This window comes from Corapipo altera, unplaced genomic scaffold (genome assembly GCF_003945725.1).
Source record: "Corapipo altera isolate COAL_440 unplaced genomic scaffold, ASM394572v1 2b, whole genome shotgun sequence".
NCBI classification, from domain to species: Eukaryota; Metazoa; Chordata; class Aves; order Passeriformes; family Pipridae; genus Corapipo; species Corapipo altera.
This window is the reverse complement of record NW_020884874.1, coordinates 27,728,049-27,799,772: the sequence shown is the minus strand read 5'-3', so window position 1 is coordinate 27,799,772 and position 71,724 is coordinate 27,728,049. Positions and strand designations below refer to the sequence as shown.

The following is a 71,724-nucleotide window of genomic DNA, read 5'->3' as shown; positions in this document are numbered from 1 at the left end:
TAAATCCTGCAGCCCTTCCAGCTGCAGGGGGGAGACAGATGCTGGAAGGGCCATACCTTACCTAGTGCAACTGAAATGAAAATGATTCAAGCAGCCATTTACTCATCTGCATAAACTTGAATCTTAAATTTAGCAGTGTTTCACCTTTTGACCTTGAATTTCACATTCCCTTAACCAGCTTGACTTGAGCCTGAACACTTACAGAAGGGTTTACAGCCATTCACTGCAGCAGGATTGAAGAAAACCTTGAAATTGGAATCAACATTGGAACCAGTTTGACTCACTGCAGACATCTGCCACCACGCCACTAAGCCCCAGGGCTGGCTAGAGCACCCCACAGCATCCCACACTACAAACAGGGCAAATCCTGCTCCCCATAGCCCACCACCGGGTGAAGACACAAGTGCTTAGGATGTGGAAAGAGGTACATGACATTTTTTTTAAAAAAGCAAACCTCTCCCAAGATTTATAAACTTAAATGCTGGACTCAAAAATTCAAGCACACTTTTTAGATTCTACATGTTTAGTTTAAATGCCAGTGCCCAGCAGGTAAATAGTTTTTTTTAGAAAAATAATTTTTCAATAGAGATGAGGACTCCAATATAAAATCAGCAGATTATAAGTTTGTAGTTATTCTAATAAAAATAATTTAGATTTTAAATATTCAATGAAACCATCCATTCAGATCTGGTACAGATACTGTCCCTAACCATGCTGTTTACACGGAGCCACTCAGGGTGGAAAAGACCTCTGGAGGTCCCCAGGTCCAACCACATGCTCAAAGTTCTATTTATTAGTAAACAAAATTTCTTCAAGTAAATTTATGCTTTCATATACAGATTTAGGAATTAGATCACACATTGTAGGGTTGCTTACCTGCTGTAAGTTGGAGGTCTTGCTCATTCATTCAACCAAAGGCTTGCTGCAAAGATATGATAGCTGGAATCAACATGAGGAAACAGTCCAGCCACTCCCCTGGACCACAGAAGCATGACAGCTATTTCCCTACCACCACTCGAAGGGGCCCCATGAAGACCACTAACCTGCTCATTCATTTGAATGGGTTGTCATAGTACAAATGACATCCTGCAGATTTTCAGAGCACTGACCTAGTCTCTTATTTCAAAGCACAAAAGGGGAAAAACAAGAACAACAAAGCCTAAACACCCAAAGAAAACAGCTCTCAGTCAATTCCCCAAGATCTCAAGTGTTTTAGGTTTCTCTAGAACAACCAAGGTGTGGCAGCTGCAGGTGTGCCTACCCCCACTCACCTGTGAGTTTTGATCTCCCAGTCATTTGTTGGAATCCCTCCATTGGCAAGGAAGATAGTAGGTGTAGCCAGTGTGGCTGAATCCTTCCTGAATCCAGTCAGCTCTGCCCTCTGTGCCAGCCATCCTGGCACCAGCTGGCATTGACTGGAATCATGATGCTGTGAGTCACAGCACTACATGCACCTGGACTTACCCTGAGGCAAATCATCCCTCAGCCCAGCCTGGGCAGGGCTGCCATCTGTGCCTCTGGGGAAATGGCTCAGTGTACCTCAGGAGATGGATGGACTCAGAACCCTGAATGGCATGGGGAATGAGTATCAAGCCTTAGAAATCAGCATCCAACCACAAAATATCTGGCATACAGGTGTTTGCAAAGGTGCTTCCACAGCAGGACTCACACAGCACCTGGTTGGTTTGCAAACACAGTGTGCTGCTATTTCACTACCACTTGTAGCCTGTTCAATAAACCAGCGGTGCTCTGTCACCAGACCATGGTAAGCTTTCCTCAAGGCTCTCGAACTCTGGGAAAGGAGCAAGGAAGGGGGAAGAAAACTGTAATTTACTTGCAGTAGTGTGCTTTTCGTCTGAAATCATTATCCCTCTGCAAACTCCCTTGGCGTTTGGAAAGTATCTATGTTTAATCCCTGGTCTTGTTCAAAATGCAAAGTACCTCGCCTTGAGACTGATAATTTAATCTCCTTTGGATAACTACTACCAACTAGACTAAAAGCTGACAAAGGTCATGTCATTGGTTATTCAAAGCAGGATTTCCCCCAGCTTACAAAAAAAACTTCTACTTGATCTTTGACTTGTCAGCTGCAGCATGTGATTGCTTTCGCCACTGGTAATCACTGCACATGTGTGCATCTATCATACACACATGGACACACATACACATTTCATATAAATGTGAACTGGAAGTGGCCAACTCACTCGAACCAATAGGTGATACTACAGATTGCCTCCAAAATAATGTTCAGTAAAATTTATATCCCTCCATGGCACTTTGTATACATTTGCATATATTAAATTATACCAAGGCTTACTAAGTACTGAAAGGAGCTTCTTAGCTTTATTTTTGTTCTTTCCCAACAAAATGGATTTTATGTGATTGTGGTATTTTTACATGTTTGTCCATCTCCTGATATTGAATCAGTCCCCAAGCAGTAAAATGACAGACAAGTAAATTACTATAGATTTCATGAAAGCAGGGAGACAGCGGGAGACAAAGGAGTTAAATGAAGACAGAGGAGATCCTTTCCATGGTGATATAGATATTTATAAGGAACAAACTTTCCAATTTAACTTCTCGCCAGACTACACTTTCATTACACGTAGTATTTTAACTATCTCATAATTCTGCTTGTAATTCAATTGTTTTATTTTAGAATCAGGAATCATACTGACTTAAGTTTGTAAATCTGTTGCAAGACAACATAATGTTCATAAAATCCTAAATTGCTACAACCCCAATTGCTACAACGTGAGGGCCTTACTCAGAACTGAAAATGGATACGTGAACAGGAGATAAACCAGTTGATCTTTATTGCATCTTACCCGGAGAAAATCCTCAAAACAGGGCAAACTGACTTCACTTATTATTTTTCAACCTGTACAGACTGAGAGACTGCAAAAATTGAGTTCAGGGGAGAAACTTAAGCTCAGGACCTCAATGCTGCTCAGATACTCACATCCCATTCAGTTCATTTTTGAGCAAATGGATGCAATAGCAGGTACAGTTCTCCATTAAGATTTAAACAACATATAGAAAATGTCTCAGTTTCCAGCCATTCATTGCCCATACTGGTAGGAGAAATTTAAGGCTTCTATTGTAAGTCCTTGGAGAGACACTAAGAACCTATGGTTTCATGGAACAAATTAAGAAATTAATCTTGCCATCATTTTTCAAATTATTGTTTTCCCCAACCCTAGAAGGAACCTGCCAAAACCCAGCCACCGAGATATGACTCTCTCACCTTTCCAGACCGGCAGCTCTCCTGCACTATCCCCCAGGGCTCATTCCTCTCGCATGTCCTGGCAACAGGACCTCCCTGTGACCCTGTAGTTTCTTCTTCCCCCCAGAAGCACATGGCTGCTGGGACAGCTCCACAGGAGCTGATGGGCAGACCCACCTTCTCACTCCTGGTCACTCCCTTCCGTTTGTGGCCAGGATGAGACATCCACAGCATTTCAGTGGTGCAAGGCAGCTACAGCAGGGAAGGAGTAAAATCAAAGGGGTAACTCACACACTGAATGTGTTATAGGAGTAAATACCAAATAAATCACTCCTTGTTCTCTCCAAGGAAACAAGATTAATAATTACGTTTCTTTTCTTGGCATATAAGAGAAGATCCATCCATGCTTATCTGCTCTGTGGTGCTTGGGAAAGCAAAGCTGATATTATTGCTCTCTGGTCTCTCCAACATCTCAGCCATGCCCTGTGCATTTCCTGTGTACATGGAGCAACCAACCAGGCAGCTCCAAGGGCACATATCCCTGCATGACCCATGGATCCCTCTTTCTGGGGAGGGAGGACCTTGGCCAAATGCAAGAAGAAAGTGCTTCTGCTGTTTTAGGGAATAATTTATAAACACCATTTCAGCCTGAACGTTTTAATCATGGAAATGTGTGTAATTAGAAATCTTTCACCTGTGATCAATACATGGATATTATTAGGGCATAACACGATAGCTTCTTAGAGCTCTGGGTAAATGCTGCCTGGAGGTTCAAGAGCTGCAGTGGAGAGAGACATTTTGGTTGCCTCTGGTGAAAGGCTCAGAAGCTGTTTTTTTAAAAGAAAGGTCAGATTACCTCTGCACCTGTGGGTGTGCAAACGTTTGCAGCTCTTCAGAACACTCTTATCTCTCACTTAAACCATCCAAGATCTGCTTACTACTACTACTACTACTGTAACTGCTACTACAAAAAATGTTGCTAAACCACACACAAAGAAAGGTAGGAAAAGGCAGATCCTTTAAGCCTGGAAAATCCTGATGTGTTGCTAGATCGGTTGTGCTCTGTGGCTCTACACTAAGCTAGAACATGGCCGTTAGTTTACTGAGGACACAGAGAGGGGAAAATATTTTCATCTTAATTACAATCCTGATCTTTATTGCAGAACCATTTAGTGACTGTGAAAACCAGCTTGACAAACACACACTGTTCACAGGACTGAAGGACTGAGGAGACAGAATGGCAAAGAATTAGGCCCAGGAGAATTGCTGAAGGAGACAAAATGCAACTGTTTCTATGCAGCAGGAAGAACAGAGGCACAGCACAGGCAGGTTGGTGTCTCTGTGTATTAGTGCATACAAAGCAGTGGCAGGCTTATTTGAGTTACCTCTTGAAATGGCTGGGAGTAAGAGAAATTTATAAATCACCTTCCTGTGGTTTAGTGTCTTTGTTGGAGCACAGATTGAGAGATGAGAGAAAAATTAAAACAATGACACAAAATTTGCAAAATTCTTCAGCAGAGGTGGGGGTTTTATTTTGCACCCAATAGCGTGCAGCAAGAGGACAGTGGGAAAAGAGCTAGCAGTTTCAATGGGAAGTGTTCTGACATCAGTGGAAGTAGATGCACTGAGCATTACTGAAGTTTACACCTCTGATTTATCAGTTAAAAAAAATAATCAATAAAGCAGTACTTCTGGTTCAAAACCATTTAAAATAGTTTAAACTATTTAAAATATTCTGGCAAATTAAAAAACGTGTGCATAAACCTTGGAAATTTGAAATGAGGCTTTTTAAAATATTTTAAATAAAAAATTGTACATTTCCAAACCATACACTGGAGGATAAAACACATTTATATTTCAAATACTGAAAGGCAAAGGTAAATTGTAGTTTTGACTGACATTTTCAGAGTGAAACAAAAATATTGAAGGGTAAATTATGTATATCTTTTCCCTATTTGCCTAGTTTCTGTAATAAAGGTGACATGAATACACCCTAGATGTTACCTAAAACCTTTTACTACTGCCCTGGAATTGCCTATAGCCTGATTCAAAGTCGACTGATCAGTTTGGAGCCCTTCCCCTGACACCTGCCCAGCTCTAATGGGACCAGGGGAAGAAAGGAAGGTGGGACTACAGACAAGGTGCTTAAAGATAAAATCAATGGCAAGGTCACCAGGAATTAGGACTTTTGTTTGAACATAGGGGTCGTTGGCAGGGATCAGGCATGTGGACAACTCATGGTCTTTCATCCTTCTACTTTGACCCAAATCCCTTGTGAATTTTGATCAGTGCTTTGATAAAACGTATGAATTTGATAAAAGACTTATGTTGATTTTTACCCTATTGAGCCAAGACTCTAAGATAAGATAAAAATATATTGTTCTTGAAAGATGGAAATGATCCCTTTCCAAGAGATTCCTCAGTCACTGCTGGTAGGTAAGAGGTCTTCATTATCAAAGGCACATAAGAAACATTGGTGGCGCATATGAAACACTGGTGCTTACACAGGCAGAGTCAAAAGTTTGAGGGGTTTTTATTTAGAGAAAATGTGTGACTCAAGCAAAAGCATCTGGAAGACAAAACATTTCAGAAATTTATTTTTCAAGATGAAAAATCTTCAAATGTTCATTTCAGAACAGGGGGAGGATTTATTTTCTCAGCTTTTCATGTTTTCCACAGGGAAACGATAGGAAATGGATGGATTTCTATCACTTTTTGAATACTCTAGAAAACATTTTACTGCCTGACATTAATGGACAAATAATTGAACAAAATAGAGAAGAAACTAAAATTCACAATGAAGTCAAGTTTTTTGTTAGGGCTCAAGCATTTAGATTTTAATTTTTCCATTAAACTCAGGAAAGACTAAGATATTCAGAGTGCAGAAAAACCCAATCCTTTTCCTCAGAAAAGGCATGATGAGAGTTCCCATCAATAGCTCTGGGCAGAATGACACAGGGGTGAGGGCAGCTCTTTGAATGGAAACAGCTCAGCCAGTGACTCCAGGTGATGCTAAATCCTGCTGCATTACCACCTCCAGACACCCAGTGAGACTTGAACACAGGTAACACGAACTAAGGCAAAGCAATTTTCGCTGAGCTCCACAGGCCTGGGAAGGACCTGTTCTGCCCTCTTTACATGCTCCAAGTTTATGAAAAGAAAAATCAAGCAGATCCTCCTTCCGTTGCCATGCTTAGTGAGACCTTAAACCCAGCCAAATCAATAGTGAAACTCCTGCTCCTCTCAGTGGAGGCAGGATTTCACTCAGAAATATTATTGAACTTTAATTCGAGAGCAAAGCCCTGTGACTTCTGAAGTGCTGCTGTTCACTGATCGGAAGTAAGGAATTTTTTAAAAGAAAACCCATCCCTTGGGATATGTAATGAATGTGATACACCTATTTCACTCCTAGCCCTGAAGGCCACAGAAAGGCTCTTTCCCCTGTTATGCCAATAGCTGCAACAGTTCTGCTTTCCATCACTGAAAAATCTGCTCTTTGAATTTATAAGTTCCTGCTATTGGTTCTTGACCAACTGTTCATTTCATAAGTAATGCCGTCATACGAAGCTTAATTTACTGAATATAATGTTTCCTTTCCTTTGTCATATTGAATTACTAGCAATTATGGCTTTAGTTTAACGTAATATGAAACTAAGGCCACATAATTTATCCAATGAGCTGCACCAAGAGTGGAGCAGTACCAGATCTGCAGTACTAGATCCAAGGCTTAGATCAGTCTAGGGCTTCCTAAAATGTTAGTAAGTAAAAGGTACTACAGTGTAGTGGAAAAACAAATTTAAAGTTCACCATTTTAATATGCAGCTAAAAAAAAGTAACCAATGGGAGTACGAAAAATGTAAGCCAATGGGACTATAAAAAGGTAAGCCAAATTTTAGCTCATGTTGAGTGGTACCTCTTAATTCCAGCCAGGTATTATAAAGATATTTCCTTAGGAGATTCTCAAAAATACTGAATAAAATCCATGAAATCTTTCTGAACAAGGGGCTCCAAACATCTGGTATTACTACTGAAATACCACTTGGTTTTCCAATCACTGAGCAGGGGAAAAAAAATAAATGGATTATTATTCTTGCTCACAGTAAATATCCTAAGTAAAGAGTCACTCATCATTATTCTCTCTGATATTTTCCCCTACCAATTTCTTTACTACCACTAAGAATTGTTCAGAACAATAAAAGAAAGGAGACAGATTCATAGGACCTGTGTCTGCAGCATCCTTCAGAGTTGACCCAGGACCCATGATGGTATGTAGCCTCCACAAGACCCGAAGAGCTTGGCAGGTTGTAATGAGGGTGAGTTATTATTTCTATTTTGAAATAGCTTACACTTAGTTTAATTTCCTCTGACAGAGTGATAGCCCATATTCTAATACAGGCAAGCTTGTAAAGGTTGAGAAAGTTGACTGAGGACATGAAATTTTAGATACTTATTCAAACCTCTTCTGAAAGCAGAGGGCTCTAAGCACATTCTAGTGTTTCCTTATGTCAAAAGTATTATAGGAGTGACCTCTCACATTGAGTTCCCTTAAATCTGGGCCAAATTTCCAAAGTGCAAAGACTCACAAATAAATGAAGACAGTTAAACGTTATAGTTTTGAGCCTTTTTGCAAGTTTGGGTAAAGATTTAGTATTTCTTGCCCACTCATTCTGCCCTACTCAGGTAACAGAGCACATTGCTGCAGGAAAAAAAAGGCAAATAAAAGGGAAGATGTCTCAGTTGACTTTCTAGACAGAAAGGAATTAATATCACAAGTACTTTTTTCCCCTTTGCACAGATACTGATTTGATACTTGAGTGAACACTGTGAACCTGAGTTTTGCAGGGCTGAAGCAACTCACTTCCTCGGCAAGATGTGCCAAGAAGCCCAACTACAAAAGGACAAATGATTCATTTAACAGGAGTTTTCATCATGTTGCCACACTGTCTGACCTCTAAATGTGCCAAGATACTACAGTATCATTTAAACTGGGAAAGAACGCCTCTGTGTTATGAATGAGATTCACGAGAGTCCCATTATAGCTACGCAGTGTGTGTGCAGTGTTAAAAAACCCCAAACAATACATAAAATAACACAGTCTAACTTTAGCCATTATGGTCAATCAGAAAACCCCAGTATTTAAGGATAAAACAAAGCACATGCCCATATGAAAAATTATTACTGTCCATAAAGAAAAATTTGGGTTCAAAATTCAAATTGCTCAAGATTTAAACCTTGCTGGTGCTGATAGCTGTGTGCATGCAAGAGTAGTGGCATGCAGAAGAGATGTAGGAGAATGATATCACCCATTCCAGGTCTACTTTCCCATAGCCCTCCAAACTGAAGGACTTTTTTGTCGTGTTAAATTTAATCCAAACGATGTTCTCCCCTAACTGCAGGATCACTCCTGCTGGAAAGGGTGGTCCTGTCCTCTCCTTCTCCCTCCCTTCTCCTCACAGCATCTCCCTTTTTCTCTCTGCTTCACCTCTTGCTGCAGTCCGTTTGGTGCTCTTGTCTTCTATAAACCACTGCTCTTCTTCAGCAGGAAAAACAAACCCTGCTCCTGTCTAAGGCACCTCAGCTATGCACAGTCCAGTGCAAAATCTATCACTTGGTTTTGCAGGCTGCAAAGTATCTAACAATTCCCACAGGGCGGGCTGGCAGGATCAGGATCCCCTCTTATCTCACAAGAAACAAAGGAAGGAAGGACCCTTTTTGTGAAGACAGTTAATCAGTATTGATCACAGAGACTTTATGCAAAGATGCACGGCAGGGAAGGAGGAGAACAAAGTGCAGGCAGCACTCTCACATCCTGCCTTATAACAGACTAAAATGGATAAAGTTTCCCCCTCCATTTCTCTTCGGGCCAACCTGAGTTTGCTATCAAACCGTTCCATCAGTAGGCAGCAGCTCTGTCCCCTGCTATGTTTGGGCTTTAAGCACCGGCCCTAATGTGTTTTAATGCTCTACAGGTCCACAGGACCAAGTTCACCATTCAAGAAGAGGGGGTGGAGCCCAAGTGCTGGGATGGTATTTAATTTCCACTGAAGCCTGCACAATGAAGTTTTAAATCCTCCCAGCCAGGAGAACACTGACCTTAGGCAATCCTTTAACAACACTGGCATTTCTGAAGCAGTTTAAACCTTATCCTCTCAGAGTGCCTCAGAGACAGTGTTTTGTTTAACAGTGCATCTAAGACCAATAAAAATCCCATATTCCCTTTTTGCTGCTGCAACAAGCAAGAACAAAAGGGTAAGAGCTTTGCTTATGGCTGTGTAGCGAGTCCACCACCAGCTGAGAATCAATCACCACCTCTTACTTAGCTTTATAACCAAATCTCCTGCCTCAATGCAGCAAAAGTAGGTGACCATCTCACTTCAGGGAAAGAAAGTTGCCAGCATGTCAGCTTTTTCTTCCTTGTCAAACCAGCAGTGCTTGCTTGCTTGCTGGATCATGTGATAAGCCTGCTGTACATCATCTCAGGACATGAAAAAGATGATTAGTTTAATGCTCAGTTACCTAAGGTAGCCATACAGACTGACAACATCCCAATCTCCCACTGTTGACGGTACAGATCTCTGCAACACAGCGTCTATGAAATACACACAATAGCCTAATAAAACACAGGCATAGCTGTAAGTAGACACAAAAGACCATGTTTGCAAAATGCAGCAATTTTGATTTGTACCAATAAAAGCCACAGGACACCGCATTTACAGGGAAACATGCATGCATATTTCATACCAGGGAATGTGAAGGGATGCTTGCATATGGCTTTGCCAATTTGCTGGAGTAACCACTTGTCTACATAGCCACATGCATCTTTAGATATGAGACTAAAAAATATCCCCCAGTGTCTCTACCTATATTCTGTTTCTTTTCCCTGCTCTCTCCATAATGCCTTATAAGAAATTGTCATAAATCTCCACCTTTCTGTTGCCTTCTTTCCTCCCACTGCTCTTTTTATAACCAGTCTCACAGGTCTTTATTATTCTTTGTGGCATTTCTAACACTGTTTTCTGCAGAGTGACCTCAGACTTTGCTATTTTTAAATAAGTGTAGATGTGATTATCACTTAACCTGATGATCCTGAGCCATATTTTGACCACCTTGTGCAATGCCACTGGGACAAACCACCCCCATACTTGGTGCCTACAGTTCCTACAGAGTCTCTCTTGATTCAGACTCCTTGAGTTTGCCCACCTTATGCCGGTAGGGCTGCAGCTAAAGGCATGAAGGTGAGTAGGGGTGTTGCAGGTCTGTGTAGGTCACAGTACCAATGGCCTTTGGTCTGCAGAAGTGGTAAAGTCACTTTTGTGATGTCTTCCCTCCATTCATCTCTGGCCAGATATATTCTTTCATATAGCCATTAATGTTAATTTGTGCTTGCCTTTAAATATAAAAACCCAAAATGAACAAATTTTTTAATCTCATAATTGAAAAAGTTTTTGTTTGGGTAATGACCCATATTTCCATAGAAATGCAGCCAACTAGAGAATGGGAATCTACTTAGCATTTTCGCAGCTTGGCTCTGTACTTCATTTAACAGGGCATTTTCAAACTTCAAATAGTTGTAAACTATTAGTTGTAAAATAGTTGTAAACAATGCAAGCAGTGGATCTGGCTGATAAAAGTGCTGTAGACAATAGTACCCCAGGCAGTAAGTGTGAAAGGGTATGCCAGTCACGGCTTCAAGTATTCTCATGGGATGAAGGACTCAGTATGATGGCTATCATCTCTTTAATCATTAGGGTAGTTCATGGCCCTGCACCATGACACTGACGTTCTTTGGCCCAGCACCAGCTGTCCAAAAACCAGATGAGCCACCTGATGAAGCTGCAGCAGTAGGTCTCTGCTACAGCAGAGCCTTTAGAGAGAAGCAGGCAGAGGGGTTCCTGGAGGTGGCCAGCCATGGCAAGCCTCCCCAGCATGATGCATCCTCAGTATTTTAGCTTTTAGTCCCCCATATATGTGTACATATGTGCATGGGGATAAAGGCAGAAAAGGCACTGCAAAAGCAAGGAGGAAGGCAGAATGATGTTCAGTCCTTAGAGGACTCCTCATCCACCAGCATTTGGAAGCAACTCACCTGGACACAGAGTTTAGAGAAAGTTTTTACACAGTATACTGTGTCTGCAGTGGTGGGTGGCTGAAGGGAATGGAAGCCGAGGAAAATGAGGAAATCCTCTGGTCTCTAGTACAGATGCTGAGGAATGTGTACCATAAACCAAATCCAGATGGGCTGAATGATGAGTAAGCGCTGTCTTTGCTTCTTATCTCTTCAGCTTTGTGTTTCACTAGCATGCTAAGTGGCCCCTATCCTTGCAACTACCCTAATGATTACTTTCTCCAAAGGGTTTAGGTGTGATTCAGAAACAGAAAGGTGACTCCTCACATCAGATTGAGTTATCCATCTGTTTCTCACACACACACACACACACACACACACACACACACTCTCAACTCTCGTTGGTTGCCAGCACTGCTAGCAGAGGGTGACCACTGGACATGCCTAGGGACGGGTACACTCCACAGCCACTGCAGCCACTGATACCCCACCAGCACAGGTGCGTGCCCACTGCCCCTGTAGATATAAAGCTGCCAAAGACAAATATGATAATGGTTTGAAATTAAATTGTTTTCCTTCAGAACTAGAGCTTTGTGGATTTTATTTTCTTATATAAAAGTATGTGTCACTTTGAAATGCTATAAAAGTGTAATGCTTTTATGTACAAATGTTAGACATCTTCACTGCATGCATTAAAAGGCAGTTTTGTGCCAAAGCCGAGCAGGCTGTACAGAGAACCATTAAGTGCCACCATTTCATGTACCTGTGGATGGTTTAGTCAAGGGCAAGAAATTGGAGCTGTCAGTAGGGATGAGCCATCTGAGCTGCTGGCACCCAGCAGAGCCACATCCACAGCCATGACATGGAGGGGGAAGAGGGGAGTGTTTGCCTCCCATTTATCTCTACTAATTTAGTCCTCATGATGAATGTAAAAGGAAATCTTTGAATTTGGGCAATACCTTGGCTCCCAGAGCATAGCAGGTAGAAATGTTTCAGTGTAGCTAATATTTGTGAAACCTTTTTAAGATGTAAACAAGATGCTAAATAGATTTAATAGCACCACTCCCTGGGGATGCAATAACTTATCTGCTTACAGGTTTTATCAGTCACATATGGCACTTCTGAGTGGCTGATCCCTTCTGTGACAACACTGTTGTCCTACCAAGGGCCTGGACATGCTCCCAGGCAAAAGGGAGGCCCTTCTTCATGCTTATCTGGACAGCATGGACCCTCTGCCAGACAAGCCACCCAGACAAGCCCAGTAAGCCCCAGAGGGTGCTCCTGCCCATGTCTGGATTTAGAGCTTCATCACTGGAAGTCCCCAATGGCCATGATGTGGCCCTCCTGTCCCATAAGCAGAAGAATTCCTAATCCTCTCATCAGCAACAGCTCTGTGGCAGTTGGGGCACCTGTGCATGGATGTCATGGAGCTCCCAGAAATTCACGCCTGAGTGTCATATGGGGGGTGGCCATGTAGCCATAACTCTGCTTGGGGATATTGACCTTTATGGTGGCATTAGCAGAATACATATGGGGTTAATCATCAATGTTTTTCAATTACTTTATTTGAAAAATGTAACTTATCTATATCCTCTCTCTCACATGCATGCACATGCACACATGTGCATATACACTCGCATGTTCTTTCCAGAAGAAGGCAGAAAATAGGCCAGACTACATGAATAATGAAAATTATGGCACTCCCCAGGGCCATATTATCATACAGCTGTGATCATAGTAACTCCATTACGAAAGTATCACCTTATGAATTCAGACATTTTTAAACTCTTTCTTTGTAACTGAACTGCAGATTTATGTTTAAATCAAATGTTAATGCTTTTTCAATTGTGAAAATAGCATCATGTCATTAGTTTGGACTTTCATTCCCGAATCTGGGGGACCCCCATGTCCTCTGCTAGGCAGACTGCTGACTCGGCAGCACTCTCCTGTTACTGCCTCCTCTCACTATCCTGTGGCCCAGGAATCTGTTCTGCTGACAAAAGGAGACCTAAGAGACCAGGAGGCAGAGATGCCACATGGCCCCTTCTCTCGATGAACAAAAATTCAGCTGAAGAAATATTTTATAAAGCTTCTCCTTCTTTTTCTGATTTCCAGTGGAGAATATTGGCTGGTGTAACAGCAGGGTTGCTTTGAGGTCAAGATGGAGAGATCAAAGGCAGATGCTCTGGTGTGCAGTGCCTGGGTCTTTGGGATGCTGCCAGGAGGGGGGTAGGCTTCTGGGAAAGCTCCCATGGGAGAATAAGGGTGTGCTTGCCTTCCTCCCTCCTCTCAGATGCTGTACCAAATGGGCTGTCCCTTTCCACCACTTGGTTGCAGTGAGAAAGGAGGAAGGAAAGGAATATCTCACTGGAATCTCACATTTTTCCTTGCTTATTAACCTTGCTTTTAACCTTGCTTATTTGCACAATAAAGAGTGAGACTTCATTTCTTTAAATAGTAGGCAGCTCCTAGGAAAGCACTTGCAGCTACTGGGAGGGACACTGCTCTTCTAAGCTTGGCCATCTTTGTTGTGGGCATCACTGCACTGTAATGGATGCAAAAGCTGCATGCAAATAGCAGGAGCAGAAATGCATCACAGCATAGGCTAACACACTCCTTTGGGTATGAACTGCATCCAGCCTTCAGAGATCAGACTCTCCCTTACTAAGTGCTTCTGCTGCCAGTGATGCCCTTAAGAGGGAAGCAATTATGGGTCCGTCATCTCAGCCGTGACACAGCTATGAGCGAGCTAAAATCACATGCTAAATCAATTTAAGTAGATCAATATTAACTAGTGTGAGCACATGGACAGGACTCCTCTATATATTGACACATTTCCAATAGGACTGCTTTGCCAGCACAGGAATGTTTTAAATCCCTGGGAGCTTCACTACCAAAGTTACTTTGGCTTTGAATATTTTTTTTAATTGTACAGTACGTTGTGGGTAAAACAACCAGCCTCTCCCCAAGATGAAGAAACTACCTCAGTAAACATGACGATGTGGCGGCGTGGCTTGTCTGAGATGCTTCTGCTGACACAGGGATGTTGATGTGGGTTCACAGCTCCTCACACTCCTGGCAGCTGCAGCCATCGTCCTCCATGTCTGGAAGGCAGATGTAGCTTTTACAGGGTCAGATACAACTGAACGTGAATGCTGGGGATGAGACTGCTCCTTTTCGTGGTTATAGGGACACAACATGCATAAGAGGGTTGGGAGTAGTGGCACCTCCCTTCACCTTCCCTTGCTTCAGTAAATCCCCATCTGGCCACTGTACCCGCACTGTCAGAGCAGGTCAATGCCAGGGACAGAGTTTGCAGGTGTAGAGGAGTGTTAACACAGCCACCAACACAAGCACATCACGATGAGAATGCTTATGTCTGCAAGAAAGCTTGTATTAAAACAGGTATTTTAGCAAAAGGGAAATCAAACTCTAAGCCTCACTAACCAAAGCAGTTACACTGTTAACGAAGCCCACCTGAAATCATATGAGAGTGACTTCAGTTCAGCTTAAACCAACATCTACCTGAGTCCAGCCAAATCAAGCAAGTCTGGTTCAAAGGACAGATCACAATGATTTTACACTAGCTTAATTAAGTGGTTTCAGGTCAAACTGACAGTTGAGTGATGTAAGGTAGGCATGAGACTATTATAACAATAAACATGAAAGAAACAGGAATAAGTATTTTCTCTTGTCAACGTGGGCTGTATAACAATTAGTAGAGTTTGTATGATGAAAAACCTGCTTATCTTTTCTCCAGTAACATTTGTTAGTCTAATGAAATTGTACTTTCTCCCCACAACCCATAGTTTGCTTAAACTCTTAAAACTATCATAACGTAGCAACTAGCAACTACTACATATCATACAAGAGTATAACAACGTATGTGGAACAATAGTAAAAGAGTTAATATTTATCTGGACAAGCTAATAAAATTAAACTGGCCCATAGACAGATATTTATGATATGGAAAGACAGGGCTGAAAGATACCTGCAAAAACACATGATAGTCTTCCTCATACATCTCAAAATGTTGCCTGAAACTAGCTGTAGAAACACTCGTGTCCCCTTCTGCCCCTATAGCTGCCCCTCTGTAAGATGTTTTCTCATTAGCTTTGCCATCTGATGGACTCCAGAACCAGGCAAGCCTTTCCAAGAAGACAAAAAAGTCCTGAAGAAGGTGGGAAGCCCAGAGGATTTTCTCAGAGGAAAAAATTCTCCTAGAATTTAATTTGGAAAGATCATCCTGAACTTTTGCTTTCAGAACATATTTTAAAAGTGGTGAAATCCTGCTTTTAAAAAGAGTCATTAAGTGCTGGTGTTCTGAATTATACATATCCTAATACAGACAAGACAATTTATCCTTTTTCTTAATGTGGCAGATTTCTAGTACTCTCCAAGATGCAGGCATTAAAAAAAGTCTTTTTGTCTCCCAGGTCTCTCATACTGTTTCAGACACACTCTGGTCACCTCTTCTGAAGATAATGAGGTAATTATATTGGAGTTTGTGCAAAAGCTAACTCTCTCAGACCAAGATGTAATACCTGAATTTTCCAGCATCACAAGATGGTCATGCTTTGTCTGGAATGCCAGATTTATCTCATGTAATTCATATTTCAGATATCTTCAAACATCTGCCCTGCTTTGGTTAAGCTATTGACACATGTAATGCTTTTCTGCATTTCTGGATTGCAGCAGTACATTCCTGAGTAGAGGAAGTGCCAGATTAAAAAGAATTTTTTAAAAACTTTGTATTACTGGACTATTGAAAGTTAACTAATCTAACAGTTTAATTGCTATTTCATAATACCCTGCTTTTACTTTTTGTATTTCGCCTAGATTCTGTAAACAGACATCAGGTTAATTTTTATTTGTAGATGAGGTTTTTGCAGTCCCTGCCAATTCTGTCTCTCTTGCCCCAATACAGTATTTCAGTGTGAGCATTTGCAAGCACAACAAAGCTTGTTAAAATCTAAACAAATAGAATTAAATTTAAAAAAAAAAAAAGAAAAATACACCTTCAATTTTTAAAAAAGTCATATTGACACTAAATTTTATGTGGCACTCTCTTACCATGTTTGATTACACAAAACAGTAAAATTATAAAGAAAGGCTTCAGAAAATAATGGTCACTCAAGAAAAATTATGTAGAAAAATATTTATTCTGTGCATTCAGAATTTAATTTTTCACTTTAGCTTCTGTAACAATTGGATCAGAGCTTATGAAAAGTTTTTCCTCTGAAAAACTGGTGGCATTATAAAATCAGAGCTCTTACAGGCACTAATCAAATCCTTGCACAGAAGACTAACTGCATCTGTAGTAACCCCACATTATCTCATGTCTCTACTGTCTCCAGAGATCCTACCCCACATCACTGGAAATACTTTAAAAAAAAGTTTGATGATGTTTGTAATGACCAGGAAGAATAAATACAAAGAACTCAACAATTTAAGAGAATTAAGGTTGCTTTTGCAGAGACCCTCCTGAACAATGCCTTTTACTCATATTACATATTTGTAGCAAAGCATTATCTTTTGCTAGAATTCTTCTCGGCTGCATATTTTTATCTAATGGAATGCTCAAAAGTATTTCCTCCCTGGACACATACCACGGGACATTACACTGGGACATCCCACTGTAACTAAGGATGACGCGTGAAAAGCAGGGTATTTAACTGTTTGTTTTTTCACCATTTTACTTTCATCTTGCATCGGGTTTCAATAACCGACAACTAAATTATTAATCTGTTTCATGCGCTCAAGTGCAGAGCCGTGGAGACTCCTATTGAGTCTAGACATGCTGGAAAACTGGCACAAACTGAGTAAACATTTGCTGAATCCACCCTGCCTTCCATCTCGTACAACCTAGTGACTGAAGAATTAAGGAATATAAAAATAAACACTTATGTTAACCCATCCATTAGCTTTCCTCACCTGAGCAACTCTTCTAGCTATATTGCAGTTCTTATTCAGAAGAGCAGGGACATGCCTAACAGTTAAGGTTCTTGGAATATTTCCTTTCAAACAGGAAGTTCTGTGGTATTAAAAATAAAAATAAAAGAAGCTTTATTGTTTTGAAAATCTCCAACTAAACCCTTTTGTTTCTGGTCAGAGATAGACAAATGTCTCCTATCCAGGGTACCTGGAAAACTAGCAACAGAGACATTGTAGAACAATGTTGGGACCTGGAACATGATGGCATTGAAAGTAAAACCAGCAAAGAGAAAATAAGTTTTACTTCACAATTTGAGATACCGCATTAGCAACACAATGTTCCCTCAGTTTGGATAAGAAAATCATGTGTGACTCACAAAGAGACATTATGAGCATAGCTGTGCTTGTTAATCTCTGTATTTATGGATCTGAAAACTCTTCCACTGTAAACACCAATGCTGAGAATCAGACCTCTGCTGCTAAATGCTGCTGCAGAACTAAACATCACCAGCAAGCATCACAGGCAGGGCTTGAGAACAGTATTCTTTCTCTCTTTCCTAAAACTGTGTAAGTTAGTTCTGCTTTTTGTAAGGTTATGCAAAGTTCAACAGAAAGGGAAAAAATAGCAAATTCAGGTACTCAAAAATATCTCAATCATTTTGAGTTGCTAAGATCAATGTTAATTTAAGGTGTATTTAATAATAGGTTGCTTCATGACACAGACTAGCATCTTTTGTACAAAGGATCTGAAATTCAGACTGAGGCTCAGACTGGTCTTTGTACATGTGCATGAGAAAGGAGTCCACAAAGCATAAGTGTAGAGTGCTTTTTGGAAGACTGAATGAAGAGTAACAATACCTCTAGAATATCTCAATTAAGACCAGCTGCTGCTACCTGTTACCTGGTGAGTAATGTGAGTTACAGTCCTCTTTGATGACCATTTGCCCTGGCAGCAAACCCAGTGAAACCACTCTGACCCTTCTTCTCTAGACACCATTCCCCTCCCCTGCTCCAGTCCACAATCCCTATTTGCCACTGGCCAGGGGAATTGCATGTTTTAACCTTATGCAGATGGCCTCAGGGATCCAGTTCACATCACAGTCATGACATCAAGCTGAGAGGGAGCAACAAATCATACTGTGGGGGACAGGCAGAAGAGATCGGGGAAGAGGGAGAGTGGAAGTTATAAACAAGAGTGGTGGTACTGCTTTGAAGCACAACCTGGGAGCAGAAAACCTTTTTTCTCTCTTTTTCTGAAGCTCTCCACAGGCTCTGGCTAAGACCCCTGCCCTCCCACAGAAGTGGATGGGGTGCTGTGCAGACATCAGGTCCCACTGCGGTGTGTGAAGAAATTATTTTAGGAAGCTGAAATGTTTCCATCTCTGGCTGTCTTTGAGAACCAGACGGATGAGCAGCAGTCAAGAATAGCTCAGTTACAGCTGATCCTCCCTTGGGCCAGGGAGGCAAAGTCGATGATTTTATATGATTTTTTTCCACTCTTATGATTCCATGGCTTAAGCAGGGTCATGGTTCCACAGGGCACCATAGTTAACTAACCTCCTCATTAACCAACACATAGTTGATCATCGTATGCATCTCTCAGCTGGTGGTTTCCATTTACTCTTTCATGCAATATTATCCCACATCTACAAAGTTATTAAATAATTAAACTTCTTTCATATAATAAAAAAAATCAGTTCTTACAAGAGCTAGGGGCACTACTTCTCCACCCCCACAAAAATTCCAAGAACTAAAGAATTATGCTTCCAAGGAGAATGCAAGAGAATTAACACATTCATATGAGAATGCTCTAATATTGAAAGTGCCACTGATGCTGTATGTACTGCTGTGCTGGAGAATGGGAGCATGAGAGAAGGGAATCCTTTTGCCAGCACTGCCTTACTTATAGGGAATTTCTGCCTCAGCACCACCATCCATTCCTGGAAAAAATATTCTTATTGCTGATGGATGGGAAGCCCACAGCAGCTATATAAAGGCAATTAACTCCTGCAGCATTTTTGACCTTCAGAGGGGAACAGACCTCTTGCCTGTGCCTTCTGGGGAATCTGCAGAAGCTTGTCTCTGGGCAGCTTTACATGGCCTTTGGGACTGATACACACACCCCATTTGATTCAAAGTGATCAGATAATCATGGGGAAAATGCCTCAGGACAGACGAGTAATCTGACTATTTGTTTGATATTGCAGTATGGATGTTCAGACAGAAGAAATATTACTAATCATCTAGCTTACACTCCTGTTAGACATTACTTTTGGGGTATGGCAGGTAGTGCTTTGGGGCAATGATCAATGGACTTGAAACTGAAATAACATGCAAAGCAGTTTAATCAGATTTAGTGGTCACTAAAATAGAGATTAAAATGACAAAACCATAGCATTAGATGGAGGGTGGCTAAAACCCTAGAAAATGTTATCACTTTTTCCACTGTCAGGTTTATTTCCTAACACCACAAAAACACAATCTAAGGTAGTTTCCAAACATATTTATTGTTTCTGGAAACCAGATTTAAAATACACAGTAAGGGAGATAAAAAATACAAGCAATGCTTTATTCATCAAGAAATCTACCAGGCACTACATAAGAGAGCTTAGCAAAACCATAACCTATGAAATAAAAGCAATTTCATAATCATTCATCAAGAGATCTTTTCCCCTGTAATAATCTGGTATTGAACAGTATCAATGCCACACTGCAGACCTGAACGGACTTTAGTCTGATCCAATAAGACAGTGCCTCTGCTCTCATCACTTCTGACCTCAGAGCCACAAGCTGATACAGGAGTTGGCTTTAACCTGTAATTTTCATCACACCGGTTGATGCCTGTCTATAGCTCCACAGGTGCCACACAGTCACACAGAGGCTCATAGGCATCATTTGCAGGGCTCAGCCCCTGTGACATGGTGTGGGGGGCCCAGCTTCACATTTGAAAGATGTATAGAAGGAAAAAACCCACACAAAGCATAACTTACCATCTCTGACTTCCAGGTGTGCCCAGCACTTCAGGTTTGAATCGCGTAACATGCTTTTAAAAAGCAGCTCGTCTCTCTCTCTCCAAACTAAATAACTTATTTCAATATAGGTTGGGTAACTTTAGCACTGAGAAGAGATCACTGACAAATAAAGCAAGCATTAAGTGTCCAGCCTCCAGCTAGGAATTGTGCTGGTGGCGGTGGAGAGGGGACCTTCCTGGGAGGCACAGATAGCTCTGCCCACACAGGGAATAGGCACGGGGAGACCCACTGCCCCACTGGGGGGGGAAGTTGCATGCCACATGTGCACCCATTTGTGAAGAGCTGGTGCTAAGAAATGCCTGCCAGGCACAGACCATGTCTCTAATGTAGCTGAGAGTCCTCTGGGAATGCTCCTGTCCCACAGTCAGCTTTTCTGGGAGCAGATTCAGATCAGTACTGACTGCTTTCGAGAGTAAACTTCGGTGAAGTCCATTGAAGTTTTGTTATCATGTTGTGCCCATGCTAACTGCTCCTGCTCTTAATGCAGCTGTTTGCAGGTTGTCAGATAGAGTGGCCAAAGCAACTCACTGAGCTTCTGCATGATGCCACTTTTATCTGAGGACAGGTTTAAAAATCAGAAGAATTATACAAAAGGGCTGCTTTTAGGCTTTTCCAGAGGGTTCATATTGCACTGGAAAGATTTATTTTTTTTATTGCCACCATTACAGGATGAGACTCAAACATGTACTGACAATTGCAGCAGTGATTTACAACTTCTAATTCAACAAGAAACGAGCCACAGGGTAGTATCCATGCTGGTACAAAATCTGGCTTTCCTCAGAGGGATGCTGCCATGCCTGGAGCATGCAGCGCTCCTCTGAAGAAGAAGTATTTCTCTGAGACATCTCTGATCCCCAACTAATCGCCTCTGCAGTATCAGATGGAAGTTAGTTATGAACCACTCAAAGGCCAAAGCCCCCTTCTGCCTTCCCATCTGGGCTTTTGCCAGCACCCAATCCCCTGTGGGGACAGAGGAACACAGCTGATGCTCCTCTCCGTGGCCTGACAGACACGAGCCTGACTCTATGTGTTTTGAGAGACTTTGACTCCTTCTAGGATAAACCCTCCAAATTGTCTTGCTGGTTCCTGGAAGGACATCTTGAAGTTGTGGATTGTGTTTTTTGAAGACCTATCACCTTTAACGGGTATTTTCAGCTTGTTTAGTCTTGCAGCCAGAGTCAGGCCAGATAAAGAGGGACTAATTTCTGTCAGCATTATCTTCATCCCTCCCCACCACCACACAAGGGCAGGCGCTTAATGAGGTGTCAGCTCATCAACCTGGCAAAGGGCTGTGAGCACACTGATGAAGCAACAACTCCTGATTTTGTCCAGAAAGTGCCCACTGATGCGACATCAGTTTAGGTTAAAACTCTGGGGACTATTTTGCATTCATTTTTCAAACCAAGCACCATATTTTTGAAAAAGGCTGCTTCCTTTCCCCTCATTCCTTTATCCTCCTTGCTCCTTTTGGGCTCCCACTGATTTTCATTGCCTCCTCCTACCTGCCCTTTGCTTCATCTGTCTGGAGTCCATAACTATCATCCTTGTATCTCTTCTGATTTCTTCCACTCCTGACTTCTTTTCCTCTTTCCTCCTTGCTTTCTCTTTAGCTTCTCCTTCTTAACTTCCCCTTCCTTCCCTGTTTGTGAGATGCACAAAGATTGATGTCCAGATAAGGGAGGCATTCCACAAAGGGAAGGTAAACTAGGGAAACAATTCTTCCAAATTATTCTGAGTAGCTGCTCTTGCTGCTGTAGACTATCACTGAGGCAGAGAAAAAAGGGGTGCAACTCCAGTCTGTGACATGTAAAGTGACATATGTGAAGTCAAGTAGCCAAATGGAAAACTCTGGTCAATGCTGATCTTCAATGATTTGTGGTCACCTGCTGACTAGTACAGTCTCCTTCCTTTCTGGTACTGTACATCCTCCCCAGACATCTTCCTCAGCCAATCCTCTTACTTTGCCAGTCTGCTCTAAAGTAAAGACTTCATAAAATTGTCTCCCTTTTGTTTTCAAATCATGTTTCCTCAAAACTATGTTCTTAAGTTCAGTACTGAAAAAACCTCTAGTATTCTGGCATCCAATTACAAATTCTGGTGGAGCTAGACATTTTTGTAAACATGGCTGGACAATGGATGTTGTGCTTTGTTCAGGCTCCTTTGTAACCTCTGGCAAGCCGCTCATCCAGTGTGCCTTGGTCTCATCACATCAGGACTTTCAGACTTTGCTACTTTTTATTTGAGGGAACTGAAGTTTTAAAAGACTAGGGGGTAATACAATATTATTATTTTTTTTTATCCTTCGCCTGCCCCTCTGTTCCTCCTGCTGCCTAGCTTCCATGCAGCTGTTGAACATTTAAGAAAAACATGTCTCCCACTGAGCAAGTTCCCTACAAATGTGAATTGAGCTTCAGGCAAGAGGAAATGTGAGTCCTGGGGTCATTCCTGAAATCAAGCTCTTGCTTGGCTGCACATAATTCTGCTGTTGTGTTTTAAGGGTGATTTAGAAAAGAAAGTAGTATATATTTCCCACAAAAAGCATAAAAACAAATGAATACTGGTGATCATGAGATGATCATATGATCTTTCAAATTGTGCTGTTTTTCTGGTATTTTCAGTTGTGCTTTTCGAGTCTGCTGCTCAGATTCAAGCAGAGAGGGGGAGGATGTGGGATTACAGAGAGAAGATGACCTGCTGGTGCTGACTGGAGTTAATACTGAGAGGCCCCTGTGCACTCCCCACTGATGACTGGAGAAGACCAAACTTTTCTTTCACTTAAAGATGCTGGAGCTACAACCCCTTGTTCACCGGGGAGTAGTATTTCTGTCAGATATGAAAACGGCTTCTAATCTGCTCTGACCTTGGCAAGAAATTCAAGTCCAAATGTAGTAACATAGAAGCTGACAGGTCAGCCTGAAGAATTTGAAGTGGGGGAGGCTTCCTTGCCTTCTTTCTTTCTGTCTTTCTATCCTTCTTTCACTCGAAATCTTATCAAGGATCACTTCAAGTGCAGTGGCAGCCTGATCAGCCCTAGAAACTACACCAGCTGGGTCATTGTCCCTACTGTTACAATGGAGGTGCAGAGAGCATTTACTGGCTGGGCTAACTGCATGCTATTATTGTTATAAATTCATAAAGGTGGAGACCCATCAAGAAAAGCATCTTACCTTTTTGTATGCAAAAACTGGAAAAGTTGATCTAAATTTTGCATCTATATGTGATGCCTTACTGAGAGACTCCTGTCTCTACTCCAGAGGCTCTCTACTTTCTGTTTTCCAAGACAAATACACAGACCCACACAGAGGTTGTAGATGGTTCTCACTTGTTCTCACTGCTGCTGAAGATTTCCACCTGTCAGGTGTGTTAGTGCCCTCTTCTAAAATGACTAAGACAAAACCAGGACTATAGAAATTATCTATGCTTGCTCCACTTCTTGCATCCTTCCCACATCAGTAATCTTTTTTTATGTGCCTTTGCAACAAAGGGGCTAAAAATGCTTTGAGCTCGAGTCCCAGCTCAGGAATTATTTAGAAGTCTGAAAGACGATGGTTATCTTTCTGGCTATCTTTCTTCTGGTTATTTTTCTGGAAGTGAGCTTATTTTTGACCACACTGACAGAAGGTTAAAAACTTCTGCTTAAAAGTTTGGGTGTTGCTTTGTACTTTGTCAGTTAAGACTAAAATTTCTATGGATTGCTCACAACAAAAATTATAAATTATGAATGACTAAGGCCCATTAACTATTTGTATTACTGCAGAAATAGGCACGTGGAGTCACAGCAGACCCCCCCTCTCCATATTCAGCATTATATCAGCCAGAACAAAAGTGTTTTCCTTGCATCGGAAAATTTACAATCCCACTACAAAGCAGCGGAAACATCAGATCTCGCGGCTTCCCCCAATTCAGTGGCCGCGTGCACCAGTCCAGGAAAGGGAGGAGGCATTGCCCAGCCAGGGACCACCGGATGGCTCTGCCCCCCTGGGCACAAGGTGCTCTCCAGTGAAACCCGTTCGCTGACACGGACACCCGGACACCCGACTGCTCTGTGCCTGGACACCCCTCGCCAGCCTGGGGCTGACAAGACACCGTGCAGGTGTGGGGGTCAGGGCAAAGGGCTGGCTCTCAGGGGCAAAGCCTGATGCATCTGCAACACATAGGGGTGGGCCAATGGAGGGATACAGGGAAGTAAGGAAATAATGTTGTTGAGTAATCAGTAATCATTGGTCAGCCACACTGCTACCTATCTCCTGTCCCATCATCTGTAGACAACATGTCAAAGGCATGATTTAATGAAGGTTCTGAAGGACGTTGCCTCTAGGCATCAGAAGCAGCACAGGGCAAAGCACAGAGGCTCCTGTTAGAACATCTCAAAAGCAAATGAAGGAGGGGGATAGCTTTGACCGTTATCAATACTGAAAGACAAATTATAAATATGGTGGGGTTAGATGAGGAAGCCAAAGACAAGTAAATCATGCTTGATGGAGAGCCAGAGGAATGCTGCAAAGAAACAGGTCAGGCAGTAACAGGGTAGGGATACTATTCTGGGTAAGCACTAGCAGACCAGGATGGTACTCGCTCAGGCCAGAGGAAGAATATGACAGTATTAAGACACAATCTTGGTGGTGTCTGTGCTTCCTTTTAAATTTGTTTTCCTGCTCTGTTTGCCAATGTTGTCATCCAGAAAACATTTTGCCATTTTGTACCTGCAGCTACAAAGCTTTCCTGGTTGATTGACTCTGCTCAGGTTGGGCCTCTACACATCAGAGGAAGAAGGATTTCATGGCTTATGCAGTTTCCACACTGTTCAGTCAGGAGACACAAAACATGACAGAAACTGCCAGGGGGCAGGTACTCTGGAGGGTAGGAAGGGTACACAGAGCAGCCTCACATCCTGATTCTCATTTCTGGGACAGGGCTCCTGAGAACGGATGTATCTGTCCAGATGGGCAGAGCTGGGTGCCTGTTGGGGTACCTTCAGGGAAGTACAGCCTGCCTGTGGCACCAAGACTTTGGGAGAGGAGATGGGAATACACAGGGTGGGCAGAGACTGCTGGGGCAACTGGCAAAGGACAGGCATCTCGGGGTGATAGCCAAGCTTGTGAAGGATGGGGATCACTCAGCAGCGGAGACTGGAAGCATATTGCTGATGGCAACAGAGGGAAAGTGTTTTCTTCATCTGCCTATATGCACATAGGGGGCAGGCACTGGCAATAGTGGAGGAAGAACAAGAACTCCTTTGAACAAAGCCCTAAGCAGCCTCATCTAAGGCTGAAGCTCACCCTGCTTTGAGTGAGAGATTGGACTAGATGACCTCTGGAGGGTCCCCCCAACCTAAATTATTCTGTGAGTTCACTCTAGATTTCAATTTAATTTTCCAAGTGGTGTTTTAGCACCTGCTGCCTCTGAACCCTGCCATTCTTGATAACATCAGTAGTGCCAAGGTATTTCTAAACAGTCAGTGCTCTCAATCCCAAGCCACAGGGGTTTCCTCCTGAAGACAAAAGAGCCTCACTCACCTGTTGCTGGGACAATGGGGTAATGGCATTAGGGGGACCTTCTGTGCCTCTTTATCTCTCTCCTCTGGGCATTCCTTCCTTGATGAGGAATTTCCTCAGAGCACTGACTGAAAGGCTTTTTGGGTGAGATGCATTTATCTGTGCAGCAGATAAAGCACTGCATCGAAGGTCACATTCTTCCATCTTTGCCATTGTAACTAAGCTTGCCTGTGAGCTAGTGTTCCCTTGCAGCTGCACACCACATTATTTATTCTCCTATTACACTGCATGACTACGAAACTAATAACATGAAACTAAACTACAGCCTGGGTATAGCTTTTGCCCCCTTAGCAAGAAAGCCAACCACTTGGTATTAGAGGGGAATGATGAAACGCAGTCCTTTGAGCTTATTCCTTCTCTGAAAACTCATATAGCATACTTTTTTTTTCTTCTTTATAAAGTCAAATGATTTTTTCCCCCCACTTAAGAAAAAACTTTCAGTCATTTTTACTCTTAAGTTTGAACACCAAAACATTACCTCCTGGAAACACCTATATTTTGATATGGACAGATCAGAGGCTGTCCAGTAACCAGAGCCCTTACAGGTTTGAGACAGCATCATTTGGGCAGTGACCAGACCATGCTGTGCATCTCTTCAGCCAAACTGCCAATGGGATGGACCTTTGCAGTCTCTTGCCTTGTCCCATGGCCCTGTGAAGGACTACCTGGGGGAAGGTGATAACAGTTAGACTACTGAAGCTTAACATATTTGTCCAACATCTCCTAGGAAGAACAGGGTAAGTGAAGAACTGGTGAGGGGAAAAACCATAGAGAAACTAGTTTCTCTGTGAAACTACAGGGCTGGGTAGTAGAGGGCATAGTAGAGAGGTAGTAGAGAGAGGCTGGTAGCAGAGAAACTGCAGGCTGGCTGGGTCTGTCTGTCCTGAAATGGCTTTGGGATGTCTGGCAGTGGTCTCTGGGTGCTGCAGTAACGTGCAGCTACATGCTGGATGATACACTTGCTATACTAATGTATGGCCTTTATGTAAATAATCATCAAATTCAAGACTGGAAGTCAGTTTCTGCTACTAACATTATTTTTAAATTACACAGATGTGTGTCTTTATTCATAAATAGGTCTTTTCTGATACAGATCAATTCTGTGATGTAAATATGCTAGATGTAGAGGTTCTGTTTATTTTGTTTCAGTGCAATTTTTCTGGGGTATGTGAGCTCCTAAGAAGTAAAGGTCTTCTCCCAGCTAAATTTGCAAAATGTATTCCTTTTTCGTTGTTTCTTCCTATGACATTACCAATGCTGCTTGCAAGCAAACTACTTTTACATGACTATTTTTGTAATTTTCTTCCTTTTATACTCATCAGTATTTTGTTAGGCTGATACATACTGGCTTCTTAGGCATATGCATGTATTTCTAACAGCATCCTAGAATTTCCTATCACAGCTGGACAAAGAGAGGGGAAAAAAGCTGAAGATTGTAGTAACTACAGCTGAGGTGAAGTCAGAGCACTATATTCTCTATCCAGACCTAAGGTATGTTCTTAAGAGCTTCCCATTTTGAGAACACTTACATGATATGTCTCCACTTAGCTTTTATGCCAAAAATATCCCAATGCGGCTCCACCACTGATAAAGGCAGCGAGAGCGTTCGTGTAAGCAGGGCTCCAGGCAGCTGCCAGTGCTCCCAGTCACCATCTCACACAAACCTGTGAACAGCCAGCATGGATCAGATATGGAGGAGGCCCTGGCATGCAGGTTGGGCAGGCAGCCCTGTTCCCCATCACAGATGCTGGGGACTAGCCCTCCCACGCCCACCTTGCTGCTGACTCCCCATCCACCCCCACCGCTCCTCAGGAATCAGCCAGAGCAGCCGACAGCAGCAAAGCTTGTGGTCACTTGCGTGGACCAACAGAATCAAAGCTGCAAGGAGTGGATGGGGAGAATCATGAATGGGGCAGAAGACAGCAGGAAAATATTTCACCAACACAAGCTCACAGTCTGAGATACGTGGTTCATATCTTCTGTACAAATGCATTAGCACCAGTTACATCAATTATAAATGCTTTTGGAAAAGGAGCAATTTTTAAAAGTAAGTAAATTAAGCCCTGTCTACAGACTCTACATTATAAATATGATTATGAAAGTTACCCGGGTTTCAGAGGAGTTTAAAACAGTCATGTGATAGCTGCAATGCTAAAAGATTGTCCTGCCACTTGAAAGGTCTGTGCTTGGATCTCTTAATAGGGGTTTCCTCAAAGATGTTTCTCTGGAAATAGTTCTAGATAACATGCCAGCAGAACTTTAATTACTATCTTTTTTGCTTCCTTGGTTTCATCCTAAAAAGTGTACATGCATGCTTCTGTCAATAGCTTGAATATTCTTGCCTCAGCATCAACACTAGGTGACTTTGGAAGAGGACCATCCAAAGCATACGTGACTCCACTTCTCTGGAAAGGCTGTCAAAAGAAACAGATTTAGTGCCTGAAAAACACTTCCATATAGCAAGAGGTAGTTGCAGCATTCAGGGCAAGGGTCTAGGCAATAACCACTCCAGCTCACAGAGAGAAGATAGAGAAACACAGGCTGACACATGCCAGAGTCAGACCTGTCATTTATCGTGATTCTGTACAGGCAGGGTACAGAGCATCAAGAAAGGCAAAATGGGAACTGACCTTCCTGTGGACAAGACTATAGATGTAGGATATCTCTCTTAAAGTTCCTATGCTAGATGTATTCCAAGAAAGAAAACAACAGCAAATAAATAAGTGCAAGAGGAAAGGAGACAGAAGCTGTGCCCATTCAAGGGATGGGACACCAGCCCATTGCTGTCTACACCACAAGTGTGCAGAGACGTGACGATTCAGAATGAGAGCAAGTTACAGGTGTACACACAAGCCATCCTGTGCTGCTTGACCTTATCACCAGAAAGCCAACCCCATCTCACCATATAGATGTAGCCAAAGACTTTCAGACAAAAGGAAGTAATTTGTGTTCAGAAAATGGCTGGTGGATGGGTGTTGAGGGGCATCTCAGCTGCAGTGCTTGCAGTGTCTGTGCTCTAAGACTGCTGGTGCCGCTGGGTACAAACAAAAGGACTAAAAAGCAAGTTTAGATGGGAGGAAGGAGGCTATGTTCTAGCTGCTCGCAAAGAAAGCATTTTGTGGTCAATGAGCAGGGAAAAGAGAAATGATGTGGCAAAGACCTTGAATTATGTCACATTTCCCTTCTTGAGAAACTCCCTGACAAATCCCTGATCTCCCCTCCCATCGCACACGTGTTCCCAGCTTCTCCATATGCCACTAAGCCCCATGGCTGGTCCTCCCCTCTCCGAAGCCCAGGAGACCTCTGTGCCGGTACCCAGGGTCCACAGCTGAAAGGGAACCCAAGATAGCCCTGCAGCAGCAGGGTTGGCCTCAGTTCTCAGCAGCAAAGGAGCAGAAGAAGGCAGGGAGAAAGGCAGATTTGGAGGGGCATGGAAGTGGTGCCAGCTCTTTCTCCACCATCAAAAGATGACAACCAGGAAAGGCTGCTAAGGGGCTCCTCACTCACCTGTTGTGGGTGTTGGCCAATGGATGATCCAGAAGCATTGGGTGGCTATGGGGAAGACCTACTACAGGGACTTGGTTAGACATTATTGAAAGCTCAGACCTGTGTCTCCTCTCTCATCTGAAAACAAGGGAGACTAAGCAGAAAGGGAGAGATGTTGATTCCTTCTGTGTGATCCAGGACACCAGTTTTGTTCTGCTGAACACCAATGATTCCAGTAGGTTTCATATTAGCTAAGGGGAAAGGCTACAGAGGCTTTTTCAGTCATTGACTTAATATGTCTTGATTTTTTTAGGGAAAAAACTGACCATCATGTGGAGATTGGGCCATTTGTAGAATGGATTTTTAAGAGAATGGATTTTTTCTGAATGAAACTGTTTTGGTGGGTGAGGAGTGGTTTAAACGTTCTAAAGGAAATTGTGTATGGTTCTCTAGTATGTACTATGAACTCTTCAGATCAACCCTGATATTAACCATGAACTCCATAGAGGATGGATACACGTATATTTTTAGAAAAAAAGATTTTATACTTATGGAGAAGAACAGTTAATGGATCCGTTTGCTACCCTTTGGCACATTGTGGTTGGTTTATTCTAACGTATGTACTATTTCCCTGCTGACATTTTTTGAAAGTACCAGGTAGAAGCGTGCCTATGTACATGTTGGTCCTTGTTGGTCTTGCTTTTGTGCCATGGTAAAGACACTTTGTGTGTTCTGGGCTAGGAGAGAAACTACCCTTTTCTTGCCTTTGCGTGGTTATGCCATGTATTAATAGAAGGGAACCTGTCCTCCATGACAATAAAAAAAAAAAAGGCAGGTTGATTCCCCCCCACCCCAAAGTTGCCTAAGACATGGGATCTTACATTTCTGGATCAGCTGAAACCTGGACGTCCTTCCCTCAGACGAGCCCAGCGTGGCTTAGGTCCGGGAGCTCCGGGCGCGGAGGGCTGGCGGCCGCGGAGCCGAGTCTCGAGGCAGGAGCCCCGCGGGGTAGCGCAGCCAGGCGGGGGGCGCAGCCCATGCGCCGGAGCTCCCGGGGGCTCGTCCTGGCTCCGGCCCCGGGCGGGCGAGGAGGGAGCTGAAACGCTGAGTCAGCGCCGCGGTGCCGCCGCGGAGGGCTGAGGGCCGGGGGCCAGGCGGCGCCCCCGCCCCGGCGGTGCCCGGGAGGGGCGGGGAGAGGCGGCGGCGGCGGCGGGCAGAGCGCTGCCCCCCTTGGCCGCTCCTTATCAGCCCGGTTTGATGCTGCAAGGCGTGTCCGCGGCTCTGCTCATGTGATGGAGCAAGAGGCAGGCAGGCGGGGCGACCAGGGGCGGAGGTGATTTTCCTCGCTGCCTCTCGCTAGGGTTTTTTTTTCCCCCCCTCCCTTTCCTCTTTGTTTTTTTTTTTTTTTTTAATCTTTCCCCCCCACCCCCATTTTCTCCTTTCGCTCCGTAAAGGAGTTTGCGGAGAGCCGGGCTCCCTCAATTCCGGCCGCGCCGCCGCCCACCGCCAGCCCCCGCCCGCGGCTCCGCACGGCCGCGGGGCAGCGCCATGGGCGCCGGCAGCTCCGCCGAGCCGCCCGCCACACAGGACGGGGCCGGGGCCGCCGCCGAGCCCCCCCGCACCCCTCCGGAGCCGCTGCCGGCAGAAGACGCGGTGGTGCCCCAGCCACCGGCGGAGCCCGGCAAGGTAAGGCAGGAGCGGCGGGGAACCGGGGGAGGGACACGCGAGGCGGCGGCTCCCGCCGCACCCCCGGCCCGGGGAAAGTTTCCCGCCGCGGCTGTGGGCACCTGCCGCGGCCGCGGGCACCCTCCCCGGGCCGGGCGCGGGGCTGGGGCGCGGCGGGGCCAGGACTGCGCCACGGCCGGCGCCGCAGTCATAAAACTCCCGCCGGCGGCAGCAGCGGGGCGGGGGGCGAGGGCGGCCGCAGGGGCGACGTCGCTTTTGTGTGGGGCCGGGGCGGCGAGGGGGGGGAGTGCCGCACCCACCCGCGGCGAGGTCTGCGCCAAGGAGCCTCCTGACTGCGGTCCTGCGGCCGAATCTCCGCGGCCCCCGCGGCTCTCCGCCGCCCCCCCCCCCAGCCCCCGGCTCCATCCTCTCCTCTCCCGAGGGAGCAGGTGGGAGGCGCGTCGGGGCGCGGCCGGCCCGGCGGCCCGGCAGTGCCTTCGGCTGGGCGCCAGCTCCCGTGTGCCCCCTCCTCCCGCCCCATCCCGACCCGCGCCCCCAGGCTCGGGCTCACCTGAGCCGCCGCGGGGAAGGGGCGGCGGTGCCGGCGGCTGGGCTGTATCCATGGCTTTAGTGCGCCCCGGTGTCATACCGCATAGGGGGGAAAGGGGAACGGCTCCCGAACTCCCAGCTGGAGGGGAGCGAAGGAGCTCTAGGTATGTGTTATTTTAAATAAAGACGCTGAAGAATTAAAAGAAATTCTTTTAAAACATGTCTGGTGTTTAAAAATAGATTATGAATGAACCCATTTATCCCTCTGGAATAGGCGCGTTTAGGGGATTTGGGGACTGAAAGGGAGGTTATGTGCATCTGCGTGTTTACATAGCGTTACTTTGGGTGGGCGTGAGTTTGTGAGGGGAGAAATAATACCACGTTCTACCGAGATCCCCTTCTTTCGGCTCTTCAGAGTTTGGGTGCTCAGAGCAGGGATACTCCGAAGTTTCTGTGACTGGTGCGTGGGTGTGTTAGAGCTTGAGAACTGGTTATGACTTTGTTTCTTTGACCTTGTGGTTCAGATTTAACTTTCAAGTTGAATTTCCCATAGTTCCTGGCTGCTACTAGACCTCCTTGTGCGTTTTGACAGATTTGAAAACCACATTGCGAATGAACTTTAAATTAACCAAGATTTATTTTATTTTCTTTTTAACCAAATAAGCGTTGGGGATTGGTGTTGGTTAACAAAATATTAAGCAGTTGTGTTGGGCAATTTTAGAATTCAGATGCTGACATTATATAGGGCAAGCATTTGGCTATTGTGGTTGTTTAAAAATTGAGATAATGGGACTTCGACTAAGGGGCATAATATTCATAGCCATGTTTATCCAGTTATGGGAACTAAGACCCTCTAAAAAAAGGGAATCCCATTAATACTGTTCTCAAGTAGAGATTATTTTTTTTACTAATACCGTGTTTTATGTCTTCTAAGCTTTAGGAAAAATGTTTTCAAATAGGTTTTTACCTTGTTATTTAAGTAGAACTGTTTAGAAGTGGGGAAGTTCTATTATCATTTCACTGCTATGAGAAGCAGTGTATTAATGCTGTTTTTCTCAAACAGCTATTTCTGCCTTCCATTACATTACATAAAAACAATTTTTAATCAAGTTTGGTCATACTTTTTTTTTAATATCTCATTTAGTCTGCCTTAATACAGTAATGTAACTTCATGTAGATTTGTGACACAGTTTTTCATCATTATTCCTTCCAGCCCTTTGAATTTGAAGGTTACCAGGTCCTGTGGTGCCCCTGGAGAAATCTGTTAGAGAGCTAATTTGTTTGCAGAAGATACAATGGAGATGTTTTGAAGGGTGGTCTTATTTCTTGCATTTTCCAAATTAAAATGCTTATCACAACCCCGTCTTTTAGAAGAAAAACTTTGGAAACTGACTTTAGTGGAATCCATCTTCAGTGAACCTTGGCAAGTCAATAACAAACTGTCTTGGCAACTAGTCTAATGCAGGTTATAAAATCTCAGAGCAGTTGTCCTTTTTTGTCACATGAAATTCCTTGAAATATTTAATCAAGTTTCTTTCATGACGTAGTTGTATTCTTTACAAGATGAAAAGCTCCTTGACTTTTCTTCTAGAAAGGACCAAATTTATAGTCTTTAAGCTGTTTTGTTGTCCACGTGTGACACTTTGGCCAGATACCAGCTTTGAGGTGTCCTGGTTACTGAAAGGGAGGTTATATATTTTAGTGTTTCTCACTTCTACAGTCTTTCTACTTTCTACAGGATCTCTCTCTGTGAGAGGTCCTGGAAAGCACTTGGTCTACAGAGTGAGGGATCTCTAGGGGCCTTTGGGTGCTGCTGGCTCACAAGCACTACAGGTTAAATGTGGGCTCATGGGGTTAGGACCTCAGCTGTTTACCCCATCCTTTCAAAAGTTCATGGTGTATTACACATAAAGCAGCTCCAGAGTTTCCAGCCCACTATGATAGTGGAACTTGAAGTGCGTGGATTTCTTTACTGTAGCAGAGGAGACTGAAACTCTGTCAGTGGAGGAGCTGCTCCTTATCTTGCATAGCCACCCCTCTAGGGGAAGCTCCCTCTGCCAGGGAATGTGAGAGATTCTGTGGGCACTAATCCATTCAGCTGCCTGAAATGAATTCATCAGATTTGTGAATTGATAACCAAGGTCCTGTTGAAAATAAGGGACAGGGTGTGGTTCTGGAGAAGGCTATCTTTCTGATGGTGTTACCTCCGTGCTGTTTGAGTAGCAATGCTCTTTTTCCTCTTCCTTTTCTTCCTTCACTGTTCCTCTTCCCTGTTGCCCCAGGTGACACAGCTTCACTTGGTCCTGTGTCATGTCCTAACCTTACCTTTCTGTAATCAAGTTAAACTCACTAACCTTTCTGGAAACAGTGAAATTTATTCTTTCCAGATGATTTTGCCGATCTTGTGAGTTTGTTTGACTTCTGCGATGCAGAGGTGAGACCAAGAGCTGGCACAAGGCAAGCATCTGCAGCAGGGCAGGAGAGGAAATGAAACAACTTTCCCTGTTGGTGGCTGTCAGCTGGCAGACCCTGTCTGCTTTGTGAAACCTCCCAGGCAGACTGCCCTGAGCACCACAGAGGCCTGAAGCTTGGCCTGAGAAGGATTTAGCAGATCTCAAGAGCACTAGAAGTAGGAATGAGATCTTTTTGGTCTTGGACCAGACAAACCTTGGATGTTGTGAACTGACAAAAGCTATGGGGTGGTTCCTGTGCTCCTGCTTCCTCTCCAGGGCAGCTTCCCCTTGTTGCTTCTGGCACTGTGCAAGCTCTTTCAAGGAGCTAACCCCCTGGAAAGCTGTTTTGACTCTTTTGTAAGGTCATTCTGTGCTGATTTAGCAAGATGTCTTGGCTTCTGGGATTCAGCAGAAGCTGCAGATACAGGGGAGCAGGCAGGACCTTGCGATCGGATTGGACAGGAAGCTGGTGAGATGCTTCTGTTGGTGGCAGCACGTGGCTGGATTGGTTTGGCCATCTCCATCTTGTGAGCTCCCTCTCTGGTCATAGCAGTGATGTGCCTCTCACCCGACTTTCCATTTTGATACTGAGCATCAGAGAGCTGGAAAAAAATGCCAGCGTGGTGCCCAGCTATGGGGCAGGAGGTGACTTTGAGCCATGTGGGTGATGCAAGGAGAGCTACATCATTGTACCAGCGTTGCAGCTAATGCAATGTTACATGCTACAGTCACGCTCGTGCCACTTTATTTTATTTAGAGGTTCAAGATACCAGCTTTAATACAGATTTCTTTTTGTGGCCCTGCTGAGAGAGCCAAGCTGTGATGAAACAGCTACCTGAAACAATGTAAGGGAACTTCTAAAGAGAGAATTTGGAGGAACACTGGCATGTTAATAAGCTATTCTTGCACCATGATTGAGGTTTGTTAGAGAAAATCTTTTATGGGGGTTGGTGGCTTTAAAGTGTTATATGGTGGATTCCTCGCTTGCGTGCAAGGGCTCCCACTTAAGCAGGGAGCTGTTCAAACAGTGCTTTTGGGATGATTCTCATTTCTGAGTAGTAACTTGATTATGCTACCTGTGTTGTAATGAGAGCAAGTGTGTGCTAGACAGTAAATATTTGGAACTGTCTCTTCTAAAGAGGTTACCAGCTGAGATGTCAGTGTATTATTGTCCAAGTGCCTGACAAATAATAGCTGGGACAAACTTACATTTGCTGTTTAAACAACTGTGTTCTGGGGAGTCAGCCTGAAAATACTGCATTAGCAATGGTAAAACTTAGCTTATTCAAGGAAAAGTCCCTAGACTGTGTCTCTTAAGAGCCCCAGTTTGAGGCAGCAGGGTCTGAGGCTACAGGGTTACCCTGGTTCAACCAGGGTCTGATTCCCTTTAGGTACTTCTGTTCCAACTGGGGAGGAAGAGTGGTGTATTTTGGTGGTAAGGTTTGGAGGTCTGACCATACCTGTGGGGTGGCTGGGGAGAAAGCATAAAAATGTGTAGTTGAAAAAATGCACAAGGGAAATTGGTGTCACAGGGGCACCAAAAGCGTGAAATACTCCCCCAATCCTATAGGAGATAAGAAGGGGTGGTAGAAGGAGTGTCCAGGCACTTTGAAAGCCGAGGCAATTAGCTTGTGTTTGATGTTGTAGAGGCTAAAGAGTTGCAAAGAGGAGCTCGGATCTTTGAAAGTCCTCTAAGTTGGAAATGCAAGCCTGGTAGTTACTGAGAGGAGAGGAATGCGCTTTGTGCTCGGCCCTTGTTCTGACTGATCCTTAGAGCCTGGGTGAGCTGTACCTGTGTGAATGCAGCAGTAAGGTGGTGTCCAAAAGAGCTGAAAAATATGAGACCTGGAAGGAACTCAGGTTGGATCAGGCTTCAGGTGGGACCAGAATGACAGACTGCGGCTAGTGCTTCTTTCACAGGTTGCAAAAAGAGATCACAGAGATGATGTAGGTGCAAAAACTGTTTGTTTTGCTTTAGCCATGTGGATTTTGAGGGTAGTCATCCATAAGGAGGTGTCACAGTGAAGTCAGACTGAGAGTTAGGAGAGAAGCGGAGTAGATCTGAAGGGATGGAATATGAGAAGAAGGTTCTTGGCTTTGTCTTCATGAGATGTTATCCAGAAATAAGGTATTGATTGAAATTGTGTTATGTACCTTATTGAGTAGGGCCTTGTGTTTTCTCCACCTAGAGTTTGCAATGTCCCACAAACCTCTAATGTCTTAGCTAGTGCAAAACAACGCAAACTGCTGTGAACAGAGAGTTGGAGTGATCTAATTTCATTTTTTTCCCAAATGATGGTGTTTGAAGATCTTTTTAATGAAACAGCATGTGTTAAGAGCAGACCCCCTGAGCAGGCCAACAGTCTTTCCCAGAGTTTCAAAATAAAACTTCAGGAAAAATATTAGAGACCATTATGTTAGTTTGCTCAGTTGTTCAGACAGCTGGATCTGGCTATTTTAGTAATCTAATGTAGAATCAGTGTAGCAGGATTAACAGAATGAGGCAAAATTAACTCTGGTGCAGTTTGGGCCTGGTGTGAGGAATCTGTGGAATGATTTGGGTCTGGTACAAGGAATGTTGGGAATGGTGGTGATTGCTAGTGGGGAAAGAGGCTGGGCGCTGTGAACCCTTCCAGAGCAGTGCCTGAAGGAAGCATGCACTAATGTACAGTGGGAGATCAGGGACCTGCTGTTCATCCACACCTCATGTAATTCTTTGTGTTAGTCTTCTTCATCCATTTTAAATTCTGTAGGTGTTTAATGTGGTCCAACAGTTGGACTTACTGCTGTGTGCAAGATGGAGCAGAAGCTGCTGTTGGTTTGAGTGACATGGGCATTTTATTCTCATTAGCTGTGTGTCTGCCCTTTGCTTCCACCTTTGTGGTGGATGTGAGGCAAATATTTAAAAAATACGTGCATGATGTATAATAGTGGCGTGAGAGAAACTGGAATGTTGCTTTGCTAATGGTCCTTTGTTTTGGGAATGAAGAAGCTGAAGGAGCAGTGAACTGGATAACCAGTTCTCTTTCGTTTCTCCTGTGTTTACGAGACAACACATTCATAAATTAATAATCAAAGGACTGTGGTGAATGTGTGCCACAAAAACCTGATAAATGTTGATGAACCTGCCAACTGTAATGTCTTGTTACTTGTAGATAAATACACAGAGATGAATAACGAGATTCCTAATGCTGTTAATTTTGTCTTTAAAGTTTTCACCCATCTCTAAACTCTGACATTATATTTGTCTAAGCTTTACAACTATTCTCAATGGAATTAAGAACACTGCTCACCAAATTAGACATAATTGGACTAAACTGCAGTTTAGATCCCTTCAGAGAAATGAAGCAGTTAATGTGAATGAAAATTGAAATTAGTTTCTTTTGAGGACTAATGCAGTGGGACAGACTGCAATGACCCTCATAAAGAGCCTGAGCAACTTTTTTTAGAACAGAAATTTTTTTTTTTAATTAATGATGCTGTTGTGTCTCCTTTCACATTTCAACCTTCCCAAAGGTTTCATCTCCTTTGTGTGCATTTTAGTTCAGAAAAATACTATTGTTTTATTAATTTTAATTATTCAGTTATTTAGAGCAGAACACTTGATTTGAAAATCTAAATTTTTCTTCCTATGGCCAAGAATCACATCAAGCTCTTTCCCAAGAGACTGGGGTAAAAAGGTCGTGGCAGGGTGGGGTTATACTGCAGGTCTGATCAGATCTGAAAGTAGAAATTTTCCATGTATTTACATTTTTACTCAGTTATGACTGATGGGTCCTACTTTCAAAATTGAATTTATGTACAAGGTGAACAGGGATTATAATTATACTAGCTGGTTGTAAAAAGCCATTTACAGTCTTACATTTAATAATGTTTTATATTTAATTTTGTTTCTCATACTGGAAGGTATCACAAAATTTAAAAGATCCAAAGGGTTGTCTGCTAGATCCAGTGACTTCTGAATTTTGATCCGAAATCACAAATCTTTGGGATTATATAGAGTCACTGTTCTCCTGAATGCATCGTGGCTGTAGAATAAATTCAGAGCTGGGGGGAATGTTAAGTGTTACCATAGTTAGTACTTTATCATAACAGTCTGGCCTCAATTTAAAAAGGAGACAAGTTGTACTGCATTGGGGTACCAAATACCTTTGTACGCTGGTTCCTTGCAGAGTCCACGGATGCTTATTAGGCACTTAGGCAAATGGTAGACTTTATGTGTCTGTACTTAGGACTCTAGCTTTAAAACAGTGTGCTGCCTGGGGGAGGTTTGGAAAGAGAGGCGAAGAAATCCTCAGATAACGTGAGGAGTGCTAAGATATTCAGTGCTGTTGCCTTTCTTGTGACTTCAAAGAATTGTTGATGCTAATTCTGAGGGTGTCATCTTCAAATAGCCTCCATGGCTTTTTCTTCAGGTAGCCAAATGCCCTGAGAGCCAATCAAGTTAAGGTTGTTCTTGTGTTTGCAGGCCTAGCAGTTGTCTTTCAAGAATGAATCAGTAAAACTTATTATTAAAAAAAATAATAATGGTCTGCTAATAAATTCGTACTGAAGAATCTCAAAGGCCTTTAAGAATTAAGCTGGTATTTTCTGCACCTGATTTTCTTGCTTCTCTTTAATGAGTTACTGCCGTTCAGTTAATGCTGTGTGCAACTGCAGAGGAGCTTCCCAGGGTTTACGTGCCTTTGTTCGGTGGTGTGGCATCTTTATCCCTCCTGAGTTCCTGTGTTTTAGATTTATGAGAAGGATGATGTGAGAAGCGGGAATGTAATCTGAGTGTTCAGCCGTTCTGTATTTCTTCTATTTAATATCTGGTCTCAGCATGTGAAAACTCTGAAGCCAAATTATTCCATCTGTGGTATTGGCAGTGGAGCAGAATGGGATCCTTTTTCGTGAGGTGGATTATGTGGCTGTGAAAGGCAGCTTTGAGGAGCGCAACAACGCCGGGTGGAAACAATTTGGCTTAATTAAGGGCTTCTGAACTGAAAATCAGCAACCTAAATGCACACACTTCATTGCCTGTGCAGTGCTTCTCCCAGATCTCACCCAGCGTGTGAGAAGAGTTGGATGATTAAGAGGAAAGCCCTTTGCCTGGCACTTTGTCTGTTGATTTGAAATTCTGTTGCAGCAGACTAATTGCTATTAAAAATAAATAAATGGATTTCCCCATTCAGAAGCTTTATTTAGTGGGGTTTGGAAGAGAACCATCAGCAGTGTGGCATCTTTCTGATCCCAGTTTGGTGCTTCAGGCATTTGGATTTTACATTACGCTGAAAGATGGGATCTATGTCTAGTACCTTTGTTTAATTAACAGGTCTTCAATAGCAGTATGTTGGGAGTACAACGAAGTCATAAGACAATGATATGTAATTAAGGTTTGCTGTTCTACCAGAGGAAGTTTAAACCTTCGCTTCAGGAATAGCAGTTAATTAGTTAAAATGGTTTCTGTTGGAAGGTAATAGAATTGGTTGGAGAGCTAAATAAACAAACAATTAAAGGATAATTAAGTATCTTTTAATGGCCACAACATAGTTCATACTTTTAAAATAAAAACATGCTTTTGAAAGTACATTTCTTGTTATATGGCAAGCCTGTACAAATTCTGAAAATAAGTCAAATGTATCAAATGTGGAACCTGAAAAAGAGATTTTTTTTTTTTTGCACATATTAGGAAATCTAGAAAAAAATAGTTAAAATGCTGTAGTGCAGAGTCCCAAAGATTTGCGAAGCTCTTTCCTCCTATAAGAATAGCGTCTGCCTAATAGCTGAGGTCCAAAAATTCTAGTTTTAATCTCAGTTTCATTGCATTTCCTCATGGGAGATATACATGTATTCTGATTTTTGTCCTGAATAATTCAGTTTCTTTGTAGTTGTATTGTTGGTGATGATAAGATAAGCACATCAGTAGAGAAGCAATACCAAAGACTGCATTGTAGACAGGATTCATTCATATATCAGAGCAATTGTGCCAGGCATTTTGAATGAAGAATTTCTTTCCATCAGCTAGATTTACCTTATCTTGGAGTTTTCTTTCATGCAAAAAACCAATTTCTACACAAGGTTATAGGCCATTGTCTGTAAGACTTTCTTCTTCCACATGTTTCATGTGGGAGAATGGTAAGATAAATAGGCCAAGATTATGTTGGGGTTTTTTTCTCACAGAAGTAATTTGATTAAAGTTAAAATGCTTGCATGTATATATTCAAAATGAGAATGAAACAACAATATTCTGTGGGGTTGGTTGGGGGGAATGAGCCTAATCTTGATGTTTTCTTTTTTTTTTTTTTTTGTTTCCCTTCTTGCCTTCTCGTTCCCTACCATTCTTCAATCAATACTCAACCATGCAGGTTTTAAATGCAAGTTTACCAGTACCTGATGTTAGTGAAGACAATTTGAAGCATGATGGCTCACCACAGGAGCCACAGCAGCTAGGAGCTGTTACAGCATCTAAGGAACTGGATGGGCAGCAGCCAGAGGTGGCTTCACCCCTCCAAGAACCACCCAGAGAGCAAGCAGAGCCCACTGGAACAAATGGTAAGTAAAAACCTACGTTCAATGGACAGATCATAGAGGTTGGGATGCTAAATGGATTGAGAGGTAGAAATGGGGCTCATCTAGTCATCTCCTAGTGAACAGATAGTTACTTAAGTGATCTGCTGTTGCTCAAGTGCTTCTTCTAGGACATTGTTTCATGGGAGATGTTTTCTCTGTAGGAGAATTCGGATGACAAATGGCTTGTGGACTGAAGCTATCAGTGTCAGTGGTGGGGATGTCCACCTGTTCTCCCCTTAGGGGTGTTTTTTGGCTCTTGGTGCCTCTGCTTGCCTGCTTCTCATCCCAGCCCTTCACCTGTAAGAACAGCTCAGTTTCCTCTTCCTATATTGGAAGTTCCTGCTGCATGGGCTTGTCCCTTCCTTCATAAGGCAGAAAGCCTTTTATGTTAATTCCTTAGTGATATTAGTGATAAATGATTTTGAACACACAGGAAGGGGCAGGCTGCTAATCCGTTCCCTTCTGCTTTTAACTGGATTTGCATTTTGATCACAGAACCTTTCTCATCATAGACATCCCTGTCTGTTCTGTCTTCAGAATCTCTCCTTGCCTTGCTGCACAGTCAGAAATGTGCTGCTGTTTCTCCTGGGTGATCTTGACAGCCCGCCTTTCCTGCTCTCATCAGCCTCTTCTTTCTTCCCTCTGTTCCTGTTCACAGGCATGCAGTGAGATCTGCTTCAGAAATCCCGCTGCTAGCTGACTGTTTTGACAGGATGGCAAGATGGAGGGATAGTTTTCAGTCAGAGCAGGCAACTAATGCTGGTGTTGGAGAGCAGGGAAGGGATGGGAACAGGGTAGGACAAGGCACAATCTTCAGTGTCAGCCTGCAGAGCAGCTTAAGGCATGTGTAACCCTTAGTGTACTTTAGGGTCTGAATCCTAATAAATGTGATTCTTGGGCATGTCTTCAGATTAATTGCTGTAACACTGTTATCCCAATAGAAGATTATTTTTCCACCCATTACTTCTGTGAATCACATATTTAGGAAATATCATTAAAATCCACATTCATCACACAACTTCCACTTACATCAACAAAGACAACCAACCAAAACAAAACATAACAAAAATTCCCCTCACAAAAATCAAAATAATATCATCACAACACCAAACGAAAGTGGACAATTTACACAAAATCCAGCTCTTGACCATTCACCATGATTACCACAAAAATTTCATTCTCTAACATTGTTCGGTACTTGTTTTGCCTGTTACCTCTCCCAGTTACTATTCTTATCTAAAAATTCTCATGTTCCTGGGTTTTGGCACCAAAAAGACTGTAGTGGGTTGACCCTGGATGGACTCTAGGTACACCCACTAAGCCACTCTCACTTAACTCTGCAACTGGACAGAGGAGAGAAAATGTAACAAAGGGTTTGTGAGTTGAGACAAAGTCTGGGAGAGGTCACTCACTGATCAGTGTCACAGGCAAAGAGACTTGAAATGGGGATATTAATTAAATTTATTACCAACAAAATCGGAACAGGAGAATGAGAAGTAAAACAAAATTAAAAACACCTTCCCCCCACCCCTCCCTCCTTTCCAAGTTCTACCTCCTTCTCCCCCAGTGGTAAAGGGAGACTGGAATGGGAGATCACTGTCAGTTCGTCTCAGGTTGTTCCTGCCACTTCTCAAAGAGAGGAGTCCTTCCCCTGCTCCAGAGTTAGGTCCCTCCCATGTGAGACAGTCCTTCACAAACTTCTCCAATGTGAATTCATCCCACAGGCAACAGTTCTTCACAAACTGCTGCAACGTGGGTCACTCTTCCACAGGGTCAGTCCTTCAGCAACAGCCTGCTACAAGTGGGTCCCCCACAACGGCAGAAGTCCTACCGGGAAAACCTACTCCAATGTGGGCTTCTCTCTCCATGGGTCAGCACGTCCCTGCCAGGACCCTGCTCCAGCATGGGCCTCCCATGAAGTCACAGCCTCCTTTGGGCATCCACCTGCTCTGGTGTGGGCTCCGCCACAGGCTGCAGGTGGATCTCTGCATCCCCATGGTCCTCCATGGGCTGCAGGGGCACAGCTGCTTCACCATAGTCTCCACCAAGGGCTCCAGGGGAACCTCAGCTCTGGCACCTGGAACACCTCCTCCCCCTCCTTCTGCACTGACCTTGGTGTCAGCAGAGTTGTTCACATGTTCTCACTCTGCTCTTCTCTGGCTGAAATTTTCATCTGCCCAACAACTTTTTTTCCTGTTCTTAAGTATGTTATCACAGAGGCATTACTATCATTCCTGATTGGCTTGGCTTTGGGTAGCGGCAGCTCCATTCTGGAGCTGACTGGTATTGGCTCTGCCTGACGTGGGGGAAGCTTCTGGCAGCTTCTCACAGAAGCCACCCCTGGAGCTGCCCTGCTACCAAAAGCTGGCCATGAAAACCCAATACAAAATCACATCAGTAGGGGTTTTAGACACTAAAAATAGGATGTGACATGTTTTAGCTTTCATTCATGAAACTTTCCTCTTTAAAATTTTACCGTGTGTTGTTCCTATTTTTATCAGGCTTTATGTCACTGTTAATGGAACCAAGTCTACATGGTAGCATAATTTATGTGAAAGGGAAAATAGTTCTGTGTGTTTGCTCTCAAAGTGAAAAATCACTTTATGAAGGTGACACAGCATGTATTTCCTGGTAGCAATAACTGAAAATTACATCATCTATAGAGACAAAACTTGCCCTGTCAAGCATTGGAAAGATAGCTCAAGTAAAGGCTACATTCAGGTGTTCATAACTGTTTATATCCTCCCCTCTGGACCTTACAGAGTCTGGTTCACTTGTCTTTAACAGAGCAATAAAGGTGGGGAAGAGGTATCTCTTCAATACTCCATGCAGAGAAATATCTCCACATCGAGAAATACACCATTTTAGTGCTACACTTTGTGTTCTCCACTCATTCTTTATTTCACCCTGATTGCAAAGTCTATAAAATCAGAAGTAAAGCGTCATGACATGGAGCACTGAGACAACACTGGTATTTGCCTAGAGTAAAGTAGTGTTTGAAGGCTTTTTGGGTGGATTGTTTGGTTCTGTTCTGTTGTTGTCATTTGAATGTCGCATTCAGAAGACCATTTGAGGGATGACCCAGACTCAGTAAAGTTGCCACTATCTGACTAAATTAACCAGGAAGTCTGGTAAATTAACTGGCAATCAGAGCCATAGATGAAGGCCCATGTATCATCAGAATTTTGGAGATATTCAACATAACTCATAGAAGTCTTATTGCTATAATAGGAGGTCAGCTATATTAGGTACTGATCTTTTACATTTTGTTTTATCATATTGCATCCCTTTTTACTACCGGTAGGAGCATTACGTTACTATAGTACAAGTATCCAGAGTAACACGTTTCTGAAACTGTTGACAGCAGCCTTTGAGACAATTTATAAGTAATTATGTTGTAGAGAATTCCAATTAAAAAAAACAAGCAAACAAACAAAAAAAAACAAACCAAAAAGACCAAACTAGCCCCTAAGTGACAGTTAATAGGCAAAGGAGCAAATGTTTCAGTGAGGAGAAACAGAAGTGTTTCATATGGTTTTATTTATGAGGGGTAAAATGCTTGCGTCTTTTAAGCAGCATCTGTTGAGGTTTGGTGAGGATGCCTTGTGGGAAGCTGCATCAGGAAGGCATTACAGCAGCGGGAACTGAAGCGCGCGGCTGTGTGCAAAGCGGCAGCCGGCGCCTCTTCCCTTCGGGGCAGAGAAAGATAAAGGCTTGAAGTGGCAGTTCCAAGGCGGACACGCTGAGGCACCGCTACTGTGCCGTCCAGCGGTGAGAAGAGCCGATCCGAGCCGCGCTCCAGGGCCGGCAGGGCCCGCCCCGGCCGGGCGGGCGGGGGTGGTCCCGGGCGGGGCTTGGGGCTGTCCGGGACTGGGGGAGAGGCCGTGGGGCGCGGGAGGGAGCCAGGCCTCCATCAACTAGTCCTCATTCAACCAGACTCTCCGTCCATCCAGCCAGTTGCCGGGGCGGTGGAAGCGCGGCTGTCGCCCGGCTCCCTCCCTCCCTCTCGCTCCCGTCGGTCGGCGCTGCCCTGCGCCCCTGGGAGGAACCTCGGAGCGGGAGAGGGGTGTTTGCAGTGGCCAGCGTCGCTTCAGCCATGCTGGGGACAGTGACGATTGCGGGTAAGGCGGTGTGGCACTGCCGAGGTGTCGGCACACGCGGTTTTAGCCTCTGTGGGCTGAGTAGCGCCCGGGCTGTGCGTGTTTGGGGGGTGGCCGCAGCAGCATCCCCGGGGCTGGCGGTGATGCGCCTGTGTGGGGCGCCTCCGGGGCCTCGACTCCCCCAGCTTTACTGACTGTGGATTTCCTGGCAGGGCGTTAGGAGTTAAATGGTCTGGCTTAGGTATTTTTATCTCCGTGAGAGTGGTTTCCAAGCGAAGGTTGCTGAAGCTTCTAAGAAGTTTCATGTCGCCCCAGTGGGACCTTCGATGTGGTACCTGCAATACGGGGCTATATGAATGTGGAGTTGCTAACTGGGTGTTTTTCTGCAGGACCAGGCTATGACCTGGTATCTGAAAGTGAGGAACAGAAAGAAAAGGTAGTGACCGCATTGAAGATGCTGTGTTACGTTAATCAAGTAATAAGGCAATAAAATACCTTAAGAGCTAAACTAGGTGAAATTGGAGGAAATATAGAAGTTAGCGTTGTTTATAAGCTGTAAAAATATTTTCATGAGAGAAATAAAACTGTTACCGTATAGCTGTTTTACCTTAACAAAGCAAAATTCAGAGAGTAGCACCGTGGCAGAGTGTGTGTGTGCATGAGGGGCAGCAGGATCCCAGCCTGTGATACCAAAAACTTCATGCTGTGTGCATTGAACTCTGCACATTTTACTTAAGGAAATAGCACCGGAGCCACTGAAGTCTGAGAGCTAATACCATAAACTAAGTGTGCTTTCTGAAAAGATAATAAGTTTTGGAAGAGCAAGGAATTAAAAGGAAAAAACATTATCATGCACTGCTGAGCTTGCACAAACCTGTGTCTTTCTCTGGGAGATAAAGTGGTGTTATGAAAATTTAAATACACAAGCACCGATTTTTTTTTGTTAAGATAACTAATTTGCATCAAAATTTCTCTCAGAGTGATGATGAATGTCTTTAACCATCTAGGAAGTCTTTATTTCGTTGTATTAATTAAATAATTATTTACTCTCGTGTATTTTGTTTGCTAGAGCCAGTGAATGAATTCAGTGCATAGGAGGAGTTTGTTAATGCAAAATGCTTTAACTTTACAATACATATTGACAACAAAGCCTGCAGAAGTGCGGCTCCATTTAAAATGGGCCCTGGGGAGGACTGTACGTGATTTGAATCAGTTAGTAGTGGAGGAGATATCCTACCGCTGTTTACAATAGGGTTTTCATTAAACTCGATGTTTAATGAGCTTATCACATGCTGAGTCTCTTTCCTCAAGGGTTCTCTATTTTTTTTATTTCCTTTTATTGTTAGTAATTAAAGGTTAAATTGTTTTTCAAAAGCAATCTCTTTATAGGGTTGCACAGTTTGATCGTTTGAGGTTTTCCTTATTTAATAATTCCTGTGGAAGAAACTTTGGATTTTCACTGCAGCACAGCAGCTGCTTCTATAGTTAGTATGTTTTGCGAGAACTGCACCTAGCTCATAATGCGAGTTACTATTTCTTGGAAGGCACTGAGTACCTCTGCTTGTTGGTATGCGGGAGTGTTTTAAGCTGTCCTGTGTCTTATGCGGCTTCATCTCCTTTGTGGTGAGTTTGCGATGTTTACATTAGTGTTTTTGTGGTCGTTTTGATAAAGGAAAAATTCAATCTCTTTTTCATTGTGCATTTTCATTATTCATTAGGGGTTCTTGAAAATGTCCTAGCATTAACTGACCTATATTGCTTATTCTGCCCCTGTTGTTAGCAGAGCAGATTTTTTTTTTTTTTCCCTCTCAAAACCCTAAGTGCTAGTGTTGCATCTCTCTTATGCTTAGTGAATATGTTTTATTTTAAGAAGCAGAACCAAGGCACTGAATGTGAGATGTGGACAGCTTGTCTAACCATGAAATTTCATAAATATTTGTAGCTCGCTGGTTTGGTTCCCAAACAGAACAGCTGGGCTGGTCTGAGAGCAGTTTATTGTTGTGAGTTCATTTAATGAACAATTTTTAACAGCAGTAACTATATATCTAAACCATAGCTAATGACTCTTATGGTTTAAAAATAATCAAACAGAACAGTTTTAGAAGGACCTTATGTTTTCTGATTTTTAGTGATGTTTCTTAAAACATTGAAATGAAAAAAGAAATATCTTAAAATCTTAAGTAAATGAAATACATAACTTTCCTTGCTGGAATTTGAGAAGCTGGTCTCAAATTTGGAATTTGAAGCTCTGAGCTGGAGCAGACAAGTACAGCTAAAGTAAATTTTGTTAAAGTAAAGATTTTTGAGGAATGTTATATCATCATAGCAGAATTGATTGTACTTTTTTTTAAGTTACTGTTCTGTGAGGTGTTTTTCTAGGGACATTCCTTTTGCTTTCTAAAGGAGTTCTAAGGCATTAAAAATTATAGCTATTCTGCGGCTTATTCCTTTTTTAAAAAATGGACACAAAAGTGTGTGAAATTTTAAAACTTAATTCTTCAGTTGTCACCCAAGTACCAGAGACTGAGGACTGAACTTAATGGTACTTGTTTCAAAAGCTTTCAAATAGCAACATGGTTGGAAGGTTCATGAATTGCATGTATGCACTGTGAGATTTAGTGCAGAAAAATCTCTGTTAATCCGCCCTCATTATTTAATTATTCTGAAAGAACTCCCTCCCTGCAATTAACATGGCAAGTCAGTCCTTAGAAATAACTGAGTGAATAGAATGGGGAAGGAAGTGTAGTATGTGCTTCCCATTGAAGGGCTATTAGTACATTAAAGCAGAACCAAATATGGTGTATAGTAGGAAAAGGAAGGAAGAATTTGTGAAATATGTTGTTAAGAAGCAGCAATGTCACAGACCTTAAACCGTGTAGTTAAAAAAAAAATTTAAAATGGCTAGAAGGGTAACACCTGGGCATATTTCTGTATTACTTTGTTACTGCAAAATGAATAGTGTGTTTGTTTGATTTATTAAACCCAACCTTCTGAAACTTGTGGTTAAAAGAATCAGAATTTATGGTATAACTCTTACACTCTGTGAGTTTTTGTTGTTGTTTTGGTTTGTGTTTTGTTTTGTTTTTTTAATGCTAAAGTATTCAATTTCACTAATAATTCCAAATATCTACTTTATTCTAAATAAATCTGTTCAGGACAGATTTTTCACAGATGTTGTAATTTCAAAACTGTGTTTTGATTTTAGTTACTTGTCTTTATCTTGACTTTGTCCTTAAATATTTCTAATAATAATTAGAATTGTGCAGTGAAGAGAAAACTGCTTTTGACAAATACAAGTTTGATATATCGTGGACACTTGGTTCAAACTTTTTTTAAAATGTCTTCTGTTCGTGTCATGTGAGTTTTAGAGCAGTAGCGGGGGGTTTTTTGTGTGCTTGGTTGGGTTTTTTACAAGTTGTATTCATAGCAAATCTACATAGAATAGAGGCAAATGATTGTAAAATACCCCTTCAGCCTTATGGTTTCAGCGTTTGTTTTTGCTCGTGCAAACCTACTGAGAGTATTGTGTATGTGACTGAAAGCACAGTTTGGCCCTAAATACTTAAATGCTGAATAAATGAAAACAGCTCAAAGTCCTCTAGAGCCTTCCAATGGCCAGTGGAGTTTGCGAGGTGGGCGCTGGGTGTGTGTCACATCCATCCGAGAGATTGAGAATGTAGAGAATTCATGGAAAAAATCGAGAGCTGTGCTGCAAATCCTTAGGGGGAAAAGTCAACCAGCTCCAGATGTTGACATGGTTGACTGTGAGCACATGAAGTGCTGTGGATTTAACTCTTGCGGTCAGAGTGCTTTTTTTTAACTGTTTGGCAGCTACCAGGGGAGAAACACATTTTCACTTCTGGAAAGAGATGAGATGGTGGGAGCAGTTAGGTTGCATTGCCAACAGTGTCTATCAGCCTACTAAAAAAAAAGTGATATTTATTAATTTCATTTTTAATTGAATTAGACAGGAATTCAGTCATTCTGAAAATACTGCTTTTCCAACATCTGATCAGCATGCCTCTAATAAAACCAAAATAAATTCTTACCATGGGCTAAGTACCTATGAAATTGTGAAATCAAGCACCTTTGAGGCCCTAAGACTGTCAGTTTCATATGTTTCTTTCAGAATAAAACAGAACACTTGCAGTTATTAAAACACAAGGAGCACCTTGATTCAATTAAAAATGTTTGAAAGGTTAACTGGCATGTAAGTAGTTAAAACAGAATTTTAGTGTTGGTTCTTAGCCACAGTGGATTTAAATAGCAAAGTGTATCGATTTTGTGATACCATCTCAATCTTTATCATTGCCTCTGGATATATTTTTATTGTATTCTATTCCTTGACTATCACGTAGTTGGTGAAGTACAGCCTGCTCAGGAAAGACCTAAAGAAATTGTATTCATATCAGTACTTCAATATTTTTTTTGTTGGTTTGTGTTCCAGTAGCTACTGTGATGAGCCTCTCTGGTATTTCTTAAAGGTGCTTTCAAATTCACCGAATTAATTCAGAAAGTGCTAGTTGTCCTGCCAGAATACCTGTGGCAGTGACATGCTACAGTACTCTGACCAACAATACTTTGTGTAAATAACTTCCAAACCTTTCCAAACTACGTGTGGTTTGCTTTGCGTTCAGAAGTGCACTGACAATGTTTGGGCACTGCAGTGTCATTTATAAAAACATCATTAAAGAATCCAGCTGTTAAATATAAAGTTCAGGGTGTACAGTTGACTTCTCTGGTCTTGTGTTTCTGTTGTGCCCCACTGAATATAAAAATGCTCTTCAGGGTATAGGTTGTGAAAGTACAACTTGGATATATGTGGCACTGGAGCCTCGTCGCATGACACTGCAGCCTCGTCACAACATGCAGGCAAATTTCTTGAATGGTATATCTCTCCTCAAATTCTGAGGAAGGGCACTGGAAATTCAGTTTAAAAGACTCTTCCAGGGATTTAAAATGTGAAAGAAGGAGTCAAAGTAGAGACTGGCTGCAACAGCAGCAAGTCGCTCAACAGCTGGCACCAGAATGTTACCTTTGGGATGAAATATGTTCTGGACAGGTTAAAAGCTTTTTGTGGGGAAGTGTGATGTGTGTAGCATAGTTGCAGCTTGTCAAACTGGTATTAAAAAGTGTTCAGTCAGTTGATACTTTTGTTAGTATTTCCTTTTGCAATGTGCTTAGTGAAGTTTTGCGAGGCAGCATGTCTGCTGGACTTACAAGGAAGACCTCGTTACTGTCAGCCTGATTCAGTAGTTTTGCAAGCTTATAATTTAGTCTCTAAACTCTATATTCTCTAGATTGCATTTGCTATCTTAATGTTAAATGATCAGTGTTTAATTTCATAGCTGGTTCAACCAGAAAAATCATTTTTAGTGTAAACAAACTGAAGAATGTATTAAAGTAGCTGTTACTAAATAATTATAAAATATGTGATATTTTGAAGAGAGTCTTTGAAGAAGTACCTCTAACTTTGAATTCTCATTAAGCCTTTAAAATTTTATTTTAAATTACAGAATTTTATGGAAATGACAAGGATGTTATTTCTGGACATAGGAATAAATGAACACAAGTGCAAAAGCAGTTCCTCAGCTTTTCCGTGTATAGTCTCAGCACAGGACTATATAATGTTTGATTGATAAGAGTTAGTTTTGCTTGTTGGGGTGTTCTGGTGTTTGCAAGAGTTATATTACCAATGGAGTAAAAATCCTGGCTTCTTCAGAAAAATGTCTGTTTCTTCCTACCCTTCTCCCTCACAAATGACTCAGTTCAAACATCTCCATTTTAAAATGTTCAAATGTTCAGGGAGTTAGGCTGTTAGCAGAGGTCAGGCTTTAAAATTAATTAGGAGTTAATAATTGAGGTAAATAATTTTAAACTGTTAGATAAAGGGAAAACCAAAAAGATTTGCTTATGTTGACTGAGAAACACCAACTAGTAGACTGCTGATAGTGAAACATAGTTTGCCCTCTACATAGCTCTTAGAAACCAGTATCCTTGTAGATTTTGTTTTGCTTATTATGTAGTTAACATTTCAGTCTTACCGAGACCGCATTGTCTGTGTGTTTCTGAAGAAGCAGCCCTTCCTAGAGGCGACACAGCCAAGCAGAATCGTCATCTAGGCTGTGAGGGATCTCTGGAGATCAGGTGGTCCAGCAAAACAGGATGAACTGCAGAGTCAGAGGCAACTTAAAGGTGGTTCAAATAAAAACTAAAACACTTTGGGGAGTTTGATGCACATACATTTGAAAGCTGTCTCTTTCTGCATTTGGATTTTGAAGTAGAACATGTACAGCTTAAAAGAAAGGCACCGTGCCTTCTCCTGGGATGTTGCTGTTTAACATTGAATATTTTTTTATAATTTTATTTTTTCATCCTGGCACTCGAAGAAGTTTGATCAGAGAGAAGCATATGTTCCCTCATGGCCTTATACTTTCAACTGTTGCACAAAATCAAGGGTTAAGAACAGTATTAAACTGAAATGCTGGCAGCATCCAAACCCAAGAATCTTTTGGTGTCTTGAATGTGCCATAGATTTAATTTACATGCCAGTCTGTGAAGTTGGGTAGAGCTCATGGCCAGAGAGAGCAATAATACTTAAATTGTCCCAGGAAAACTGAGAGAGTGGTTGCCAGTGACCTGAAGGAAAAACTCAAACTGTGCCCATGAAAGAGATAATGCAAGCACAGACCTGTGAGCAGTGGAGGATTTTACCTTCTTGCATAGTAACAACCTCATGAATTTTAAGCAATGTGGAATTGTTGTAGATGAGGTTTGTCTGGCCATAGTGGTGATGTAATGTATGGGAATATTCCAAGATTCATGATCTTTAAAACAATATATTGTAATTAAAGTGTTTTATGGAGCTTACAAGTTTTCAGAAAAACAGGTAATTTTCCATGGGTGTTTTCACATCTTACTTTTCTTTTGGGACAGAGCTATAAAATGAGCTTTCTTTTCTTGTCATCATTTTAGGTCAACAGGCTTTTTTGGGTGGGTTTTTTTGTGGTTTGTTTTTTGTTTTGATTTGGTTTTTTGTGGAGTTTTACTTTGTTGTTGTTGTTGGGGAGGTTATTTGTTTGGGTTTTTTTCTTGGTTGGGTTTTTTGTTGCTGTTGTTGTTTTTCCTTTTTCCTCAGAGGTGAGCTTTGCTTCAGGAATAATTACATATATTGTTCTGTATAGTCTATGAGTAATGATATGATAGAAATAAATTTTTTTTCTGCATAAGTTCGCCTTACAGTAAAATAAAACAACCTACCAAACCAACCACACGAAAAGAGCTGCAAAATCAAGTAAGAGAAGAAGAGAATATAAGCTTGAAAGGTGCATTTGCACCTTTGGAAAGAATCCTACAATGATATGAAGAATGAAAGTAATTATAGTAATCATAGAACAAAAACTAGTCCTTAAAAATGTACTAGTAGCACATAGAAGAGGCAGACTGATAATAGACCAATTATGTTTATGAAATTAATAAAAATGAAAAATTATATAAAGGTGTAATATTAAATGAAGAAAATTAACTGGATTTTTTTTTGTTGTTGTTGCTTAAACAGTTGGACAAACAGAACATTCCAATGTAACTTTGAAGGAAGACACTGAACCTATGGAGACAAATCCATCTCACCCAAGCACCAAGGACAGTGTAGATGCTGAGAAGGAGGATGCTCATTCAATTAAGCAGTTACCAGCTTTGGAAGAAGACACAGAAGAACATGTGTCTGAGCCACAGTCTTATGATCTGGGTTTTAAAAAGGTTTTTAAATTTGTTGGCTTCAGATTCACAGTGAAGAAGGAAAAGACAGGAAAATCAGAACCAGTTCAACTACTTACTGTAAAGAAAGAAACACAGGTCCCTGAAGGAGAAGATGATCAAAAGGGAGTCAACTCAGAAGAAACAGCAGTGCCCGAGGATGCACTCTCTGCAGAAGACACCACCAAAGATGCACTGAAAAATGAAAAAACAGAAGACGAATCTCCTAAAATACCAGAAGCAAATGAGATTTGTTCTCAGTCAGCTGCCTTAACTGCTGATACTGCGTCACCATTAAGAAAACTGTTTACTCAAGGATGGACTGGATTTAGAAAAAAGAAGAGTTTTAGGAAGCCTAAAGATGATGAACAACAGTCTCCTGTGAAAGAAGAGGAGCAAGAAAAAGAGGGGACAACATTAACAACTGAAACCATTGAAAAGGAGGAGAAATCTGAGTTTGAGAAGCAAGGTGAAGAGAGGAATGTGACAGCAGTAACTATTGAAGCACATGAGAAGGAGCAAACTGAAGGTGAAAAGCAGGAGTCAGAAAAGACTGTGGCAGCCATAGGAGTAGAAGAAAGTGGGGAGGAAGAGCTAGTCAAATATGATGAGCAGGGACAGAAAAAGAATCTAGTGGCAGCAGCTGTAAAAGAAAGTGCAGAGGAGAAAAAAGATGAAGATGATCAAGAAAGGAAACTGGTGGAAGTCTCAGAAGATCTTGATAAAAAGGAAGAGAAAACTGAAGAAGGAGGGAAAGAAGGTGAGGTGACAGAGAAAACACTAAAAACAAAGTCAGTGGTGTCTCTTGTCACTGACAGTGTGAATGGAGAATTGAAAACATCCTCAGAAGTCATACCTGTGGGAGAAAAACTGGAGTCCACGGAGAAGTGTGAAACAGATGACAGAACTGAAATATTATCTGAAGAGAAATTTGAAACAGTTGAAATTTCTAGTGAACAGCTTAAAAAGTCTGAAGAAAGAGAAGGAGATAAACCTGCTCCACTTGGGAAAGAGACATTAGATGAAAAAACAGAGGAAGCAGAATTGAAGATGTCGCCTAAAGCAGAAGACATCACACAAGGAGAAGCTCTGGATAGAACCACAGAGAAGAAAGAATGCAAAGAACATGCTTCGAGTGCTCCTGGATCAAAATCCTTTTCTACTTCTGAACATTCAGTTGACACAAAGGATGGTCAACGGTCAGTCAAACCCGGTGAGGAAGGGCTACAGGGAAAAACTGGCATAGTTATGACTGATACTGACAAACCAGATGAAATAACCATAAATTCTGAAGATGCAGCTGGAAAAAGGCCTCTGGAAGGTATCACAAATGAAGCTGAAGTTCTGTCTTCTCAAGAAAAGACTAAACTACAAGGCAGCCCTTTAAAGAAACTCTTTACAGGTACTGGATTAAAAAAACTCTCTGGAAAGAAGCAAAAAGGCAAAAGAGAAGAATCTAAGTTAGGGGAACAGGGTGAACCAGTTCAGCACTTATCAGATTCCCCAGATAGCCCAGAGGAACAAAAAGGGGAGAGTTCTGCTTCTTCTCCTGAGGAGATGAATGAAATTCCTTCTTTAGAAAAATCTACAGATGGAATGCAGGTCACTGAAAATGAAGATGCTACAGTTCCAGATGTGGAGCGAAAAAGAGAAAGTGTTACACCCTGGGCATCATTCAAAAAGATGGTGACTCCCAAGAAACGTATCAGAAGACCTTCTGAAAGTGATAAAGAAGAAGAAATTGATAAGACAAAGAGTGTTTCAGTGTCTGCAACTGAAAACCTTGTTGATGAAAATCAGGGAGAAATAAAAGAAAATGGGATTGACCAGAAACCAGAGAAAACTACAGAAGAACCCAAAAGAAAGGTTGACACTTCTGTGTCCTGGGAAGCTTTTATATGTGTAGGTTCTTCTAAGAAAAGAGCCAGGAAATCATCATCATCTGATGAAGAAAGCCAAAAAGTAGAAGAGTCTGGACAGAGCAAAGAAACAGCAACAGATGCAATTCTTACTAGTTCTCAGGAGAGTGATCAAGGACAAGGCAATTCTTCCCCAGAACAAGCTGGAAGCCCATCTGAAAGTGAAGGTATTTCAACGTGGGAATCATTTAAGAGGTTGGTCACTCCAAGAAGGAGATCCAAAACCAGAATGGAAGACAGAACTGAAGATTCTGTTGTGGTATCTAGCCTGGATCATTCAACATCAGATGGTGAGCCTGGAAAAGATGAATCATGGGTTCCATTTAGAAAACTGATGCCTGGACGTAGGAAGAAGAAGTCAGACGGAAAGCCAGAACCAACTCATCTTAAACAAGCAAGAGAAGAGATGACAGAAACAGCTGAAGAAGATTCTGATATTCCAGCTGTTGTTCCTTTATCCGAATATGAAGCAGCAGAGCGGGAGAAAATTGAGGCCCAACAAGCGAAAGATGCTGAAGCGATGAAAGAACGAACCTCAGAGGAAGAAGGAGCAGAAAAATTAGAGGAGACTCTAAGAATTGAGCAAGGATATGAAGGGCTGGTACATGCAGTTGCTGTTACCGTTGTGGAAGGAGAAAGGGCAGTAACCAGCATTGAGGAAAGATCACCATCTTGGATATCTGCTGCTCTGACAGAGTGCATTGAGCAGGCAAGAGAAGAGGAAGAGAAAGAAGCTCTGAAAACAGCTGAATTGGATGTTATTGTGGAAGATACAGTGGTAGCTGCTAAGGCAGTGCCAGAGATGAGAAAGGATGTAGGTGATGACACCACAGCGAGTGAGCTGGAGCTAACCTCAGAAGCAGTGACAGCTCTGGAGACAGCAGAAGCTTCCTGTGCTGAAGAAACAATGGAAGTGTCCCTTGCCGAGGAGACAACTGAGATGGTTTCTGCTGTTTCACAGTTGTTGGAAACCCCAGATACTACAGAGGAAGCTACACCTGTACAAGAAGTAGAGGCCACTGAACAAAATTTGAAAGAATTAGACAAACAGACGCAAAAAGTTCTTCACGAAGTTGCCGAAAGAGTAAAGTCAGCAGACTTAACACAGCTGGTTAGTGCAAGAACCATGACAGAAACTATAATTACAACAGTACAGGGACTTGAGTCAGAAGTAAAAGATGATGCCAAAGATGGGAATGTTGTAGGCCAGGAAACTGTTTTGCTTGAACAGTGCTTGCAAAAAGGAGAACATGAGAACTTCCAGCCTCAGCAGAGTGCTGGGAGCATTCAGGGCCAAAACAGAGTTGAAGAGAGTGTTTTACATGAAGGTTCAGAGGAAAGTGAAATAGGTGCTGAAGTGGAAGAAAGCACAGAAAAATATGAAAATGTGGATATATTGAGAGATGAAAGCCAGTGTCAGGAATGTGAAGAAGCAGTTGTAGAAGGCCATGAAGAAGTACACGAAGTGCAGAGGACAGTAGAGGAACCTTCATCACAAGACAGAGAGTTTCACAGCATCAAAGCTGTCACTCCCAAGGAAGAGCTCCTTGCAAAGCAGGAACCTTCAGAACAAGAGAAACTACCCGTAACAGAGCTGACAGTAGATGAGACAAGAGATGAATATGCTCCAGAAGTACAGACTGCAGTAAGTATTACATAGAACCCAAAGGTTGATTTGTCAAAAAAATTAGCAAGTGTTAGATATTTTACCTAATTTAGAACCAGGTTATGGGCATATTACTGTCAAGGACCTTCCTTGTGCAGCCTGAGACAACCAAAGTTCATTTCCAGTGAGACACACACACAGATCTCCAGAAGCAGCAGCCATCGAAGCTTGTGTGCAGGGTGGGGTGGATGCAGTGCCTACAGAAATGGAATGGGAGATTGTGTGTATGGATCTGAAGGTGCTGAAATGATTGCCATTAGGGCTTCCGTACAGCACAGAGTGACTTAATATGAACAGCTGAGATACAGATGTGATCCATGCAGCACCGTACATGGTGGTATGTTCAGTTGCAAGCAAAAATATAGTTGTAGCTGAGGTACCCCTGCAAAGGGAGGACATGAAATGACACCACTATCTCCAGCTTTAAATGCTGCAGTTATTTGCCTGATGCGTTCCTACCTTCTTCCCTACTTCCCCACCATCTTCCTGGCTTAGTCTTTGTGTCAGGTGCTGCTGGCTGTCCCTTCCTTCAGACTGCCCTTTGATTAATGAGCTGTTCTCAGAAACTGGACACAAGCTGGGATCTTGGTGAACCACTGATCTCAGTGTCATCCTGAGATGCTCTTCCCATAACTCTTGTCCTTTTGGGTGTTTCTTGTGCTTTTTCACCCAGAACGTTGCTGGTCACTCCCTGCTTGTAACTGTTTTCACAGGTTTGTTGCAATTCTCCACAGGTGCTGGACAAGACAGGGGATGAAACCTCTTCCTTGGGACTTGAAGCTGAAGAACCTGTGCAGCTTGAAGGAGAGGGAAAAACCTTCACTGTGGTCCCTGTTAAACCTGAAAGACAAGATGAAATTCCTGACTTAGAAGAGCAAGTTTGTACTAAGGGAGTTAGCAGGGCACCTACTCTAAGAGAAGAAGAGGAAGATGATGCTGTGCTCATCGGAGTAAAAAGCACAGAAGTCACAGTTCCTGAGGTTCCACTGCAGAACGAGGTAAAACCCTCTGACCTTTCTTCAGAAACACTTGGCTCAGAATCAGCTGCAGGTGCTGAGCAGAGTGTGAGCAATGGGACTGACAGGGACATTGCAGCAAAAGATTCTGTGCCTATCCTAGAGCCACAATGCAGGGAGAAAACAACTGAAACCTCCTCCCAGAGGGATGAAACCAAAGGTGACAAAATAGAAGATTCTATTCTCAAATCTGAAAAATGCTTGGAGAGCCCTACCACTGTTGCTGAGGCTACCACACCGATTAAAGCAGACACTGTATCTAATTTAGCATCAACATGCCCAGATATTGTTGAAAATGGAAGCGCTGTCATTACTGATGTAAGTCCTCAGAAATGTGAAACACCCAGCAGCTTGGCTGAAGAAGAGACTCTGGGAAAAAAACAAGAACTTGTAGAAACCTTGAACTGTCAAGGCTTCCAGAAAGAAGATAACAAAAATGAGCAACTGACAGAAAAAGCCAAAGAAGTATCTGAACATGGAAAGCAGGAAGCTGTAAGAGATGATGAATGTTCAACTGCTGTCCAGCAAGAGGTTTTAACTGTGCAAGAGGGAGGCTCTGACTCAGCCTTCCCACAGGCCACAAGTTTGGAGGCTCTGAAAACACCTGTGCCTGCAGCAGCTGCAGCAGTTGGACAGCATGTCGTGGCAGAAACTGTGACACCCGCAGACATGACAGCCAGAACTGTACAGCCATTGGCAACTACACCGGAGCAAATGGCTTCTGAAGAGGTCCCAGTTACTACTGTAGATTATTCAGGCTGTGGGACTGCAGGGCTTGATAGTGCAAAGGCACCTGAGCCTAGAGTAACTTGTGCTTCTGTGAATGGAATATCAGAGGAGCAGGAGAGGCCCCAGAGCACAGGGCAACCCAAACAAAATGGCATTCCTTTCAGTCAGAATCTGCCTCGCAGCCACCCAGAATTTGAGAAGCATGTTGTTCAGTCTGTGATTATAGAGTCCCAGAGTACGAAAATTGTATTGAGTGCCATCGAGTCTGCTGTTCACAAACTTGCAGAAACAGAAGAGTCAGCTGCCTTTGAGTCAGAGCAGAGCATTAAGTCCATAGGGAAAAGCCTATCGGATACAAATAGGCATGAACTTCTGGGAAGTATACAGGTAGATCAAAAACTTCCAGTAAAAGAGGAAGAGATATGGAGTAAAGAACAAGAGCTCCAGCAACCAGGAATAGTGAAATCTGCTGTCTTAACAGAGTCTGCAGAAATTCATGCAACTGTAGAAAAAACAAAAGACATGCTTTTAACTTCTGAGATGCTGAAAGATGGACAAAGTCAGAATTCCTTAACAGTTTTGACTAGCCCTGAAGACATTCCAAGGGGAAGTGTGAGACTTCAGAAATCAACACTAGAAGAAAGTACTTCAGAAGATTCAACCAAAGACCCGCTAGACATACATCCACCAAAATTAAGAGAAAAAGAAGTTGGGCACATAATGGAAATCTCAGACCAACATACAGGCCAGCAGACATGCGGAGAAAGTGAAGAACAACAATATCACCTGTCAGTGGAAGATGGGGAAACACAGATGTGGGAGGATGATAGTTGCCAAGAAGGAACATCTTGTGATAGACAAAGTCAGAACTCAGTGGCTGTGACGCCTTGAACGTAAGTAGCATTTTTAGACAGTAATTTATTTCTTTTTCCAGATAGTTCGTTGTGTCTCCGTAACTTCTCTCTGATGTGGTGGGGTTTTTTTTGTTTCTTTTAATCATTCTGCTGAAGGGCTACTCTCACTTCAGAGGCCTTTGACTTGGCATGTAGTTGAGTATGATATTTCTGGGAGGTAGAAAATTTACTTTCCAGTTTTCCTAGATAGGAAACATGTCATATGACGTGTTTAATATATGGGATTTAATCCACAAACACGCTTCTCTAACAAAACTCTTTTTAAAATCCTAAAGGATATGAGTGTTGCCTAAAGGGTGTGAGTGTGGTAAACCTGGAGTGCCTCATGTACAAAGCTTTTTGCACTTCAGTGAAATCTGAATCAAAAATGATAGGTATAGCCTCTTCCAAGGATATATACTGCACTTGCTTTGCTAAGTAACGAGACCTTTATCCCTATCTTTGAGAACTGTGTGGGAAAATAAGATGTTCTTGAGAGAGCAAGTTATTATTACTAAAGCTTTTTTATCGTTGTCTTTCTTTCAGATATGCTAAGCATCCATGTGGCATTTGGAGAAATGCCAGTCCTAGAGAACAACTGACAATCCTGCGACAGAACCAGGAGCTTTATTCACTACCCTTTATCTTTGGATGTTAACATCTGTTCTTTTGAAGACTTCACCTTGTCATTTCTATTGAAAAACAATGCCTTTAATGTTGGCTATATCCACACCTGTGTTCCATCCGAAGGTCGTTTATCTCTGCCCAAAATAATCCATTTAGGCTGGAGTTGCACCACTGAGTGAATGGGCAGACCACTAGAATTTGTGCCACGGTTATTACTGTCCCCTCACTTTAAAGTGTGTCCTATCTGTCCCATCTCCTTGGATCCCTCCACTCATCCCTGAATCCCTCTCCCTTCTTTCTGCAGTCTCCCTTACCCCCCACATCTTCCATAGCTGCCTTGATCTGACCTATAAGTGGCTGTAGATGCTGTTCAGCTTGTGTGTGAGGGGAAGGAGGAGGGCTCACTGATGAGAACACATGAGACTTCTGGCTGAGTAGCAGATGTGTCTATCAGACAGCAGGAACTGGATCACGCACAAATTGTTGAGCAAGATGCTCGAGTTTGCTGCCTTTCAGTCCCCTTCAGGTATCTCTGTCCATCCTTCAGTTGTATTTGTGTAGACCTTATTTAGTCAGAAATTATTTCTACAGTGTAGTTTGAAAGGAGATTGAGAAAAACCCTTCTTCTGTTGTTTCAGACTTCAGGTCTCAGGACTGGACTGTAATGTATTGAATATTTATATGTATGTCTTAAACCCAGTTCTGATTTTAATGTAGAGCTATAATACTTATGTACTATTTAGGTGTACCCTTAAATGAATTTTGTAGAGTAGCCCGGAGAGGAAATTGATACTATTGGAGCGGAAATTGATAACATGTCGTTTCCTATTTATTGTTCCAGGTTTTTCCCCTTGTAAAATCTCTCAAAAATTTGGCTGTCTTGCTCTGAATATTTATATATATATCCTAAACCGAGTTCTGATTTTAATGTAGAACTATGATGTTTCTAAAGACAAGAGGAGAGCCCTGACCTGTGTCAGATCCACCGATCACTTCTACTTGCTGTCCTCCCTGGTTTCTGAGAACCCCCCAGACTTACCATTTTGCTGTCACCTTGTTCTTGTACTGCAACCTATGTATCTCACCTCTCTCATTCTAGCATCTGCTAATTTCTGGTCATTGCCCCATCCAACCCCAAGTCTTTCCTATGCCTACACTGTCTAACATCTTTCCTGCATACAGACTTCCTCCTCTCCCAACCCCCACCCAAACTGCTTTCCCGCCCAGCATTTTCAGAGATCCTCCCCGTTCCTATCAATTCTCTGTCTTTTCCGAGGCAGGAGTAGGAAGGAGGGCAACGGCTTGGTGATGAGTTCTGTCTTCAATTGCAAAAAGCTGATGAGATCTTTTGGTTGTCAGTCCAATCACATAAGGTGCATTGGACTGACAACAACTGTAGACCAGAATGAACACGGTGAGAGAAGGATGGTTAGAAGCCCCAAGCCTGAGAGTCCTGGGATGTCTGTCAGTTGGTCCTCTCCTTTGTTTACGTTAAAATCAAACAATGGGTACAAGTCCGTACTTTCAGCCCTGATCTCTAAAGTGAAGGTTACAGGTCGCACGTTGTGAAACCAATGCCCACCAAGTTGAACAATGCTCACTATCATACCTGTATAGTAATTTATTTTAAAATCAACTTTTAGTGTACAAATGCTCTTGTTACGGCAGGTCCTTGCCTCTCCTCAAGGCTGCACGTCCAGCAAGCAATGTGACTGATTGCACTGGTGTGATTTTTCCTTACCTCAGAGCAAATTATATAAATATTTAAAGCCAAACAACGTGGTTTCAAACAATCCAGTCTATCTCTGTCCATCATTAGCGGCAGCTTTCCCCCTTAGCTTTGGGCAATTCCAAAAACCTCAGTTGATTTCCATACGTTTAAGGTGGCTTGCAAGGTAATGATGCTCTTAATAACACTTCACAAGTGCAAACTTGGCTGAATTTGTACAAAGTGTATACCTATGTACCTTAAGCCATATTGCAATAACTGCAGCAGGTAAAACAAAATAACAATAGCATGACCTGTGTAATCCTGATTCTTACGTTTGTAGCTCCAAAGCTGTTAATAATATGTAAAGTTAATTCTTGTCTGAACCTCATTTAAATAAAGCTAGCTTTACCACAATGTAAATTGTCTGTTGGTAGTAATTGGGCAGGCAAGGACTTTAACTTGCCTGTTTTCTCCATTAATCCAGGGCCTTTGGTAAGCAATGCAACAAACCTAACAAAACACAAAAGCTTCTTATAACCGACAGCTAAAAGAACTACCACACCCAAAACCACGCTAATGGTGCAAGGAGCATGCCTCCACGAAAAGATACTACTTTGTTACCAGCGTATTGCTTTGGCCTCTGAAATTCTCGTTTGAGACTGTGACTTCTGGCTTGTGCTTAAAAGCTTGAAGCTTTCTCTAATCCAATGTATGGGGTTTCCAAATTTGAATTTGTGTTTTTAAGGTAGATTTTCATTGAATAAATAAAATGCAACTGCAGATTTGTTCTAACCTGTGTATGTGGTGTGTTTTTTTTAGCTTTCTTGGTTTAAATTATTTTCTGATGGTTGCTTCATCTTCAGAAAGTTAGATTTGTTCCTGAGAATTAATTTGTTGTTGACTGACATTCAGCTTTTGATTGGAATTAAAGGAACTAATTACAGAATTAAATTACAATTTGGCTCTAAATTTCTATAAAATGTGCATCCTTCAGAAGAAGTAATAAGGTACTTAAGAAGACTGAAGAATAAAAAAACCTTCCGTTAAATTCAAGATAGGTAACAGTATTCAGTGAGCCAGATTATTAAATCATATGCCTTGCTGGTGCGACTAAAGTATAAAAAAACTCCAGCAAAGTAACAACATAAATGTCCACACAAAGTTTTTCACAGATTAGTAGAGTAAGGATCTTGGGCCCATAACTGGTATTTTCTAAGCTCCCCCTCTTCTGCTTAGCCTCATGGCACTAAAAATCTGGACATGCTGGTTATTCATGTTCACAGACCTTGGACTTCAGACATTAAGTTTTTCCAGTTCTGTGTGTTCTGTGGCTGAGAATGGTTGACGGCATTTGTATCTCAGAAGACTTGCGTAGATTCACACCTGAACTAATTTTGTAATAATTTGTTTCTTCCTATCTCAGCTAAAGTGCTAAATCCAGTATCTGCAAATATTTAACTGCACTGGTTGCAGCAAATGCAGGGATGTTGGGACACTGCAGGATGCCTGTCCCTCTTCTTGTTTTTGCACTGTGTCAGGCAGCTCACACTGCAATTGACTGATACCACTGTCCAACTCTGGCATCTGGAGGTACAAATCAAACCAGCTTTTCCCACCAGACATTGTGGTCAAGGTGTACACAGCCTCTGCTGGTCCTTCTGCAAGGTTTATGCATTTGTACTGTGCTGTTACTGGTTAGTATGAAATCCCTAAACAGACATCTAACTAGGGATTGGAGTCCACGCCTTTTGCATCTCAGGGAGGTTTGTGTGCTGTTTTCTCTTTTGCAGGGCTGTTTTATTGGCAGTAGCTCAAATATCCTGCCTGTTAGCTCAAGCTATGGAAGCGGATCCCATGCAATTCAGAGCATATGGGAGGCAGCTGTGCTCGCTGAGGAACCTGCACAGCTTGGATACAAGCAAGTGCCTGGGGATGGGCAGGCGGCTTGCCAAAAGCTGAGAGGATTCCTGAGATGATCATGTCTGGATGCTGAGCACTGGATGTTTGACATTCATGCCGCCACATGGGAGGGGAGCAGGCCTAAGGAGGCTGAGGCCCTGCGAGGAAGGATGTGGCTTGGAATGAGGAGCAATGTGAAACAGAAGGCCAGTAGAATTGGTGGCGTGGGGTTTGGGGTCATAATTTTGAGTGGGTGAATGAGATGTCTTAAAGGAGGATGACTCTTATCTCTGTGAACATTTTAAGATGCTGCTAACAAGATGGAAGCTTAGCAACCACAATGCTAATACCTGTCTTGGAGCTGATGTCATCTCTAGTTGGACACTAAATTTAGTCTTTACAAAAGTAAGAATGAAAGTTGGGGGTCCAGTAAAGGCCTCTGTCTGTTCTGCTCCAATGTCCTCTTGAGAAAATACTATCAACTCCTTAAAACAGGAATAACAGTTTCAAGAAGCGTATCTTCTTCCTCCTTGGAAATGGCATCCATTTCCAAAAGGTCACATAATCGTAGAATCATTTGGATTGAAAGGGACTTTAAAGATCATCTGGTTCCAACCACCCTGCAATGGGCAGGGAAACGACTGATGATATGATGAAATGAGGGAAGCAGAAGTCTGATATGCCATGGGAACTCTGCCCTGAGGACAGTTTCTGTGGCAGCTTGACCCTGTCCTCATAATTTGCTCTACAGATATGTCTCTGTCCCTCCTACAAAGGCACCAGACTAGGAAGGATAACCAACACAATGCTTTTTCTTCTAAGCAGCTAGACAAGAGGGAATTGTAAGAAGTTGCAGGGCCTTTAGAAGCCAGCTGCTGTTCTGGAAGGCAGACATCCCAGGAAGCAGCCCCGCAGAAATCCCTGCCTCCTCCCCACTGCAACTGTCCCCTTGGGGGGGTCTTCTATTCCCTTCAGCCTTGCAGTACTATGGCTTCTTCTCCCCTGCACGAGGTCTCTGTCTCTCCTTTGTAAGCAGGTTCCTTGTACTTCCAAATTAATTTCTGGGAGACGTTCAGCAGACAGTCCTAGGGTCAGCGTGACAGTCAGTGGTGCCTGTCATTTCCCATAAAAACACCTCTATGAAATGAAAAACCTGACACACAACTGCTTGTACTAACACATCTCCCTTCCACCATTCCAGGGGTAGCCAGGAGGCTAACAAACAAAAAGAAAGAGAAAAGTGACACTCAGCCGGTATTTGAGGGTAGTGCATGCCCAGAGCCTCAGAATGCCCAGACTCTGGGCAACACAGGGTCCCGTGCTTCCCCCTCTCCCTACAGCAGTGGGAGCGACTGTGTTGCACACTTGTGCATCTGGCCCCGGCCACCAGCACTAGGATCACCTGTTGTGTGTGCCGAGACCCTCTGACAAGACATCAAGGGAGGAGGACAAACCTGGGGGGAGGCTGACTGTGGGATTTGAAATCCACCTGCTTTTGTAGTAGAAAAGATGGCTAAAAAAGAGTAGAGTTTTCAAGGCTGGCTCACTAACGCAGAGGAGCCTGGAGGGTTACTTAGAGCCCAGAGGGGAGGCTGTGCTCAAGGAAGATGGGGCAAGGGGGAAACATCAGCCAAACTGTTTGAGAGACTGCCTGGCAGGGTAGTCATCCCACAGTCCCTGTCAGCCACATGGGTATTTATTCAGAGGAAGCTTTTCTTAGCCCAAATCCATTTGGGTTTTTTCATCTCCCAGCTGGTATTTTCACTATCATTTCCTGAGCACTATTAAGAATTACGAAGACAAATATAACCTGTCTATTATGCTGCAGCCGACACAAACTTTCAAAATAGAATATTTACTGCATAATCTTGAAAATAGCATTATTCTCTTTGGCATTAGTCTCCCTGCTGGGGAAATGCTTTTATTGGATTTTTGCATAATCTGTTTTGATACTACAATTGGATTCTGGTTCATACATCCTCTCTCCTCCTTAATGCCTCACAGATGCAGGGGAGGAACCTGCATCGGTATGAATGATGTGGCAAAGACCGGGCATATTGCTTACATTTCTTCATGCAATAGCATATTTAATTAAAAAAACACCCAAACAACCAAAACAAACAGACAACCCCCCTAAGCCATCAATTGGTAGAAGCAGGCTCATATTCACTGTGGCAGTATAATGACTATATTGAAATTACTATTTTGTTTTCTTTCACTCATAATAGTTGCTCATGAAAAGAACAGATACAACACTTCTTTCTGTAATCATTCTTCCTTGATATGTCTCAAGGCTCTAGACATTCCTGTTATTAGTTATTTATTTTTCCAATACAAGAGACATCATATTTTGTTTTCACTTTCCTATTAAGAGCTTGGATCTCTTGGGTAGCATCAAAGCTTACAATCTAAGCTATTGAAATGATTTTGCTTAAAACTTCCCAAACTCCATTTTGAGTTTTGAGTAATGCACAGGAGCACAGTGGTGATGTGCTATGGCAAAGCAACCTGCTATATTTTTATATCGTACTGTAGAAACAAGGAACCTTGGGACATCACTGAAAAAATAATGTAACGCCTCTTGAATTTTGAGTTGTAAACTATGTACGGTATTGATTAATTGTCCCCATTGAGAGACAAGGTACAATTAGCATGAAAATGGCAGTGTGTCATACTGACAACGGGGAAGCAGAAGGAGGACTGTAGGAGCAGAGACTAACGTGCATCAAGTGATGTAAGATTCCTGCTACTGAAAACAAAATGTTTATTATGACAAACTTGGCATTAGAAAAAAATCAGAGGCTTCGCAATCCAGAAAAATATTTAAATGAGTTGAAAAACAATTATTGCTTTTACTGAAAATTAATTTGTGACTTGTTTGCAGCAATGCAGATAATGCGTCCACTGTGGCTTCTCAAGGATGAAGTCCTCATATGATAAGAATATGTTCATACATTCATGTGAACGACTGAAGTAAGAGTATCTTCACTTTAAAGATAACTCATAAAGATAGCTCACTTTAAAGTAGCAGCAATAAACCAAAAATACTATGAAGCTAATGCTTTCCCATTCTGCTGGAGGAAAAGGGGGGTAAGAGGGTTTTTAAAAATTTGCTAAAAACAAGAAACATGAAAGTATATGGTTAACTAATTATGATCTTTAAAGTGTAAAGTTTAGTGTAGCTCAGTTTTCCCCCTCATTACCTATTTTCTTAAGTAATAGAGACACCAAAACCATCTGCCTGGCTCCTACTCTAGATACAGCATACAGACCGAAGTTTAGAAGGTTATGTTTGAATTTTAAATGGGGTAGACTGAAATATTAATGATTCCTCAGCTTAGAAGAGCCTAAAATAGATTGTCAAGTGAGTAGTGCTGAGGTTAGCCTGTTCTGGGAAAAAATCTACAGCTCTTTCTAATTCTGTTGTGATCTCAAAATGTAACCAAACCACAAGAACTGAATGTCCCTAAAGTGAGAAGAAACTCTTTTAAGCGGAGAAAACTAAACAGAGGGAGTAGTACTGCTGATGCTTGAAGAATTAACATTTCTCACCCCTTCCTAGGTTGGCGCTCCAGGCTGGAGGAACAGCTGGACATTTCTGTATTTTGTGTGTGTGTGCACACATGTCCATGCATACACAGACCCTCCTTCTGGAAGGACACACTCAGGCTCTGTCTCCTCTCTGGATCTGGGGACAGGGAACTTCAGCAGCTGCACTGAAGCCCAAATAATTGTTTCCCCTTGGCCTTGTACTTCCCTGGTGCAGCTGGAACATGGCGTGCAGGGAAGTGCTGGTGTTTCTGTCCCAGTGAAGTTTCTCTGCCACTCGATTCTCAGTTCATGGGGCTCTCCTGGCATTGCTGCTACTGCTGGAGTGTGGGGACACAAAACACCCTCTCAAAGCTTATTTCCCCTTGTCCACCTGCCCCTGCCAGCCTCGAGACTTGGTGCCTTTGGGTGCTCTGCAGCCCACCATGCAAAGGGCTCTGTTCTCTGGGGCAAGCCTGCTGTGAGACAGGGCTGCCAGACTCCCTTCTGCCCCTTTCTGTGGCTTCCCAGGGCAGCCCCTGGGGATGGGGATGCTCTCTGGGGTGTGCAGTGGCTGCCCGTGTGGAGGGCAGGGGGACAACGAGGTGGGAGGCTCGGGAGGTTGCACTGGTGTGACTGCACCATCTAGTGCTGTCCCTGCACAGCCACCACTGGACACACGGCCTAAAGGAGACTCAGCTGGGATTTCCTCACAAAAAGAAACCAAAAGAAAAAACGACCTAGGTTGTACCTCAAACATGAGTAGAACCATACATCTTTCATAACCCCAAAATCCGGATAAATTGATGAGTCAAAGGCAGTAACTTCTAGACATTGTCTTTCCAGTTAACTTAGCTTCCATCCAGCTTAGGCAGCTGTTAAAGAGAAAAAAGCAGGAGACAGCACTAGCTTCCATCAGTGATACAGATGCACAAAACACACACATGAAATAATGAGCTGCTTCAGTGGGCTCTAAAGGGAAAACTGGTTCAGTTCTAGATCACTGCTGTATTCAGGACCAGCCTGAATAAAGTCAGAAAATGATAAGGCAAGAGCAGAAATAGAGCCCAGCCCCACAGGAGCTGCTCACTCTGCTCCTGCTCAGCGCTGCCCTAAGGCCTGCCCAGTGCTGGGAGAAGCAACTGTGGCAAGCAGGAAGAGTGGCAACTGTGCTCGCAGGGGGGGCCAGAAAGAGATCAGTTCTGCTGTGCCTGCAGGCTTACAAAAGTAACTGTCTTGTGGCTTCTGATAAGTCTGAAAGTCTTCAGGCCTCAGAGCTGGGAGTCAGGAATACACCATTTTACCCTTAAAAGCCTTTGGCAGCAGGTCCAGCAGAAGCTGGACTGCTGAGGCTCTCCTGCTTCCTGGGGTGACAGAGGGAACACCCGCATTGTGATGTAAAGGAAGCTGAGTGGAGCACTGGAATCATTAGCCTTAGCCAAGGTTAAGGGGTAAAGCCTTCCAAGAGGTTCTCCAGAGCATGTTTGCAGATATACAAGTATATACCACAAATGGTAAAAAATAGAGGAGAACCTCAAGTAAAACAAAGCTAATGGAAAATAGCCTGACTGTCTCTATGCGAAAAGGAGAAAACAAAATGGGGAAATAGAATAGCATCACTGAGCATAAGTGGTTTTGGACAATGTACTGAGATAAAGAGCAAACTCTGAATCAGTTAGATGTAAAGATAACACCTGTTTTACAGCAATTAGCTGAGTTTCCCTCATCCACTCTTCATGTTAGTACTCTGGGATCTATACCTGGAGACAGTGGCCTATATATAGATAGTACGACTTAGAAAAAGTAATTGTTACAGCAGAGGATTTTAGGCATGTGGTCTTATGGATACCCAAATGGCAAGTGGCAACTAACAGCAGACTATGGAGGCCTGACAGCTGCTGCCAAACCACTCATTGCCTCTGTTCCCAGCAGGGCTGTTATAGTCAGTCCTCTTAATGATGGAGGGCATCTACTGACATGAAAGAAATGTTTTTGATGACCCCAGCACCAGGGGCAGATCGGAGGAGGTTTGCTTTCATCTGGCAGGGACTTCACAATACATTTACTCGTCTATCCCAAATCTTAAACCATAGCCCTAGCATACCTGTAGCTCACGCTACATTGGCTGAAGAGCTGGAAATGTTAAAATTTCCACAAGAGGTCACTGTGAGGCAGTGCATCGGGGATGCCTTAAGAGGTGGCCACTTCGTAAAACCTGTAAAGACTACAAACACTTGCTACCCCCACAATCAACTGGGGTAGAGATACCAGAAGAAGAGGAACAAGGGCCCAATCACAAATTCATCTTTTGGAGAGTCAGATGGACAGGTGGGAGAAAAACATATGCTACAAGAAATCCAATAGTTACCCCTGTCCCAGAATAAGAAATGAGTTATGTGCTGTGCTTGGAACTTCAGGATCTTGGAGGGCACATATTCCAGGATTTGGCATAATAGCCTGACTACTCCATAACTTATTAGAGAAAAAATGCAGTCTGTGAATGGACCCTACAACATAAAAAGGCTCCTAGAGCTGTTAAAGAAAACCATAAATGTGTATCAGTCACTAGTGTTCATCTATCTTATGTGGCCACTCTCACTACAGGTCCAGGAGAGAGAGAAGGGGTATTGCTGGGGACTAGAGCAATAGTGACTGCCTGGATCCATGCAACATCACATTACTTTGGGTTCCAAATCACAGCAGAAGTTTACATTTGTGTAAGAATGCAGTCAGACATAATGATAAGACCATTATTAAATAATTATGAAAAGAAAAATGATTTTGAATAGGAAACCAGAGATTATGACTTTACAGGAAGATTGTGAAGCTGGGCAGTGGGGTCTTGGAGAAGGCAAATACACTTCCCCTCTAATGAAGCTTTTTGAAAGTTGAAAAGAGCATGAGTGTTTATTTCCATGGTAAGCATGGAGTGCCTCACTCCAGCTCACAAAGCTTTTTGCATCTCAGTGAAATGCATCAGAAAATGTGATAGGTATAGTCTCTCCCTAGACCATTTTCTGCACTTGCTTAAGTGAGACCTTCGTTATCTCCATCTCTAAGAACTGCTTGGGAAAGTAAGATCATCTTGAGAGAGTAAAGTTGTCATTACTAAAACTTCCTCAATTCTCTTCTTTCTGTCAGATACACTGAGCATTCATGTGCCATTTGGAGAGATGCCAGTTTTAGAGAAGAACTGGCAAGGCTATGGCAGAGCCAGAAGCTTTATCCACGAGGCTTAATTCAGGGATGCTGACAGTTGCTCTTTGAAGACCTCACCTTTTTGTCATGGTTATTAATAAGCAATGCCTTTAATGCTCAGTATAGCTACGCGTGTGCTCCATGCAAAGGTCTGAACAACCAACCCAAGATCATGGCAGGTATCTCAACACAATCCCCTCACAGAGGGCAGCAGGGACTTCCCTGCCTCCTTCTCCCATTTTGTATCAGGAAACAGGGACAGAAAGAGGAGCATCTCCTAAGCATGCTCTCAGGTGAAAGAGAAAACTGATCCTGAAATTACGGAAGAAAAGACAGAGAGAGAAAGGGAGAAAATCATATTCTGTTTAGTACTGCAGTGCTTGAAATATTTGTTTGGTGCCATTCCAGCTGAATAGGCAGTGTCTTGTGCCTGCTCTCTCCATCAGAGAGAGAGCAGACTTTTTGCAGGCTCCCTCTTCCTTTGGCAGCTCTTTTGCAGCCCCACTGTTGTGAGAGGCTCCCACTCTGTTTCTCTCCCAATCCTAACCCTAATCCTTGTCCTAGTTTTGGCTGGGATAGAGTTAATTTTCTTCCTAGTAGCTGGTACAGTGCTGCTTGTTTGGATTCAGTAAAAGAATAATGTTGATAACACAGATGCTTTAATTGTTGCTGAGTAGTACTTACCCTAAGTCAAAGTTTCAGTTTCCCTTGCTCTGCCAGTGAGGAGGTGCATGAGAAGCTAGGAAGGAGCACAGCCAGGACAGCTGACCTGAACCAGTTTGAGAGTGCTGGGGTTGTGGCCTTCTTGACAGGTCCAGCATGGCTACCACACTGTGTGGCTTTGTCACCAAAGGCCCTGTCAGCTGGAGAGGCAGTGTGAATCCTGGACGTAACCATTGCTTCAGCAGGTGCTTGACTTCCCTGTAGTCTCTCTTGGGTTTCTGTGATTCTGAGCAATTCACCCATGCAATCTTAATACATTTCTTGTTGCAGAATGATACCAAGAAATGCACCTTCTTAGTTCCTTTACACACTGAAGAAGAATTTTGCCACTCAGATGGTAGTTTTTAAACACAAACTGAGGAACTGCCCTCATCTATAGCATTCTGCAAGCTGGCACTTCTGCAAAACCACCTACATCACTTCAGTCAGAGCATTTCAGTTCTATCCAGGAGACCCCTTAAACCCTGGAGTGTTAGTACTCCTTATGCTCAGTGGCAGAGACATCAGTGTTAAGTACCACTGGCCAATGCCAGTAGTAGTAGTATCTCTATGTTCCAGTTTTCAGAGCCATGTTTAATCGCGTTCCTTGACAGCAATAGGAAATAGATGTGCTCATTTCTCACGTAAGAGTCACCACAGAGGTGTGGCACTGCAAGGGAGTACTGCTACTGGCAGCTACGTGACAGAGCAAATAAATCCTCTTGGCAGCAGCGGCTGCACTTTTTTCCTCTCACCATGCAAAACCTCAGCTCCTGTAAGCACTCTGGAGGAGACCACCAGCATGGCCAGACATAGAGTAAACCATCACCTCACACTTCCTTGCTGTAGTATCAGAAGCAGGAAAACGTTTTCTACGATGTTGCAACACTAGCTGACTTTCTCATGGGTCTACCAAGGACTTGTGCTGAGACACAAATACAGGTCTTGACAACTTTTAATTTCTTCAGGGCAACTTTTCTAGAGCAGAAAACAACTCCTTTAGGAGAAAGAGGATCAATCTATGATACTTTCTAAAGGGGGAAAAAGCAACAATACAACCATCATTTCCAAATTCCTAGCATGATCTTTTTAAGACAGATACAAATCCCATGCTGAGAGATTTCTGCCCCTCGAGCTAATGAGAACTGAAGATGGTGCTCCCATTCTTTGGGGAAAGTACATTGCATCTGGTAGCACTTTGTTTTGCCCTGCTGGCAGGAGCAAGGGGAAAGCACTAACCCTAAGAGAAGAACTATCATCAGAGTGCTGCTACCCCTAGGCTGGCAGAGCAGAAGCCATGTGTTCTCAATTCCATTGGTGACAGACACTGAAAGGCAGAAGTTCTTGCTTCCACCCTTGTTGTAAGATGGGGGCATGGACTGCACAGAACCATAGAATCATTTAGGTTGAAACTGTTGTACTTGAAAGCTGCCCAAGTGACATACCTGCCTTGCACAGTTATTG

The 71,724-nt window shown here is 42.8% G+C and overlaps 1 protein-coding gene and 1 long non-coding RNA gene across 4 annotated transcripts in view; both read left to right on the top strand.

Moving 5' to 3' along the window:
* The first annotated feature begins 30,778 nt into the window (after positions 1-30,778).
* On the top strand, positions 30,779-61,725 carry AKAP12 (A-kinase anchoring protein 12). 3 transcript variants are annotated; one of them, XM_027632062.1, is made up of 5 exons: positions 30,779-30,984; positions 40,313-40,499; positions 52,176-55,936; positions 56,692-58,595; positions 59,142-61,725. In XM_027632062.1, exons 1-4 carry the CDS (start codon positions 30,847-30,849, stop codon positions 58,591-58,593), a joined length of 5,988 nt encoding a protein of 1,995 aa, XP_027487863.1. In that variant the 5' UTR covers positions 30,779-30,846; the 3' UTR covers positions 58,594-58,595; positions 59,142-61,725. The 3 variants fall into 3 exon arrangements, with proteins under 3 accessions (XP_027487863.1, XP_027487869.1, XP_027487875.1); XM_027632068.1 differs by lacking the exons at positions 30,779-30,984; positions 40,313-40,499 and adding an exon at positions 44,446-44,638; XM_027632074.1 differs by lacking the exons at positions 30,779-30,984; positions 40,313-40,499 and adding an exon at positions 46,140-46,240.
* Positions 61,726-67,597: 5,872 nt separating this feature from the next.
* The window catches only part of LOC113942865, a 4,599-nt gene continuing 472 nt past the window's right edge, over positions 67,598-71,724 (top strand). The window contains exons 1-2 of the long non-coding RNA XR_003526083.1: positions 67,598-68,004; positions 69,502-69,737. This is a non-coding gene — a long non-coding RNA (uncharacterized LOC113942865). The remainder of the gene's footprint in view (positions 68,005-69,501; positions 69,738-71,724) is intronic.

What these genes read in the sequence shown, in the direction of transcription:
- AKAP12 (XM_027632062.1), top strand. Translation starts at nt 30,847, where the DNA reads ATGGGCGCCGGCAGCTCCGCCGAGCCGCCCGCCACACAGGACGGGGCC. An exon ending in CACCGGCGGAGCCCGGCAAG is followed by an intron (nt 30,985 to 40,312) that starts GTAAGGCAGGAG and finishes TCAACCATGCAG; the next exon opens with GTTTTAAATGCAAGTTTACC. An exon ending in AGAGCCCACTGGAACAAATG is followed by an intron (nt 40,500 to 52,175) that starts GTAAGTAAAAAC and finishes TTGCTTAAACAG; the next exon opens with TTGGACAAACAGAACATTCC.